At 33.8% G+C, this 72,089-nt stretch overlaps 1 long non-coding RNA gene across 4 annotated transcripts; it reads left to right on the top strand.

Moving 5' to 3' along the window:
- The first annotated feature begins 33,499 nt into the window (after positions 1-33,499).
- On the top strand, positions 33,500-52,606 carry LOC148781326 (uncharacterized). 4 transcript variants are annotated; one of them, XR_016060037.1, is made up of 3 exons: positions 33,503-33,825; positions 33,987-34,268; positions 52,185-52,606. It is a non-coding gene; the product is annotated as an uncharacterized LOC148781326 (long non-coding RNA). The 4 variants fall into 4 exon arrangements; XR_016060038.1 differs by lacking the exon at positions 52,185-52,606 and adding an exon at positions 51,101-51,227 and having other exon boundaries at positions 33,523-33,825; XR_016060039.1 differs by lacking the exon at positions 52,185-52,606 and adding an exon at positions 49,527-49,694 and having other exon boundaries at positions 33,523-33,825.
- Positions 52,607-72,089: the final 19,483 nt, after the last annotated feature.

The following is a 72,089-nucleotide window of genomic DNA, read 5'->3' as shown; positions in this document are numbered from 1 at the left end:
TACACAGACTCCAAAATTCTCTCTCTAGTTGTATCCATGTTCAGAGCCGTTCCTTTGAAAGTTCTCCCATTTCTTCCCTTTTTAGGTAGAGAAAATTATGTACGTACCATATATCCTGACCAATATTATAGTTTGATTCATATTTTTTTTCTGAATTTGCACGACCACCACCACCCCCTGCCCCCCCCCCCCGGCCACACTTTTCTTTTCTATTTTTTCTTTCTTTTTGTATTTTTTTTTTGCTTTTTTTTTTTTTGTTATTATTATTATCAAGTTTTGCCCCACTAGTATACATTTTCAATGTCAGACAGGTGACAATTTCGCCATTGTTTCTATTTTTTGTTTATTCAAGGTCTATTCCATAATAGGGATGCCGAATAGCCCTATCTGTTGGTTAATATTGGACTACCCCAAAAGTCAAGCCCCTTGATGACGTTGGAGGTATAAGACATGAAAATTTGTTGTCCGTTGTTGCTAATGTTGCACAACACACGTACAATTTTTTTTAAAACAATCAAAACTATGTAGTAGTTGTGATACCTGGCATACTCAAATTAGGGCTTTAAACACATGCTCACCCTCTATGTCCGTCATGTTGAAAACGCGTTACCACCACATTGTCAACTTATTCTACCGCGGTTTCCGTGTTGGTGGTTTTTATCTTTGAGAGGTTAACATATATTACGGGATATGATAGATTTTTATGGGATGTAACTGCTGCTCCCTCCTTCTATAAATTATCTGTCTTGAGTCTTGTACTTATCTATGAGACAATAGAGGATATAATGCTCACCGTGGACGTAGGCCATTGCCAAACCATGTATATCTTGTCTCTGTGTTTTTCTCTAATAAGGTATCCGAGCAGAAAATCTTATGAGCGTTTGATCTCTTCTAAAAAATTCCTTCCGGTCATCTTTACTACTGGGTTTCTGATGGGCCAAACCCAATTTCCTTTCCCCTATACAATATGTCCTACTGTCTCTCTCTAAAACCCCCAATACCCCATCCCTCAGACCTCCTTTCTCCCATAACCCATCCCTCAATGTCTCCTTCTTGTTCATCTCCCGTCTCACTTTATTATTGATCATCGCTTGAAGCAATCCCTAGGCCACCTCGGGTTTATTTGCTCAAACTTCTCCCGTCAAGGAAGCCCAAGGCCCACAAGGCACAAAAGAAGCCTGCAGCCTGTGCTCCATTTTTCTCTTCCCCAACTTGAGTTTTTGCCAAGTTCCCCTCCTATGAGATTTTGTAACGGGAGATAAAGTCATCCCTTAACTAGCTAAAGTGGTCCCTACTCCATATACATGACAAGCTAGAGCTTTCAGAACCAGGATATAGTTTCTGCTTCTTCATTTTTCTTTTTTCTTTTTTCTTTTTTTTTTTTTCTTTTTTCTTTTTTCTTTTTTCTTTTTTGTCTACGGATTTTCTCTGCTTTTTTCATCGCATCTTGCAAATTCTTTTTACCAAAATCCTTTAACCACCAGCAGTAGAAAGAAAAACAAGGAGAAAGTTAAAACTAAAACCAACTAACCCAAATCACATATTTCTTCTTGCGTTTAGAGAGAGAATCAAAGTTGAAGTGAAACCGACCCATCTCAAGGAGCCATTCTTCCCCAAATCAAGGAGGCCTTCTACACGTATCTATTCATGTCTAGTTATTGTTAATCTTTCTCTCTCTAGCATTCCTTTCGCTGCAGGAAAATCAAAGATTGAGAACCCCATTAGTCCGCTGATTCATCTTGATCATCAGATCTATGCTGAACACCATTGACCCCAATACCTTCTGATTCTGGCCAAATCCTCAGGCAACCCCACTGGATCTGAACAGAAATCCGGCGTCCATTTTACTAATCTCGCCTATAACTCCCTCTCTCTCTTTAGCCTTTTTTGTGAAGTCCATGATAGCCTCTCTGCTACTGCTGGACATTACGGTCGATGAATCAATCAGTGAGCTCACTCTTTGGTGAGCAAAATTCCCGTTCTGGTGGAACCCTCTCAACCAAAAAGAGACTTGGTTGGTTCAAATTGAGTTGTCCCCCAAAAAAGGTAAGAGCCTCTATCGAAGGGGTCTTAGAGCTGACTCAGGCCATTAACTAGAAGTTTGGTCTCGGATAAGGCTTCTGCTCCCGTTTTGCCTCAAGCCCTCTTCTTTCTTGGTTCAAACGAAGGTCTAAGGATGCCTGTTATTATGAAGTAATTTTTTTTTTTTTTTTCCCTTTCACAGAAAGGTGAAGAGGTGGTCCATATTATTTCAAGGAGGTTGAGGTTGTTTCTTCCATCGATTGTCAGCTTTTTTTGGGATTGGTCTTCTTGTTTTTGGTTCAGTTATTAACATCATGGAAGATATTGTGAATATGACCAAGAATCCTAAACCAAAAACTATTATCCATGAAAACCTTAGAAGTCAAATTGTGATGACTGCTAAACTCCCAACATTTACAAATGTTTGTTCTACTAATTGGGAAGAATATTTGAAATAAGTGAAAAATCAGTCTTTGTTGCTGCCAAGGAGAATACTGAGAAGAAAAAGGATAATGTGTTTGAAAAAAGAGCATATGGTGGAGTTAGGAGTTGTGGAAGAGGTCGTGGTAATTGACCTCCACTACGTTGTGATCACTGTAAAGGAATTGGTCATCTAGCTCATAGATGTTGGGAAAAGTACCCTCACCTAAAACCCAATAGAAATAGAATGAGTGAACATTCATTTGCTCAGACTGCCGATACTTAGATTTCTATAGATAAACTGGCTCAATTCTTTCAAGATTTTTCAAAAAAGGGCTCTTCTTCCACACAGGATCTTCCTCGTGAGTCAGGTAACTGTTACTCTCTCCAATCTTTTTTTCCCTCTAATAATGATAGTTGGATTATTGACTCAGGGGCTACAGATCATATGACTGGAAATAAGAATTATTTGACGGCTTATCAAGATGTATTTGATAAAGCCCCGGTATCAATTGAAAATGCTTCACTCATTCTTGTTAAAGGAATAGGTAGAACTAAGTTTTTTCCCAAAAAATACCAATTCCGATGTTCTCTTTATGCCTTCATTCCCTTCAAACCTGCTTTCATCAGTAAACTAACTCAAAGCTTAAACTGCAATGTTATTTTTTCTCCTTCTACTGTTTCCTTTTAGGATCGGGTCACAGGAAAGATGATTGGTGAAGAGAGATTCTCTCGAGGACTTTATTATACTGATTAGAAGAATAAGGCTATGGTTGGCAATAGTGGAGACTTGTGCAAGATTTGGCATTCCAGACTTAGTCATTCTGCCAATAAATATTTACTTTATTTAAAACCTGAATTATCGATTGACTCTTACAATTGTGATGTGTGTCATTTGTTAAAGTTGTCGAGACTTCCCTTTCAGTTCTGGGAATAAGACTAAGAAACTTTTTGACTTGAATCATTCTAATGTGTGGGGGCCTACTCCGGTTGAGTTCTATAATGGACTGAGGTAGTTTTTGCTTTTTATTGATTATTTATCTAGGATGACCTGGATATATTTACTTAATTACTAGAGTGAAGTCTTTGAAAAATTTAATGAATTTCAAATCTAGTTAAAACCCAATACAATGCCAAGATCAAAATTCTACGTTCAATGCAAAGATCAAAACTCTCGAGATGTAACATTCAATGAAAATGATTCCTTGTCCCAATATTCTAGCCATCTGGCAAAAGGGAATCAAGGGGAGTATTCTGGAATGTTTCCTATAATAAATGGTGGAAACACACAAATCATCCAAAAATATCAGGAAGACCACAAAAATAATGTTGAAAGGGACTTCGTTGAAGAACATGGAGAATCAAGTGAACAAGAACAAGAAGAACCCGTGGCCCTGTCTCCTGATGCTATTCACTCTCCTGGTTTTCCATCTTTACACAGGTCTGATTGTGTTTCTCGTCCTCCTTCACATCTGAAAGACTTTTTTACTTATCATGTTGGTTCTTATCTTATTCAAAACTATTTATCTTATTACAATATATCTCAATCATATTCTACTTTTCTTTCAACAATTTTTGAAAAAATTGAGCCCACACCTTTTCATGATGTTCATTCCCAACCTGTGTAGAGGAAGGCCATGAAAGATTACTTGCTTTGGACAAAAATCAAACATGGGATATTGTCCAATTGCCGGTTGGAAAAAAACCTATTGGATGTAAGTGGGTGTACAAGATCAAGTATAATAATGATGGATCAATTGAACGATACAAAGCAAGGTTGGTTGCCAAATGGTTCACTCAAACCTATGGAATTGACTATAAAGAGACTTTTGCTCATGTTGCCAAAATGGGAACCGTTCGAAATTTTATATTTGTTGCTGTTAACCATGGTTGGAATCTTTATCAAATGGATGTTAAAAATACCTTCCTATATGGGGATCAAGAAGAAGATGTCTACATGAATCTTCCTCTTGGACATCGCATGGAAGTAAAGCCTGGAACTGTATACAAATTGAAAAGGGCTTTATATGGATTAAAATAATCTCCCCGGGTTTGGTATGCTAAGTTGAGTGATGCTCTCTTTAAAGTAGGATTTAAGAAAAGCTCCGCAGACTCCTTCATGTTTGTAAAGAGAAACTTGAAAGGAGTTATTATTGTGTTGATTTATGTTTATGATATCGTTATCACGAGAAGTGATGAAGAAGGTATTTCGAACTTAAAGGCATGCTTTCAAAAAAATTTGATATCAAGGATTTAGAAAAATTGAAATATTTCCTAGGGATTGAAGTTGGCTATTCTAAAAAAAGAATATTTTTGTCTCAACGAAAGTATGTATTGGACCAATTAAAGGAAATTGGAAAGTTAAGAGCAAAACCAATTGAAACTCCCCTCGAGATAAATAGTAAGATTAACTCCTCTGATGGAGAATCCCTTGAGGATATTAGAAGATATCAAAGATTAGTAGGCAGATTAACATATCAGACTATAACTCGTCTTGATGTATATCATGTTGTAGGAGTTGTCTGCTAATATATGCATGCTCCTAGAACAAATCACCTTGAAGTCATTGAAAGAATTCTAAGGTATTTAAAGGGCTCACCTGGAAGAGGAATTTGGATGAAAAATAAGTCACATGTCAATATTATGGGCTATACTGATACAAATTGGGCTGGAAATCAGGATGATAGAAGGTCTACAACACCCTTCTGTATGATCGTAGGAGGCAATCTTATTACTTGGAAAAGTAAAAAGCAGTCTGTGATTGAGATATCAAGTGCAAAATCTGAATATCGAGCTATGGCATCTGAAACTAGTGAAATTATCTGAATAAAATTTATTCTTCAAGACATGGGATTTAAAATTAAAGAACCAATTGAAATGTTTTGTGATAATCGTTCTGTTATTCATATTGCTGATAATCCTATTTTTCTTGAGAGAACCAAACACATTGAATTCAATTGTCAATTTGTACATAAAAAGGTTCAAGATAAAATAATCAGTACCCTTTATATTCGAAGTGAAGGCCAGCTTGCCGATCGATATACACAAAGGCAATCTCAAAGTCAAGGTTCCAGCAATTCTTTCCATGTTGAACTCTATCGATACCTTCGCACCAACTTGAGGGGGAGTGTTGAAAACGTATTGCCACCTCATTGCCAACCTATTCTACCACAGTCTCCGTGTTGGTGGCTTTTATCTTTGAGAGGTTAACATATATCACTGGATATGATAGACTTTTATGGGATGCAACTGCTACTTCCTCCTTTTATAAATTATTTGTCTTGAGTTTTGTACTTATCTCTGTGTTTTTCTATTTTTCTAATACGTCGTTTTTTCTCAAGCTCTCTCTCTCTAGCCCAGGCTTTATTTTTCTACCTTTATTGGTTGTCCTAATACGATAGATCCATCTCTCTTTATCACAATTCCAGATCCACGTCCATCTTGCCCATCTGATTTGCATTGTCATAGGTTTTTTTTTTTTAAGAGATTTTCTTTCATTTTTTTTATTTTTGTTAGTTCATTTTCATAATTTAATTAAATTTTGATTTAGATTACCAGTATTGATTTTGTTAAGGTAATCAGCGTTGGAGATGTTCCTTCATTTGTCACATGCTACATATTATGTATATTTGTTATGGTGCTTGTATTGTGTTGATGTCTTATAGAATGAGTTGTATATCCGTTCAAGATTGGGGCCATGCATTCATATCTGATTCAATTTAAAATGTCAAACGACAAATTTGAATTGTGATCCATGCAAATTAGGCAAATATAATGTACTTTATTTCTATTTCTATTTCTTTTTCTTTTTTTTTCTCTTGTACTTGTACTAAAAGCAGGAAAACTTAGGTATTGTTTTTTTTTTTTCTCAATAACACCTAACATCACATATTTTATGATTGTTATTTGCACATTGTTTGGTAGCTATATATTTCTCTTCCCTGGTACAATTCGGATCCTGAATATCAGCCTGTATTATGTTGACCATGATTATGTCTCTCTTTTATTAATTTTGTGGACTTTGATAATGTCTCTCTCTCTCCCAGTGTTTATTCATTCCTTTGGGCCCTCAAGGAGTAGGTGTCCCTAATTGAATCACGACAACTGATGGAGTGAATAGCCATGGCAGTTCCTTTGAGTGTAACTTGAATAATAGATGGATTTATGACAAACTCGGAACTTAAAAGTCCTAATGCATAATAGGAATAATTAACTACATGAAGCTAAATGCTCACATGGGATTTATAATGAGCTGTGAACCAAGCAATTCGAGTATTATGTATCAAGAAAAGGATTTGCCAAATATGGATTTAGTTAAATTAAGCGATGATGGGGACGTAACATGTATCCTAATGGTGGTTTTGAATGTTTACCTATCCGTTGTAAACCAAATATTGGAAGAGAGCATCAAGTGGCCCCAGTTATGAAATTTAAAGTTCCAGAAATGGTGACGATGAAGCAGTCAAAGAAAGACCTACGTGATCTTTTATCGGGGAATAAATTTTTTTTTTTTATTTCACCCATTTTATTTTGGCAAAAGATCTCTTGCATGTGATCTTTATTACAACAAGATAAACTTCAAAATAAAATCAACATAATAATAAAACCAAGATCTTAACTGCTTGATGTCATTGAAACAACTATACACTATTCTTGATAATAAAAGATTAGATTGCAAGAAATAGAAGGGAAGAGTGCCAGAGATTACCTCAACCGGGTTTATTACACCCCACACAGAGTCACCACCATTTGATGGTGCAAGATTAACAATTTTGCTTCAATCTCAAACCGAGAAAGAAAGTTTAGGCCAAGTCACACCAATGGAACATGAACCCCTTTGATCACAAACTCAGACCCTACGTGAATTCCCTTAGCACCTAATTGGAGAGAGATGCATTATCTTTTTGTTAACCCTAAAAGCCTTAGCCATAAATCCATAGTTGAGAGAAGGAAGATAGAAGAATTCCATAGCCTAAACCCTTAAACCCTATTCACAATATGGGAGAGAGAGACATGAGAGAGAGAAACTTACTTAAGAGATAAAAACTTTTTTTAAGAGAGAGAGATAGAAAGATAAAGTGTATAGATTTTGGATAGAGAATCCCTTTTTTATAGGCTTGAACAAGATTAGAGTTTCTTAGGGTTTTCCTTGGTTTGCCTCTTCTTGTAAGATTGAACATGAACCGTCGATCAAGGGTGACTTGTAGGGTGAGAGATCTGAGTCATCCATTCCATAGGTGAGTCATCAACATTATGTAAGCTGCATGAACCCTTATCCCTCTTTCCTATACCATTTTCCCATCAATAGAAAATAAGTCAAATTAATCTTAATTAAATATTGTACATTCCATAAAATAGCACATCTCTACTCATATTTTCCATAAAATCTATCAAAGATATATTAAGTCAATATTTGCTTCCATATTAAGTTAATATCCGGTCCAAGTCATATTTGACCACGTGTCAATTCAACATTACCAAAATTTAATAAAATGAATCCAAGGGATGGGGCATGCCACCCATGGGAGGCACATATGAGCCTCACCTTCTAGAAACATGGTGGGCCCATGTGCACAATGGGCCCCCATGATATTTTTATGCACTAAAATTAATAAAATAATTTTTAATATTTATTTGAATATTTATACTATTATAAAATCAATATCTTTAATTTTATAAATCAAAAAATTGTAAATAAAATATTCAGTGGTTCAGAAATATTCAAATAATAATTCTAAAATAATTATTATCATAATATAAATACAATTAAATTAATTTGATTTGAAAATGATCCATATGGTTTACGAATTGAATCAATAACTATTAGGCACTCTACCTACAATTGTAGATTAAGGACCACACTTGCTTTATCAGACCGACCTAGTGTTTCTCATGACCCACAGTCCAGCAGGGCTCATTAGTGGCCACCAAAGTCTAGCTGATGAGCCAAGGGGTCACAATCTCAGTCTGTGGATTACAGGTCATCCCCTAAAGATGAGTCAAGGTCACTAATTTCTAATACGACTGCAGCTCAATGGCGCATAGGGGTATCTCTCGCACATGCATACGCTTCACCCTAAAAGGTGGATTATTTACTTTCCTGAACGATCTATCAATATGTATGTCGTGTGATGGCACATGGATGAGGCTTTGGCCCCCCCATCTCTATAGGTCACCATCACACACAAGGATCACACAGTCCTTGGGCTCATTCATCCGGACATATGCTCCGACCTCATCAATTGATGACCCATTAGAACCCTTCTTAGTTTGTTCTCTATGCCCAAGTAACATGGGTTTTTTTCAATCGACTGGCCTAGATCGTCAAACTTAATCCAGTATCTGCAAACATCGTTTGTATAGTATGTTTCACAAAGGACCACACTCCCACTAAGTTCATGTTCCGCTAACACTCATAAAGCCTTTAATGGCCACACTCATCCAACATCTCCCACTTGACCTTTGAAGGCCTTATATTCTTTTTTCTTCACTTTCTCTCATCCCCATCTCTCTCTCCCAATTACATGGTCTCTCAAGCATTTTTTATTTATTCTCGCTCAATACATTAATCATGGCTTTCGTCATCAATCCTTTCACAAAATGATTTATAGATGCAACACTTTTTTTTCATTATTGCTCAGGTCAGATCTCAAAAGTGGTTGTAGCTCATCTTTCAATTCGCATCACGAATCATGGACCTGTTATCGCAAAAGACCATCACGTACCTCATCGCATGCGGTCGTATGTTTATGGGCTCAAATGAGTTCTTCAAACCCTTTTGTAACCATACAACCAGAGCCACACATCTGGGTTCCATGGGTGAACAATATCATAGTCTTTTGTTCCAGCTAACCTGCCAAATACTAGAAGGTGCTCCCACTACAATATTTAGTTTCTCTAGATCTTGATCTTTCTTGATGTCAACTCATTCCTCAGGTGATAGAAACATAGTTTTATATGCTTGGAGCCCTTATGGAATCATGGCTCTTTTGACATGCATACCACCGTCGTGTTGTCACGGAAATCCTTACTGCCTCATAACGCATAGGGTGAAGGTCAAGTCGACTACAAAATTACGGCCTCCTTAGCCGCCAAACAACACACCACGTACTCTGTCTCCATGGTGGACAATTCCACCACATCCTGTTTCATAGATTTCTAAGAAACTCTACCCCCTCCAAGCACGAAAACATATCCAGATATAGAGTTCGCATCATCTGGATCCATGAGATAGTTTGCACCTGTATATCTGAATATCTGAGTAGCGTGGGACTATACAAGCTCCCACTCAATTATTACACATATAACATATATATTCTCAACATTCTTATGCATATAACATGAGGTAGCATAAGAGGTCTTATGCAATATGTAATTCAATACCCGTTGGTTTCACAATATGCAAAACCTTCATGAACCACAAAGGCTCAACCACACTAGTCATCTTGAAAGTAAATCTATACAAACCAAGTTATCTAACCAACACAACATATGTCAATGAAGCCTAGCATGATTGTCTTCCTTCAACATTCCCTATGGTTCAATGTCTTAGGTAATCGAGGATTTAAATAGCTAGAAACATGGGTCAAGGCACATGGATATTTAAAAACTAGTGTATGACAATTGTTCTCCAATTTTTTATAAATATCGTCACGACACATTGTTTTTCTCTTTAATAAAAAATATTGACTTGAAATATATATATGCATTCACAAGCAATAGTTATATAATAGTATAATAGTTTAAAATGATTTTCATAAAAACTTAGTGGACCTGGCAAGACTATGTGTCTTTCTCAAAATCATATTCAGGTTTTTCTCAAAACATTCAATTTTAATTTTAAAATACATGCTTGGCCTTCATAAATCATTTTACCGCATTCACCTTTAATTTCCTACCAACTCAAGTTCATGGCTACAAAAACAAATCATAAGTACCATATTATAATTTTTCCAAAGTAAAGCATGACTAAAGAATGGTTATTAAAGCTTTGACAAAATATTTCCTTTTTTGCAAATATTGAAATTATATCAAGAGATTATCATCACATGCAATGCATCATATTATAGACATTATTGGGAAGATGGTCACTAAGACCGAGTTCTATCATAACACTTCCTTCATGCCCCCATCTCTAGTGTTTCATACTTAGGCTTAAAGCTCTCGATAAAACTATATCTCCATGTGTATCACTACCTTAAGTAGTTCATACTCTAGCACAATGAGGCACTAAAATATAGAGTATTCAAAAATTGGCTCTTTCAAATTTGTTAGCAGCTATCACATAATGTCCATACACTCTATATATATTCATAAAATAATTAGCCAAAATATAACCAAATCATATAAAATAAAAAGTAAAGTTAATGAATCATCGTTCCCTATATGACCTTACCATGTAATGTGGGATAGATTTCATACATCAAAACCATGTAGTGTGGTTCCTAGGCTTTCTTGATTCATTGCTTTTACTTGTTTGACAAACTTTTGTAATCTTGGAAGAACACACAACTTATGGAGAATATATTGGTCATCGGTTTCACATATCATGAAGTGTCCCTAAAACCCAAAAGAACTCCATAGCTTAAACCCTTAGGCCCTTTTCTCAATGTGGGAGAGAGAGATCAAACATGAGAGATAAAAACTTTTTTTAAGAGAGAGAGATAGAAAGATATGGTGTAAAAATTTTGAGTAGAGATAATCCCTTTTTTATAGGCTTGAACAAGATTAGGGTTTTTTAGGGATTTCCTTGGCTTGCATCTTCTTGTGAGATTGAACATGGACTGTCGATCATGGGTGACTTGGGGGGTGAGAGATCTGAGTCATCCATTCTATAGATGGGCCATCAATATTATGGAATGTGCATGAATCTTTATCCCCCTTTTCTAAACCATTTTCCCATCAATAGAAAATAAGTCAAATTAATCTTTATTAAATATTGTGCATTCCATAAAATAGCACATCTCTACTCATATTTTCCATAAAATCTATCAAAGATATATTAAGTCAAGGGAAAGCTTTCTATGTTCCCTTTACAACATAGAAGTTCTATCCTCCCTCTTATCCAACCGTCCATTTTTTAATGGAGGGCTAAGATTGCCCCAATCATAATGTCACGTCTCTACACTATTTTATTTTTAATTTTTTTCTACAAACTTTTTTGACACCAAATTTTGGATGTCCATTCTTCTATTAAACTCGCACTAACGAAAAATATAAAAACAATATTTGCAATAAAATAAAATGACAAAAATACTCCTGAAATTTTTAAAGGGTATTTTGATCATTATTTTCTTTCGAAAAATTATTGTTAATAGTTTTTTATTGGTGCGAGAAGATGGCACATACCTAATGTCATATTTAGAAATTTTGTATTAAAAAAACTAAAAATAGAATATTTTGAGACATCGAATCTAAGATCAAACGGTGAGTGGCTCTCTTGATAAAAAAAGGACGGCTGGATGGTAGGGGGAGAATATTACTTCTATATTGTAGGGGGAACATAGAAAGCTTTTCTGTAAGTCAATATATGATCCAAGTCATATTTGACTACATGTGACAATTCAACATTACCAAAATTTAATAAAATGAATCCAAGGGGTGGGGTGTGCCACCCATGGGAGGTACATATGGGCCCCACCTTCTAGAAACATGGTGAGCCCATGTGCACAATGGGCCCCCATGATATTTTTATGCATTAAAATTAATAAAATAATTTCTAATATTTATTTGAATATTTATACTATTGTAAAATCAATATCTTTAATTTTATAAATCAAAAAACTATAAATAAAATATCCAGTAGTTCATAAAAATTCAAATAATAATCCTAAAATAATTATTATCATAAAACAAACACTATTAAATTAATTTGATGGGAAAATGATCCATATGGTTTAGGAATTGAATCAACAATTATGGGGCACTCCACCTTCAACTGTGGACTACGGACCACACTTGCTTTATCAGACTGACCCAGTGTTTCCCATGACCCACAGTCCAAGCATGGGCTCATTAGTGGGTTACCAAAGTCTGACCGATGAGCCAAGGGGTCGCAATCTCAGTTTTTGGATTACAGGTCCTCCCCAAGAGACGAGTCAAGGTCACCCAGACCTAATGCGACCACAACTCAATGACGCATAGGGGTATCTCTCGTATATGCATGCACTTCACTATAAAGGTGGCTTACTTGCTTTTCCAAATGATCTATCAATATGCATGTCGTGTGATGGCACATGGATGAGGCTTTAGCCCCCTATCTCTGTAGGCCATCATCACACACAAAGGTGACACAATCCATCGGCTCACTCATCTGGGCATATGCTTCGACTTCATCAAGGGATGACCCATTAGAACCCTTCTCGGTTTATTCTTTATGCCCAGGTAACATGGGTTTTTTCCAACCGATTGGTCTTGATCGTCAAGCACAGTCCGGTATCTGCAAATGTCATTTGTATAGTATGGTCTATGAGGGACCACATTCCCACTGGGCTCATGTTCCACTATATTATTTCCTTTTACAAGCACTCTTAAGGCCTTTAATGGCCACATTCACCCAACAAGCAGATCTATAAACATTTGAAAATCTCGAAAATAGACGGTCCAGATAATGTATTAGAAGATGGACTATTTTTAGGACTAGAAAGCTCCTTTTTATTCATGTCTATGAATCTCATGGTCGAGATGATCGATTTGAGGATTTTTCAACATAAGAACAACCTTCACTAGTGGGTTTTTTAGGTGTACCATACCCGTACAGTATAAGGTTCAGATCTTATATAAACTTTTTCCTTGTAATTTTATTGCTGCTAGTAAACCTTTTGTGCGATTGTTAATGCCCATAAATAAGAAAAGAGTTATAGTTTCTTTCCTATGAATTTTGATGCCACTCTTTTTAAATATGTTGGTGCTCGTCATTTTTTTGGGGATTATTAGAGCTCATGAAATTTTTTATTTCCAATTTATTTGTGCGTTGTTATGAATTTTAATGTTTTGTATTGTTGCTCATCGATTTTTTTGCAGGATTATTAGTGCTCATCTTTGTTTTCTTTTTTCTTTTAGAGCGTAGTGATATTTCTACTTTCCATGATATGGAATCTGATGCTACTCTTTTCCTTGCACATTCATTGCGATTTTCAACCGTATTTACAATGTGCATTTCCATTCTAACACCCAACCAATGCAAATACAATGTTTGTAATATATTTAGGGCTGTTAATGCTCTAGGCTGGAGTGGAATTCGGGCCACTACCTATTTCGGTCTTCACGCTGGGCCTATGGGAGCCAGGCCAAATAACGTGGAAAAGCCTGAAAATTTGGCCAATGGGCCAAGCTTTTCGATAAGCCCAAAAATATTGCGACCCAGCACAAATAAAAGCCCAGCCGGCCCATTTATATTGCTTTTAAAAAAAAAATAAGATAAATTTTCACTCTTTTAGAAAAATAAATGGTCACTCTTCAAACTTTTTTTGTTTATAGTAAGCTAAAAAAATAAAAATGAATAGATGCTAAAATATTTTTTAGAAATTTTAAAATCCATTCTCCCTTTATAAACTCAATTTCTCTCTCTCTAAAAACTCATTTTATCTCTAGAAACCAATCTCTCTTTATCACACTAAAAAATATTGCAGCATGTATATATTTTGCTTAGAACAAACAAGAAAGTTGGAAGAGTGAGATAAAAAAAATTGAAATGTGAGATAAATAAAAATAAATAAAGAGTGGTGTTTTTAACTTATTAAACACAAAAAAAGTTGAAAAAGTTGTGAAAAAAAAAAAAGAACTTCTTAATGGGCCAGGCGCGGCCCTAAATAAAATATCACCGTGTAGTATAGAAAGATATCCAATTATTTTAGGAAAAGTCTTTTTACAATCCCTGGTCTCATGATTCCACGCATGTATTTTCATACATAGGGTCTCTTGAGTTATGGTTTCTGGTTATATCCATCACTTTGTGTAAATGTTGGAATTTTTTATATGATTCAATGTTTTTTGTTGAATTACTGCACTTTCTCTTGTATGAGCTTTAATGCTACTCTCTTTATTCTGCTGTTTTTATTTTATTGGTGCTTATTAAAAAATTTGTGGGATTATTAGTTCTCATTGGTTATTTTTGTTGATTTTTATTTATTCACATTTATGTTCGTTTCATGCTATGAATTATGATGCTGATCTTTTTTATTTTATTGATGCTCATCGATATTTTGTGGAATTATAATTATCATTAAATTTTTTCTATTATTGTGATATATCTGCTACGGATGAGTCCAACTTATAACTAGTCGGATGGGTCCCAGTCGGGGTCAACCCCAAACCACAACCCCAACCTGACTCCGGATCCAATTTATAACTAGTCAAATGGGTTCCCGGTTGGCGTCAACCCAAATCCGCAACCCCAACCAGACCCAACGCATTTCCAATTCCACCCCTAAGGGCGAATAACCACTTTGCTGCGAGAGAGCACATTCTGTCTCTCTCTCATACTCTTGGGGTAGCAAGAGAAAAATGAAAAAGCAATTTGTCAAAATACATTTATTATTCATTTCAATGGAAAAAACAATTCATTTGAGAGCGATAGGTTTTGAGTGAGTGTGACCATTAAAAGCCTCATGAGTATTTGTAATAAAACATTTTGATATAATGGAACATGAATTTAATAGGAGTGTGGTCTCTCATGGACTATACTAAGCAAATATGTTTACTGATACCGGACTGAGCATGACGAGCTAAGCCAGTTGATTGGAAAAAACCTATGTTACCTAGGCATATAAAACTATTCGATAAGGGTTCTAATACGTCATCCCTTGATGAAGTCGGAGTATGCTCAGATGAGTAAGCCGGGAGACTGTGTGACCCTTGTGTGTGATGGTGGCCTTCAGAGACGGGGTCCAAAGCTTCATCCATATATCATCATATGGCATGCATAATGATAGCCGTTTCGAGAAAGCAAATCACCTTTCAGGGTGAAGCTTATGCATGTACGAAAGATACCCCTATGCATCATAGGAGCTGTGGTCGCATCAAGTCTATGGGACATTGGAACGTATCTAGGAGAGAACCTGTAATCCACAAACTAAGATTACGACCCATTGGCTCATCGGTCAGACTTTAGTGATTCATTAATGAGCCCCTGTATGGACTGTGGGTCATGAGAAACACTGGGTTGATTTGATACAACAAGTGTAGCATGTAGTCCACAATTGAAGGTGGAGTGCTCCAATGTTTATTAATTTAATTCCTATACCATATGGATCATTTTTCCATAAAATGAAGTTAATTATGTTTATTTTATAGTATATATTATTTTAAAATTATTATTTGAATTTTTATAAATCTCTGGATTTTTATTTATCAAATTTGGATTTATAAAAACAGAGATATTGATTTTACAATGATTTAAATATTCAAATCAATTCTGAAAATTACATGGAGCCCATAGTGTACATGGGCCCACCATAGTTTAATTGGTAGGGCCGATGAGAATCCTTGATAGGTGGCACGCCCTACCCTTTTGAAAAGCTTTCTAATATTTCTTATCTTGACATAAAAGCAACTTTGACATCGAAGGTTAGTTGCTATGTGTTTTGAAAATATATTGTCTTGAGGAAGCTTTGAATGTATTTTTTGGAAAGCATGAGAAAGCATGTGCAATATTATGGTATGCACAATATTATATTTGGAATTATTCTATTTAAGTTTTATTGATGGGAAAATGATTTAAGAAATGGGAATAAGGGTTCTAGTACCTTCCATAATGTTGTTGATGACACATCTATGGAATTGAGGGCTCAAATCTCTTTCCCCACAAATCATCCAAAATTAATGGTCCATATTCAATCTCACAAGAATAAGCAAGCTATGGAAAACCCTAAGAAACCTTAATTGTATTATTGCTCTATAAATAAAGGACCTCCCACTATGAAAATGTCTACACCAAAAATCTCTTCTCTCTCTCTCTCTCTCTCTCTCTCTCTCTCTCTCTCTCTCTCTCTCTCTCTCTCTCTCTCTCTCTCTCTCTCTCTCTCTCTCTCTCTCTCGTTTTGTGAGGGGCATGCCCCACCTAGAAGGTTTTCTTTTTCTCTCTCATCTTGTTTTAAGGCCTAAGGGTTGGGTAGTATTAAGACGATGATATCCTAGACTAGGTCTTGAGGGTTTGAACCTAAAAAGTCTAAGGTCTTGTGATCAAGAAGAGTTCATAGTTTCATTAGAGGGCTTGGCTTAAAATTGCTTTCCCGGTTGAGAATGAAGGTTGATCGTTTATTCCACACCACTAGATGACGGTGACTCGATGTGGAGTATAACAAGTCCGATTGAAGTAATCTCCGACATATCTTTTGTTTCTTGTATATTTAATTATATTGTCTTTATATTCCCAAGCATATGAACTAGTGGTTATTTTTCTTTGTTTAAAGAAAATTGGTTTAGTGGTATCGAGGTTTTAAGGTCTTGGCTTGATTTTTACTTTGAAGCATGAGTTATTGTAACAAGACTACTTGTAAGTTATCTTTGCCAAAATAAAAAAGGGTGAAAAATAAGAAAAAAATTATATATATACCCCGACAAGATTACATTAGTCTTTCTTTCATTGATATTAGAGCGTAGTTACATGTTGCCACTATGAGACTTTTATCTTTATTGAGTCTAGATTTTTGTTTGGAAATAAAATATATGGATGCCCGTACCTTCATCTCAGAAATCTTAAAAACTGAAAAGTTTGATGAGACCAATTATTCCTCTTGAAAAAGAAAGATCGGATATGTCCTTTATGGCGAACACTTGCATAAGATGCTCTATAAGCGTCGTCCTCATCGTCCAAATGACAACTTATCTCAAGCAATCAAAGATTAATATGCCACTTGGAAGAGAAGGAACTTGAGATGCCAGCATATCCTTTTTTGCGCTATGACCGACTCCTATGCTTCTAAATATGAATCAATTTACACTGCAAGTGGAATCTATCAAAGGCTTGAGAGAGAGTATGTGGATCCCTCTCTCATGAAATAAGCCATGGCTATGAAAAAGTATAATGAGTTAAGAATGGCAGAGGAAACTAAATTATCGGATCAAGTGCACATCTTTCGTGCACTAGTCCGAGAGATGGAAGATACCAGTATGAAACCTGTTGAGCCCATGCAAGTGATTCATCTCATGAAATCACTACCTAACTCAGAAAACTTTTGTGTCTACCCTCTTGGCTAAAAGGAAGGCACCGAAGTTGGAGAAGCTCATCACAATCAAAGGATAAGAAGAAAGGAGGAACTCAAAGCATGCATTGACATCAACCCCAAGGGAGGCCATACACATGGTAAAATTTCCACCCTCTTTTAAACCTAAGAAAGGAAAGGGTAGAAATAATTTTGGAAAGAGATTAGCCTTCAAAATGAGAGATTTTATGAATAAATGAGGAAAGAGAGAGACTAAGACTTGCTTTATTTGCAAGAAAGTGGGTCACATAGCCTAGTATTGTCGATCCAACAAATTTTGTGAGACCAACAAGGAACTTGTTTGTATAGTCTTTGAAACATTGGTAGCCGACCCCAAGGGAGCTTCTTGGTGTCTTGACTAAATAGCTACGGCTCGTGTCACAAACATCAAAGAAGGCTTCCACTCTTTCACTCCCATGGGACAGGGACAACAACATATCTATATGGGAGGAAATTAGAAGACCGACATGCTTAGAGTCGGAGATTTTGATCTTAAATTGAAAAGTGGGAACGTCTTGATCTTAAAGCATGCACTTAATGCTCCCAGCATGCACTTTCTGCTCCAAGCATGTACTTTATGCTTCCGATATGAGGACGTGCTTGGTTACGGTTCCCAAGATGTCCCTAACTGGATTTATGACCACTTCCATTGAAGAGAAAGTGGTAGTCAAAAAGGGCAATAATTTTGTTATGACTAGATGTCTCATGGATGACTTACTTACTATTGAAATAAAAGATAACATTGCTTATGTCTCGTCCCTTAATGGATTGGATGTTACCCTATGGCATATGAGGTAGGACACATTAACTACAAAACAGTGAAAAGATTGAAAAAGGACGGTATTCTTCAAAATTACAAAGGTGATTTATTGAAAGTGTGTGAGTCTTATGTGCAAAAAAAACTACCAAGAAAAAATACCATGGTTTTAGAGCTACTAACATTTTAGAAATCATTCATAGCGACATATGCGGTCCTATGAATGTGGCTACCAAAAGCCGCAAAAGATATTTAATCATTTTTATAGATGATCACACGCGACATGGCCATGTGTATCTTATTCACAAAAAATCCGAAGCCTTAGAAAAGTTCAAAGAATATAAAGCCGAGGTAGAAAATCAAACTAACCTAAAAATCAAAGTCCTTAGAACCGACAAAGCGGTGGAATATTCATCCGACCTTTTCAAAGAACTTTGTGTTGAAAATAGAATTATCCACCAGTACACTATATCCTATATTCCTGAATAAAATGGTGTTGCCGAGAGACGGAATATGACCTTGGTTGAAATGGTGAGTATGATGGGGCACGCTATACTCTCCCTAGACTTTTGGAGAAAATCTGTGCTATGACATATTATATCCTTAATTGAACTCCCACAAAAGTCACCCCACTTACTCCTCACGAAATATTCACTGGTCATGCTCCCTCCCTAGACCCTCTGAAAATTTGGAGTTGCTCAACCCATGTCCTAATTCCGCACCAAAATAGGACCAAACTTTAATCCAAAACTGTGAAAACTATTTGCATTGGCTACCCAAACGATGGTAAGGGGTATCGATTCTACACCTATGAAACTGGAGCCGTTATTGAAGGCTGTGATGCTCACTTCTTCGAGGAAGAATTTCTTGAAGCAAAATTGAGTCATAAAGAAGTTGACTTTTTTGATGAGGTAAGAAACAAGGTTGTGATTCGAGAACTCGAACTTGAAACTTTTGATAGACCTGGGCTTGAACCCGAACTCACAAATCAAAATGCACTTGAACCTGAACTCTCAAAACAAAATGAATATGAATCCGAACCAAGGCAAAGCAACCGAATTATTAGACCACTTCTATATTTAGAACACTTTGTTTACCTGGGGGAACACTATGATAAAGTTGTAGAAGATCGAGATTTTGAAGCTAAAACTTACCATGAAGCTTTGTTTTGTCCTGAAAAAGAACATTGGGTAGAAGATATGAAAGATGAATTTGCTTCCATTAACCAGAACCATGTTTGGGAATAGTGCCTCTACCTTAGAAACGTAAGGCTATAGGGTGCAAGTAGATTTTCAATAAAAAGTTAAATTCAGAAGAGAAAATAGAAAAATACAAAGCTAGACGGATTGTAAAAGGATTTACCCAAAAAAAAATGGATATATTATGATAAGACCTTTTCCCCTGTTGCCAAGTTCTCATCTATCTGAATCCTTATAGTCATAGCAGCACATTTTGATTTTGAGGTATATCATATGGATGTCAAAACAGCCTTCCTAAATGGAGATTTAGAAGAAGAAATTTACATGAGTCAACCCGAGGGATTTAAGAAAAAAAGAAAGGGAAACCTAGTGTGTAAGCTTAACAAAACCCTCTATGACCTAAAATAAGCATCGTGTTAGTGGTACATAAAATTTCAAAAGACCTTTTCCCTTGCAGGGTTCTCTACAAATAATGACGATTATTTGTATCTATCGAAAGATCAGTGGGAGTGATGTGGTTTTTATTTCTTATATGTAGATGATATGTTAATTGTTAATAGCTCGATTGCCGATATGAAAGATCTTGGAGAAGCTTCATATGTGTTAGGTATCAAGATATTAAGAAACAGAAAAGAAAAAACTATCCAACTTTCCCCAGCAACCTACTGCAAGAGGATACTAAAAAAGTTTGATATGGATAAGTGTGAGCCCATGTCTATTCCAATAGACAAAAAGACGAAGTTTAGTAATAAGATGTGTCCCACTGAAGATATTGATATAAGAGCCATGGAGAGAGTACCTTATAGAAGCACAGTTGGGTCCTTTTTGTATGCCATGACGGGAACAAGGCAGGACTTGTCTTTTATCATGAGCTTGATTAGCCGATTCCAAAGCAATCCTGGAGAGGAGCATTGGAGGGCGGTTAAGAGAATCTTTAGATACATAAAAGGAACCATAAACTATGCGCTTATCTACAAATGAAGAATTGAAATAGCTATCGAGGGATATTCAGATGCAAGCTATCTCACAGATTCAGATGATACGAAATCTACATCTAGATATGTGTTTATGCTTAGAGGGGGTACAGTTTCATAGAAATCAAAGAAATAGGATGCAGTAGCTCAATCAACTATGGAGACAGAATACGTGGCATGCTGTTTGGCCGCCAAGGAGGCCGTATGGATTAAGAAGTTTTTTAATCAACTCAATTTCTACCCTATGCGTTGTTTTAAGAAAAGGGAATAAGGGTTCTAACACCTTCCATAATGTTGATAATCTATCTATAGAATGGAGGGCTCAAATCTCTCTCCCCACAAGTCACCCAAGATCAATGTTCCATATTCAATCTCACAAGAAGATGTAAGTCATGGAAAACCTTAAGAGACCCTAATTGTATTATTGCTCTATAAATAGAGGACCTCCCCCTATGAAAATCTCTACACCAAAATCTCTTCTCTCTCTCTCTCTCTCTCTCTCTCTCTCTCTCTCTCCAAAACTCTCTCTAGGATAGCTAAGGGGCACGCCCCACCTAGAAGGTTTTCTTTTTCACTCTCATCTTGTTTTAAGGCCTTAGGGTTGGGTAGTATTAAGAAGATGATATCCTAGACTAGGTCTTGAGTGTTTGAACCTAAAAAATCTAAGGTCTTATGATTAAGAAGAGTTCATGGTTTCATTGGAGGGCTTGGCTTAAAATTGCTTTCCCGGTTGAGCTTGAAGGTTGATCATTAATCCTACGCCATCGAATAGTGGTGACTCAACGTGGGGTGTAACAAGCCTGTAAACTTCGGCATATCTTTTGTTTCTTGCATATTTAATTATATTGTGTTCTTATTCTCAAGCATATGAACTAGTGGTTATTTTTCTTTGTTTAAAAAAAATTGGTTTAGTGGCATCATGGTTTTAAGGTCTTGGTTTTACTTTACTTTGGAGCATGAGTTATTATAACAAGACTACATGTAAGTGATCTTTGCCAAAATAAAAAAGAGTAAAAAATATAAAAATAAAAATATATATACCCTAACAAAATTACATTAGTCTTTCTTTTCTTTCAACAGTGAAACAAAAAGGCGAGAGAGATTTTCACGAAAAAACATCCCTTGAAAGCCATGAAGAAATAAAGAGGCTACTCTTAAAGAGAGAGACCATTAGTTTTTTATAACTAGTTAATTATAAGGGAAAACTCAAAAAGCGAGAAACAGGGCAGTTTTAACAAAAGACAACAATAGATAGAGAGCCATGAATTAACATTAAGCAAGAGAATTTGAGCAAACTCAAAAGATGGAGACATCATAACCATCGAATTTGGAAAAGAAAATGCCAATGAAGCCGTGAACACATCCCCTGAAATTTGCATGCTAAGTTCAATACATCAATATCACATATGTTGTAATATAACAATAAATATAGCGTTGGCAACGGGTCGAGTCCGGCTTGACTTGGACCTAGACCCAAATAGCATTCTGGTCTAGGTTTTGGACGGAGACCCAACCTTTTGGGTACAAAATTTGGACCCATACTAAGATTCGAGATCTGTTCTACTTGTCAAGTCTTGCGTTTGGTGGTTCCATTGCCATCGCTATTGTTTATGTGAGATACGTGTGTTATGACTATGAACTCCTTTTATTTTTTTTCCCAACATATACCCCATGTTATTGGCAATATATATAGTGAATACCCACATTTCTCACTACTTTATGTAATTCCTAAGAAACAAATGTGTTGGCAGCATTTATGAATACCCATATACACCCATATTCATCGGGTCCAAGTTTTGGACCGGACCCGACCTTTTGGATTCAAAATTTGGATCCATATCCGGACTCGAGGTCGGGTCTGGCCATTGAGTGTCAAGGTCCTAATTTAATTAGACTAGCAAAATGCATGTGCTCCGCATGTGTTTTGTAGAAGCATGAGGCATATAAAGAAGTAACCAAAAAAATTCTAAAAACATATAAGAAATCAGAATTCTATTTCCCAAAAAATGATTCTTAATTTGGAATCACATGCTTTTAATATGACATATTTGGGAATAAGATACTTTTTGTTGTGATAAGTGTTTTTATGGACTTTTTTTATAAGCCCTTCAAGCATTTCTCTATATAACTTCCACGCAATTTGTGATGCTAACACTTAAAAACTAAAAATTTTGTTTAGTGAAATAATTACAATGGACTAAGGCATTGAAGGAGAGTAAAGTGGTATATTGATTTTAAGTGTTTTTTTTTATTCTATACAATATTAGTCAATACTGTAATATTTTAAATTTAAATCATTCAATAATATTTGAAAATTTTGAGAAAACAAATACATATTCTCAATTTAAAAATAGCCACATCTAAGCATTTTCATTTAAATAATTACACAATACTTAAAAATAAAAAGGTTTAAATTATATTTCTTATTTAATTTAGATAATTACACAATACTTAAAAATTAAAAAGGTTTGAATTACATATTTTTATTTTGTTTATTTATAATTTTGAGCATTTTTTCAACAAAATTAGAGTTTTAATATGAAAAATTATTCCAAGAAAAAGGCCCATTGCTAGGTTCTTATAATTTTTGGGTAAAATATAACCAGTGATATAAGGGTGGTAATATAAGGATGAAGTGATTGTTGCAATATTTGGGTAAAATATAACCATACTGTAATATAAGAGTGAAAAAAATGTCTATATGTAATTTTGACTAAAAAATGGAGGGCATTATGTTTTTTGATTGAAAGTTTAATAATTATCATGCGATTTAATTCCACACTAACAAAATTAACAAAAAAATATAAATAAAAATAAGAAAGTAGAAATTCCAGAGTAAATAAAAAGAGAGAAAAGAAAACTTTAGTTTCTAATTCAAAAACATATTTTATTAACTTTAAATGGAGGAATGCTTATCTTGTAGGGCATTTATCCAATGGAATCATTTTACCACACAAGTTTTAATATTAATAATAATAATATTTGAATATTCATTATTTTGGGTTGAAAATATTATCCAATAACGTCCCTTATGAACACTATGTTCTTAATCCCATGTGAAATAGAATTACTTAATCGTATTTAGTAAATCTAAAATTTTGGGATCTAAGATTTTATTAATATTTAAAAATAAAAAAAATTAAATTTTAGATCTAAAAAATAAGAAATAGAATTTTTTAACTGATAGATCGAACATTTTACCACAAGCTTTAATAATATTATTATTATTATTTGAATATTCATTATTGTGGGTTGAAAATATTATCCAATATCGTACCTTAGGAACACTCTATGTTCTTAATCCCACATGAAATAGAATTACTTAATAGTATTTACTAAATCTAAAATTTAGGGATTTAAGATTTATTAATATTTAAAAATAAAAAGTTAAATTTTAGATCTAAAAAATAAGAAATAGAATATTTAGAACACATGAGGAAACATAAAATTAAATAGTATTTTCTAATGGTTATATATAAAGCAACAATTCATGAAGTTTTATATCAATAATCAGTTCTATCTAACTTATATAAAGCAACAATAGTATGTGTGGGACAAACACAAATCGTGAGATACGATACAAATCGTTTACTAGAAAGCGTTAGTTTCTAATTCAAAAACATATTTAATTCATTTCAAATGGAGGGAAACTGATCTTGCAGGGCATTTAAACTTCAAAATATTTTATCAAAGTGAGAGTATCATTTTTAATACCAAAATTATAAATTTTAATTTACTTTGACATTTAAGTAAAATTTTGAATTTCATAAGTATAATAGATATAGCGTTGTATCTTAAATTTATTGCATAAAATTTGTAACTGCATGTTATATTCACTATTTTAATTATTAAATAAATTAATAATAACAATAGAATGTCAAATATAGAAAAAAAATACTACATATTTGTATATTATTATAGATAAGGAGAGTATTCTTTTTTACAATAAAGGTATTGGCTATTTTGGAAGTATGAAAATTAAGGCCATAGTTCATTTATTGTTGTATACCACTTCCCGAAGGCCCCAACGCTTCGAGGATGAAAAATGTGAAAATATATTGTCTAAAGTGCACCCATGAGAACACACTATATACCTAATCTATCAAGAAAATATGCATTAACAGTATTTTATTTATGCTAAATATGAGGATCTGCTTTTAAAATTGTATTTTTAAAATACGGAATTTTAATTTTGAGTTATTGGTTAAAGTTTGTAGTGAGAGATCACATACCTTGGGCACATACGATTAACTTCTATATTATATAGTTAGCATTAGTTTCCAATTGACTTCCCTCACTTATGAGCTTCGTATATTATATGCAACAATAAACCTATGTTTATGCTATTATTTAAGCCATACAAATACTGTGAACTATTTATTGATTCGAATCAAATGGTAGCCTTATTGAATACGCACATGTTTCTCATTAAGACCAATAAAATTCCAAGAGATTGGTAGCATATCTATTGAATATTCACTTGTTTTTAAGTCAAATATTTTGGATGTTGAATTGACCAATTAAATAATATTTGAATTAGAACATCGAAATTCTTATGAATGTCCACATGTGGATTAAGTTTATATTTAAATTTAATAATTCAATAGACAATTATTTGAATTCTGTACTTCAATTTGGATGTTCAATAGACCAAAATATTTGGATATTTAAAACATCCAAATTCAATTGACAATTATTTGAGTTATGCACTTCCTAATAATGATTTCATTGAACATCTAATTAAAATTATCCACATTCAATAGACAAATTCAGATCGGTAGCATGCCTATTGAACATCCATATGTGGATTAAAATGAAAATTCCTATATTTCTAATTAAGACGAATGTGTACGTTCAATTAAATTAATAGGTTACATTTTAATTATATTTGTAAATCTGAGAATTATTTGTTAACCTAGGTATACTTTAGGTTTTTATCATTACAAAAATATAGAATATAAATATATCTCATGTTTTGAGTAAAAACTTGATTCAAAATAGGCACTAGAAATAAATATATAACAATAATAATTTCAATTGATAATGAACATTTTAAGTATAATTTAAATTATTCTATAATTCCAAATAAGGGTAGTTTTATGACCAACTGGCCCCAAGAAAATAGAATAAAGGATCTTGTACGTTATATGGGCCTAACATCTTAAGATCTAAAAGTTTTAATTCACTTTTTTGAAAATCCCATATAGATAATGGAGAAAGAGAAAGTACTCTTCCTTCTTATTTGGCATTTTTAGATTTGAAAATCTTATCTTTAACTCTTCGATAAATAAATTGTAATTTTATCTTATCTCCAAGATCTTTTTCTAATGGGAATGTAACTACCCTAAACTTCTGTTGTATCACTAAAACTTTGTAGGCTCCTTATCATATCTCAGTTTCATTAGATATTTCATCAAAAGAATATTGTGTGTCATACCATGAACTGTGGTTCAATATATCCAATTTTTCATAAGTAAAATGGAAAAGTTCTTTTTTTATAAGAGTAATAATATTAAGAATATTATTTAAATAAAATAAGTTCTATAAACAATAATTTTTTAAAAAATAAAATTTTAATTTCTTAGCTTAATTAAATTCAATAAATTTAAGAATTATTTTTACACAAGGTGAACCTATTATTTTTAATAATAAAAATCTTAATGTGTATTTTAATTTATAATAGAGCTAATGTCCCATTTTAATTTTAAAGAATAAAATTTATGGTGCTCAAATGCTTGATTATTTTTAAGAAAAAATATTTCCATACCCTCTATGGCATCTCTAATATCCAAATGGCAAACTAGCACAGAGGAAATTTAGGAATTAATCATGAAGCCAAACACTTTATTTTCTAGTCTCATAAATTTAATGGGTGATTTATGGTTCACTCCCTCCCTCTTAGAATCAAATGACCATAAGTTTAGAATCAAATGATCATATGCAATATCAGATTCCAGAAAAAAGCACAGAATTAAAAAAAGAAAAAGAAAAAATGCATCGATCACACACTAAAACGCTGATCCCTATACCTTGCTACTTAAGCGACAATATCACAAAACTAACTTCAAATTTCAGTATGTTAATACGAATAAATAAGCATAACAAGTTAGATGAATCATCCATCAGAAAATTACAATTTGTTTGATTACGCTTACTTTTACACAGTGGTGAAGACTGCAGTTTTGAATTTCAAAAATTTCCAAAATCTATGAATGAGATTGAAAAAAAAAAGAAGAAGGGAGGATCAAGTTCAGGTAAAACTCCAGTCCATATCTCTTTACCTTTCATTGTTATTGTTCAAGATTATTAACTAAAGTATTTTTATTGTGATTTTAGTTGGTTTGGGAATGATGGGCTTCTATATTTTCAGGGGTATTAGGGGGAGAGAGAGATGGGGAGAGAGTGGGAGGTAACATAATAAAGAGAGAGAAGGGGCTTAAGAAGAGTCAGGGGGAGAGAGACATATAAGAGTTAGGAGATTGGCACGTGAAGAGAGAAATGATAAGCTTAAAAATGTTGTATTTCTATAATTTGTTTAGGTTAAAAAAAATAAGATTGAAGTAGATAAAGTTAGTCTAGGGGTTTAAAAAATATAAAACATAAGATCTCTGTACTTCAAGATATGTTTTGAAATCTTGAGTGTATAGAGATATGAAACCAAAAATAAAAAACATGGAGATATTTTCCCTATTTTTAATTAGGACATAGTCTCTATGAGTTTAAGGACACAAATCACTTAATAGTTGCATGGGCACTTATTTAATCGATATTTGGTCCTAAGATATTTTACCATATTAATATTGTATTTATTTACATAGTATACATAAAACTTTATCTGCACCAATATCCAAACTTATAAGCTTCAATTTTCTAATAGAACATGGTAGGAAATTTGAAGTTTGCCCTATGGAGTCTATTTAAGCCTGGTATCTAAATCTCCTTATTCCAAACTAACATAAATTGTAAAATTTTTTAATATCATATTTTGATTTCCACTGCATATATAATTAAATTTATTAAAAATTTTAAAAAAATTATATGGTGCCATATTTCTTATTTTCAAAATCCCTTTTTCATAATAGCATATATAAATTTAAACAATTTTGTACCTAAATGTAAAAAAAAAAAGATAGTTGGAATTTGTTATTTAAATAAGTAATATATGCTTTGTATGCTTCAGGAAATATGAGATTTATAAAGGGCTCTAACAAGATCAAATATGGTGCTCGTGAAAGGTTAATAAATTTGACAATGGCCCATCATTGACAGATATAATAAACGTTTATGTATTCACAGATAATATAGAGGTAACTATTGAAACTAGATCTAGAGGTAACTATTGAAACTAGAGTATCTCAAAAATTAGCTGCAATCAAACCATTAGTTAATAGGGCTCTCACAAACAACACCTATGGTACATCTCATTTCAATATATTCTTTTAGTGATTTTAGACCCAAACCCATTTATGTGATAATTGAATAATTAAGGCATTGTTTTAAAGTTTCACCTCTTATAATTGTATTTTTTACTCTGAGTCAGGACTTTCTCCTCTTTCCAAAAAGAATAGATTGTTTTAAAGTTCCTTCTCCTCTTTCCAAAAAGAATACATTGTTTTAAAGTTTCATCTCTTATAATTGTATTTTTCACTATGAGTAAGTACTTTCTCCTCATTCCAAAAAGTAGAGTGATTTTATCCCGACTATATCTCTTCTTGACACTCTAAACGATTGTTTTCTGGATATAGTTTCATGCTTTTGTTTGGATTGCACTAAACATGTATGTACGAATATCACAAATACCATAAATACCAACAAAAACTTTTAAATTAAAAAAACGATTGCTCAAACCATCCCGGCAAAACTCCATTTGAGGTTTGTACTTACTTTATTTTCGTCTTTTGCCTTTTTTTTCTTCTTGTTTTCTATCTTTGCACTTTAATTGTATTACTCTTTTTTAGTAATTGTTTTGTGGTATATTAAATCATCTATTTATGAATTTTTATTTTTGGAATATTTATTATATTATTTACTTTTAGATTGCTTCATCTTTTTTTGTCTTTCGGATTTTTAATTTGTTTATAGAAACAAATATAACCAAAGAATGCTAAATATTATGATATTTACTATGTTATTATTTTATATATTTGTAATAAATAAATCAATAAATATAAAAATATTAATACTTAAAAAGTATACATGAAAGAAAAAACTAAGATTATCATGATATAGAAAAGTATTATTAATATAATATAAGTATTATTTTTAATTATTTAAATAATTATACATCAGAGTAAATTCAAATAGGTCAACAAGCATGATCGAAATTTGCTAAAACATTTTCGCCTTTCTAATTTGAATATTTAATTCCATGGTTTGTTTTATTAACCGTGGTCATATTGAGAGAGGGACCACGCGTGTGTGGGCGTGTATAAGAGAGAGAGGGATACATCAAAATTTGACGTCAATATGGACGTCTTGTTTTTAAGAAATCATTTTGTTTTCAAGAAATCATTTTTGTTAGATACATACTAGTACGTAATCATACTATTGAAGCTGAAGGGCAAGTTCTATAAGGATAGTTGTTAGACCAGCTTTGTTCTATAGGGTTGAATGTTGGGCGGACCAAAAACAACACACCCGTAGAATGAGTAGAGGAAATAGAGATGTTGAGATAGTTGAGTGATAAGACAATAAGGGATAGAATTTGAAATGAATCTATTTAGGAGAATTTAGGTGTGACATCAATAAGCGATAAGATGAAAGAGAGTAGACTTAGATGGACGGGCCATTTGAGGAGCCGACCAAGTACAACACCTATTAAGAGGTATCAGTTAGTTCACGTAGAAAGATTGACAAGGGCAAGAGGTAGGCCCAAAAGGATGTGATTGAAAATAGTCCGAAAAAATATGGGGACTTATAGCCTCACTGATAATATGACTTTTAATAGTGTAGAATAGCAAACCCAAATTCGTGTACCTAACCCCAATTAATTGAAAAACGGCTATGATGATGAAGACGACATACTAAGTGATCACCAACTTATAAAATAAACGGCTAAATTTGTTTAATAGCAAACTGCGAAAACTTAGTTTTGAACTTAGTTGAGCCAAAGCCAGATTTGTTATAAACTGGATTCTTCTAGAAGCTCCCCAATCAACATTGTTGCTAAAACCACGTTTTACATACATAGAATATGCATACTCAGGTTTCGAAGTATACCTTGGTTTTCAAATACCAGGTGCCACCGACGCATATGTGTAGGTGGTTTAAAAATGGACCTGTTAGACCTCCTGGAACACAAAATTAACATAAAGTAATTCAAAGATTAGACCTTCCCCAACTGCTCTGAACCCTAAAAAGAAATGGTATGAAGAGTCCAATCCTCGAATAAAAAGAATTAAAAAATTATGAAGTTTAACTTCAAACTAGATTTTAATTTTGAGAAGGATTTTACGTTTCGACTTTTGAACGAGTGTAAAATAGGAATAAAAATAGCTCAAAATTTTAAACTTCACTAGAAAATACCCTAAAATATTGATGAGAATAAGCTCAAATTGAAAAAGTCCGTCAATAAATATTCCTTCGTATTAAAGGGGCGAGAGTGATCAATATTCCGTCGTATTTTCTATCAAAATATCAATAGTCCTTACATGAATGTTCCTTATTGCAAATATACCAAAGGTCTGCACATAAATGCTCCTTCATTTTAAATAAAAGAGTTTAGATTCTTATCAGTTTGGATCAAGGAGGCACTAATTTTAAATATAAAAAAAAAATTTAAAGTCCATACACAAATTTTCCTTCATTTTAATATATTTGTTAGGTTGGCGTTTCTATAGGGCCTAGTTTTGTAAAAACAAAGTAAAGCCTCATCTCAAATCTTCATCGGAAAAGTACATTGAGCATTGGAAATCTACTTTATGGCACTAAAATCAATTTTCAATACCTACCATGAAATTTGAAACTAAAAAAGTAGTACGAATCATGAGGATTCATGTATGCTTATTTTTAGGGCGCAATAAACAATGTACTATAGTATATTACCTATTTTTAGGAATTGAAATCTTAATAATTTTTACAACCATAATAGTCAGGGCCAATAAGATCGTTGATATGAAGGCTTTTTGATGCAAAATATTACGCTTTTTGATGCAAAACGTTATTTTGGGTGATTTTTATGTGAGGCTTTATTTATTTTAATAGAGCTGCAGCTCTATAGAATCCTTTTGAAATACCAAAATATTTAATTGAAAGTGGTTTGATAGGGCTACAACCTATCAAAATAACTAAAGTCTCACCTCATAACGCATCGAAAATTGCAATTCAAGTATTGGAAAACCTTTAAATCAATTATCTTGGCTTGAATATTATCATTGGAAAAAAACAAAAAAATTGGATTTCAAGTTTTAAAAATAATGCATATTGTAACAAATTATCTAGACCATCTATTTTATCTTAAAAATAATTATTAAAAAATCCACATCTTTAACATTTTTTAAGTTTCAAATTTTATTATCGGTGTTGAAATTTGATTTTAGAGCTATTACATAGATTTTCTATGTCGATTTTGTTTTTCAGAAAAGGACTTGAGGTGAGGCCGTACTTGTTTTATAAAGCCTAGGCTTTTTAAAATTCATAAAGCCTAAGCTTTTTAAAACTTTATCCATAGTTAATAACTATACACAAAAAAAATCCTTCATTTTAAAATTTTTTATTACTAGGACTTTAGAGCAACCCACGCAATATCAGGTTAAGAGTTGGTGGGTTGGTGAATGGGACAGCAGCAAGACAGATATGAGAAAGCAGTTGTGCGGAACAGTCACGTGGGAGTGCAGTGGGGATGGCAGTCGTGGAGAAGAGAGAGTGGGTTTGTGGGACAATGAGCACGTGGGGTTGTATCTTCCCATCACGTGGGTGCTTATGCGGTCCCACAAAACGATTCAATTCTTCTTTTTTCACTCTCACTAACAACCATAATCATTGACAACCTCATCTCTATTCTATAATATATAAAGGTGCATTTAGCATGAGGCTTAGGTCTTACGTTAAAAAATAAGGCTGCACAGCAAAAATATCAAAGATCGCCATGATTGATAGAAATTAATTTCCGCTATTGATTAACCTTTGATTTTTATTTTGTTTTACGGGTTAGACACCTTTGAAGTTTTAAGTAGGAGTGGTTTACCCAAAAAAAAAAAAAAAATAGTAGCGTTGACCGTTATAGCGTTCCTATAACTATCAACAAGTAGGGGTTTATAAAATAGTATTGGAAAAGTGGCTAATTAATTAGGGAAAGCAGCGGTTTATAAATCAGTGTTGGCCAAGCCGGAGTTGTCTTAATTTTCCCTCTAGGCCATCCCCATATGGTGGAGTAATTGGCCGATTTATTATAGAAATCGGCCAATTTATACATTAATCCGTGATTTATTAAAAAATCTAGTGTTTTTTTTTCTAGTATAGAAAGAGTGTTTTAAAAGCTATTTGCAAGTCTTATGGACTTCGCAAGCCTCCACCGGCTATTTTCAAACAATGAGGGAAACATGGTGGAAGATGATGGAGGAAGACGATGATGCTTCGATGAGGCCAATGATGATGATGGGCTAATGCGAGATTACGGGCATGAGCCAACCGTTGTAGAGTGCGAGGTTCCACAAGATACTAGCACCCCCACTAGGGAAGAAGAAAGGCTGAGATGGGTTCGAGGGAGCCAAATATAGCAACTACACCGTTAGACAAAGAGGTACATATGGAGGGCACCAGACCCTAATTATTCAACGACAATGAGGGTAAAACACACGTCAAGGAGGCGAGGAGCATGGACAATTTCAAAGTCTAAGTGACTATGGCGTAAAAAACATGGCAGTATTCTTACTTGGCAAGTAAGAATTGTTGCTGCCCTACCGACTCCACCGCACTTCATGGTGATTTTTGCTCCAATCAACCTGATAGCAAAACACCAAAAAATACCAAACCCTATTTTTATAATTTTTTTTATAATCTTATTTTTATAATCAATCTTATTACTTTATTAGCGCTATTTTTTTTACTGTTTTATAATATGTAATGGGCCCATTTGTAATTTCCTTCCAATACTTGTTCAATGAAAAAGTATTACCTAGGGTGCCTAAATAGTTTGTCCGGAACCCAATTATACATATAACATTTTTTATTTCAATTATTTCATACGACAATATAAAAAAATACATATAAAATTTTAGCATTTTTTACAATTTTCTTATAATTTCTTTCGAGCGTTTTTAGGTGCATTTTTTTAACATTACAAAACTTGGCACTAATCGGACCGACTAAGACGCCGACTTTATCTTTCCTACACTATTAGAAACAATTGAAAATAAACAATCCCACAAAATATACCTATGTTTTAGATTCGTAATTTTCGAGATCGGAATGACTAATTTGATGTTTTTCCAGCAAAGAAGCTGTATTTTTGGTTGGAATGTCAAATGCCGCCTTACCATTCACCGTGAAGCTTAAGCCTTGCGTATATAAATGGCCTTGGCCTTCGCTTTCTTACCCTTGTTGGTTATTAGTCTACTTTACAATTTTCACGTACAAACTCTTTTTGCTTTCCCATATGTACAATCTTTTCTCTCTCTAGGAGATATTTCTCTGTCGTAGAGCCCCTGTCAGAACCTCACGTTTTCTCTCTAGACTCTCTTTCTCTCTCATATTAGTTTGTGAAGGATATTGCTCGAGAGAAATGCTCTCTCACTTTCTCTCACTACAAAAGGGCGGGGTTGTCTTCCTTCACATGCAGTTCTGCGTGCATGATTATGAAAAGTAGAGGGAAAGGCTTTTCCCCCAACAGCTGGGATCCTGCATCAGTCTGCATCTGCACCTGCACCTTCACCCCACCCCACCCCACCCCTGCCCTCTCTCTCGAACTACCACCATTATCTCTCCTGTGTACATGTTCCACCTCGACCACTGCTCTTTCTGTTCATGTTCCACCTGATAAAGTATTACTATTTTTTTTTTCTTTGTTTTGGGTAATTTAGTGGTAATGACGAGCCTCTACCCGTTTTTTAAACCCTAGGTCTTAGCTGGGGCGCTACCATCACGACCCCAACCCCATTCTCAAGTATCACTATTCTCTCTTTTATCTGTATACTCCATCTCAACAACTGCCCTATCTCTCTCTCAAGATGGCAAATGGAGGGAGGGTGGTGCTGGTGCTCGTGCAGACAAATGCAATTCCGGTTTTTATCCCCCCTAAAGCACTGCCACATGTAATACTAGGGCCTCAACGATCTTCTCTTTTTCTGTTCTACAGAGAGAGAGAGAATTTTCAAGAGAGAGAGCGACTTTAACCATTGTCATTGCCAGGTCATCCTCATTTCTCTTTGACAATAGATCTGTAACCTATCTTTTTCTTTTTACTGTGGTGCAGGTGTTCACTCCTATTCCTCTCCTTCCAATAGAGAGCAACTTCTTTGTCCAAGAAATTAATTTCTTTGATTTTGAACTTATAAGAAGGAAGAATATAATCTCCAAATGAATTCTAGAGCTTAGCCATTGTTTCTCTTATTCTTGCCACATAGGAAGTTTCTTTTATGCAGGATTGTCCATTTAAGTGGTGGCAGAGCAAGTTTGAAGTTTGAACTTCACCGAAAAGTGATCAGAGTTTCAGAGGCTGGCACATCCAAATATCACTTGATAAAGCCAAAATCTGGTAATTTAATTTTTTTTTTTCATTCAAAATCATGACAATTCTATTCGAATAGTTTGCTAATCCCTTTGTGAAGTATTTCTCCATACAAAAAAAACTCTTGGAACTAGTGTTGGAAATGTGGCCAGTCAGGTATTTTTTTTCTTGAGAATTTGTTTTGCAATAATATTACAAAATCCAATATGTGAAATTTCTGTTAACATGAGGCAGTGTTATATAGTAAAATTTATTTTTGAGCTTTAATACAACGCTGCACTAGAGGGAAAACCTAGTGCCATTAGAGGGAAAATCCGGTATGTTTGGAATCTTTGTGAAATTTGTTTTTTATTTTATATTATAGATATATAAAGTTTATTTAATTTTTAAATTTATTTTATTAACTTGTAGGAATGTTGGGATGATATTTTATTATGTGAGTTGGACTAATGGCAGGCTTATTACATAGGATTAATAATTTGGTGACAACTTCTTAATCCTAATTGCTGCAATTAAAGGAACTATAGCAAGAGTTAGACTTGGATCTCAACTGCTAGAGACCATAATATAAGAGTTACAAAAGAAATATCTTCTCTATAAGAGGAGGTTAACTCTTCAAGAGAGTTTTAGAGAAATAGATAGAGAATGATGAAAGAGATTTACAAGGCGAATGAGATTCTGGGAACTCTCAAGCTAGCCTGTTATCGGATGCTTGGTATATGGGATTTGGTATGGAACCTTATGTCCTTTGTATGATTTAAGGATAGCTGCAAGAAATAAGTTGTTCATTGATTTATTTGTTTGCATATTGATTTTTGGATATTATTTCTGGTTTTTATGTTTTGTATTGGGACGAACAACTAGGACCTTTGTTTGTAGATCAAGCTTTTGTTGAGGTATTGTTCTATTGACCCAAAACTTAGAGCACAAAATTTACTGAAATGGAGCAAAAAATACATTTTTGAAGAGTCGTTCAAAAAAAAAAAAAAAACATATTTGAAGAGATTCTTGTACATCACTTGTTTTATGTTTACTCAACCAAAACCATACTCATGACTAGGGATTTCCATGTCCCAGGTATCAAAAAATTAAAAGAAATGGGGTCTAAATTTGAAGTGATGCATGAAAGGAACCTATAAATCCTGCATCTTGCTTTCTTTTCAGTTTATTGTATGCGCACTTATTGGGAAGGTGGTTTCATGTGTTGATAACACAATTATTTGTTCTCCATAATTATAAATGCTTTCGCATGCATGTTTCAAACATGACAAGAATTGAATGCTTGACAAATCCATAATGTGCAAAAGGCCCAAGTTGATTCCAATTACACTTGTATTCTCATTGTAGTGGCTGTGTGGGTTTCAAACTTTCAATATAAATGGGGAAAACTGTGCAGCTCAATGGAGCACATCCCTATAGAATATTAAATCTTCACTAACCTTTGATAGTTTTTTTGGGTAGATCTGGGGAATACGGGCCGCTAACTGTGTTTTTAAAAATAATTAGTGGTTTTCGAATGCAAACTTAGACCGGTAGTTGAGGTTCAAGTGGTGCTACCACCACGACCTCAACCCCATGATTCGACCCCAACTAATTTTGAGAGCCAATGACTTTTTAATCTTCAACTATCCGTGGTTAATATGCCTAGATCCACTAAACTTCCCAATAGGAAACAAGAATATTTTATCTTGTTGGCACTTATCGAGTCCCTTGGGTAAGGGAACACCAATGGCCTAAAGGCATTTGAGCTTCTATTTTTTCTCTCATTACACCATTTTGTTGTGGTGTATAAAGCATGGTGGTATGGTAAATTGTACCATGTTTTTATAAAACTTTATAAGTTGGATCAATATTCACCTCCTTTATATGTTCTATGATGTGTCTACCTAGCTTATTTTCTACTTCAGTTGTATACTCTTTTAATATTTTTAATGCATCTGATTTTCTATTAATAAGGTATACATCAATGTTCTTACTCAAGTGAGTCACTCAAACTCCATAGTAATGAGCACCACAAGTTAAAGAAAAAGGTCAAAAAGATACAAAGTTAAATGGAGAAAGGTTTTATCCTAAAAAAACAAAAAACAAAAAACTAAAAAATTAAAAGGAGGGGGATTGTGGCCAGCATGCCCTAGGAAGATAGAGGGTCCTGGGTATGTGGCCAAACACTAGTTGCATTTCTCCCTCTCTCTCTCTCTCCCTCTCTCTCTCTCTCTCTCATTTCTTCTCCTCACATGGAACTATAGTTGAGGCTTGTTGCCTTCAACCTATTGATGTGATCAAGAGCAGGTTCCAGCTTGATACCGATGGTGTTAAGGGAATTCTCCATCGTGGTACCACAATTTCAAGAACATAGGGAAATTTTAAACCATTTGCGACTCATCTAACCCTAAAATACACAATAGGAAAGGGGCAAGTTTTTTGTTTAAGTCTACATTTGCAGCTACAAAGACTGGGAAGCTCAGCAATGAATTGAGAATGACATATGGATTTGGGGTAGGAGTGTTCGAGACTCTCTTAATGTTACCCCATTTGACGTCTCTCTCCATCTCTCTCTCCTTAGCTCTCTCTACCTACCTCACAGATCTTCCACTCATTCTGCCTCTAATCCCTCTTTCTCATATCAGTAATAGAGAGTTGACAAAAAGAATAAACTTTTGTCCCCTTTTAGAGAAAGAGGGGGGGGAAAGAAAGGGGGTGAAAGAGAGAGAGCATGTCTGGCTTTTAGTGAGATGAAAGGGGGCTTTGGCCCCCATTTTAGAGAAAGAAAAAGGGGGGGAGAGAGAGAGACAGAGAGGTGAGGTACAACTCACCTCAGCCTTGTACCATGGCCAAAGTAACCTGCCCAAGTCCAACAATATTTGGTCGAGTTTGTTGAATCCCAGGCGAGTACATGGAGTATTCGCTCTAGTACCTCTTGGGGGTACTCGGCCTTGCCCTAACTCAGTCGAGTCCCGATTCACTGAGACACACAATCATATCTAAAAAACTCATCTATCAATATGATGAAATAATCTATGCCTCTATATGTTTTTATATTTAATGGTTCACATATTTCAGACTGTAATGCTAAGAAGTTCATTGGACTATTTTTCTTTAGAAAAAGGTTTCCTAGTTAATTTACCTGAGAGACATTGCTAACAAACTTGAAAATTAATTTATCTCAACTTAAGAAGTAAAACGTTTCTAGCTAAGTTATGATTTTATTTTTATTTATAGGTCCCAGCCTCAAATGCCATAAGTTTGAGTCATTCACAACATGAATATCAAAAGAAGCATCCATATAAGCAGAATAATATGGCTTTTTATTAAAATCCATTTGATACAAAACTATCAACTTTTGTTCTCCTTGCCAACTTTTGATGGTGCTTAGCAATTGTAACATGAACCTTATTTCGTAACCCTTTTCATCTAGCCTAGGAACAAAAACCAGATTGTGCCTCATATTTTGTGCATACAAAGTTTCAATAATGAGGACATTCATTTCTTGAGGCAAACACTGCTTGAATGTCCCGACACAGAGCACATCATAATAAGTGTCATTCCCAATATATTTATGATGGTTGTTGGCTGCCTCTCCTTCACTCGAATAAGTCCTTGACTCTTGAAACATGTTGAGTGGAGGCATAGTCACTCCACCAATTCTCTAGGTCATGGTTAGGAGCCAAAGATTCAGAAACAAAGGACATCGTCTTTCCACTTATTTTGGTTATTCCAGCATTATTATTATTTTGATTTTAAAATTTATTTTCCAGTTTGGTACGATTAAGCTTACGCCCAAGTTCATTACAATAAAAACATGTCTTTCATTTGGCTGCTGCTTTTGATTTTTGAAGTTTTTTTCTTTTCCTTTATACCTATTATTTTTTTGCCCATTATATTATTAGGTTTAGTAGGGTTTTGGGTAGAGGAACTATTGGCAAAGCTGAACTCATTGTACTTCTACCTAGCTCTTCTCTCGGCTTCAATACTAATATGCATAGAAAGATTTAATATGGTTATACCATATGAAGAGTGGTTCAAAGCAAGCTTCTAAGAGGGGGAAAGGCTATTTAGGAAAATAGAAACTTGTATGCGTTTGTTGGGGGTGCTGTTTGGACACATAAATCTCATATAAAGCACAAGAAATCAGCAAATGGGATTAATTCAATGTGCAAATTGAATAGTCGTCAAATGAATGCAAGTTTACGAGACAAAAAGACCTTATGGATGGTCAATTAATATACTATCTGTGGAAATACCTCCAAAGATTACTACAAATGGGACTTTCCCTACAAGACCTCATATGCCTTGAATGTTCTGCAATTAATTGTCATATATATCAACTGTCGGGCATACTCAGGGATTGTCTCAAAATCTCATTTTGAGACTAAATTATGGGATCAATTATCCGAGGGCCATTATATGCACCTCCGCTCTATATAAGGGAAGTTTAGATATAAGTTGGCAAGTTTTGAGGAATTTTGTCAGTTAAAGACACTGAAACAATCGAATATACTCAGCGGTTGTCACAAATCGCTAATTGAGACCAGATGATGGGATCAATGATCCCAGGGCCAATATATGCCTCCCTACCCTATGAAAACCTCATCATGTCATATTCAATTGAGATGAAACTTCACATATGACAATTGTAGGTCACTATATGTCTTCAGTACAAAATTCACCAGATTTGGACATCGTCTGATAGGATCTCACAACCCACTGTCTATTCAGCAGGCTTAACGAACGAAATCATCCTTTGTGCATGTAAGTTGACCTTTAACAGTCTAGAAGATCATATTTGGGGTTGAATAACTCCTTCTTAAGGTTCTAGTCATATGACAATGGGTTTGGTGCCTGTGTCGACATCTTTGGCAGTAAGCTCCTATGGACATTGTTTGTTACGGCGCCATACAGCAGCCAAAAATATTTTTCAATTAAAGCTCCCATCATGTTTCAGGCTGTGGTGTGGTCCTCAAGAGCTCTAATTAGGTCATTTTTCATAAAACTTAACATGGTTATCGTTGCCACTTTTATCATCTTCCAACCACTAGTCTAGTCTTCCTCTTGCCTAACCATTAGCATTAGGTTTTAAAGTAGGCAAGTCTAACTATAGAATGTAATCCACCCTATTTTAGAGGAGAATATAATCAATTTTTCTTTTCTACATAAAAAAAATTTGTTCCATTGAGTTTTTCAAGTTTTTATAACTCCACCATAAGTAGCCTAAATGCCATTTTATTTGTGTAGGTTTAGGATGCTAAAGCGTTGGATCAAATATAACAAAGCAAATAAAAGCAATCAAAATAAAGTAATATCTTAAATTAGATTTGAGTTTGAAATGGATTGACCGCTTTATCAGGATCAATGATTTACCAATTTCCTTGGTTGCATTTTTTTTAGATATCCAAACAATTGGTGTAGGCTTTTTGTCAAAACGACTGGCGCGATTATTGCTTGATCCAATTAACTTCCAAAAACATATCAGCCATTGAACAATGTCCCAAACAACTGATTTTTTTAGTTGTATGGATATTGGCTCGGGGTGCAAATCAAGTACACATCAGTCACAAAATGAAGGCCCGAAGTCCGTTGATTTGGGTGAAGAAAGAATCACCAAATCAATCAGGAAACAAATGCCCCAAACCGCTGATCTTGGTTGAGAAATAAATAACAAATTTACTGTCCTCTACCAAAAAGACCATGGGAGAGAAAAAAAACAAAAATTGGAAGTTGAGTTCCCTTTTACTTTTCTTTTGAGACACCATTTCTAGAGAGAAAACTGATGTGGGTATAAAAATAGAAATAAATGAAGGTAAGGAAGTGATGTGGAGGTCTTTCCCATGGGTTTTATTCTTTATCAAGAGAACCTAATTTAGTAAGAAAAATAATAATATCACAGTGACCCGCCCCCGGTTTAATCTAATCGGTGGACCGAGCCCCATTTTTGTTACCACGGGAACTAGCAGCAGTAACCTGAAGGACCTTGTAAGTTTTCCTCCAGCAGGGCACCTATACGATGTTAGAATTCTTGGGAGCATATATAGAGATAGAAGAAGGGATAACATAACATTTACGTGGTTCAGGCTAAAGCCTTACGTCTACGGATCCAAAGCCCCAACCGGCTACATCTTCACTATTTTGGATGAATGTTTACATCAAAAAGTTTTTCTATATATAAAAGACAGTCACACAATTACAGGATAAATATGGTATGATTCTTGGAGGTAGGTAAATAGTAGGAGGCTTTATCACCAAACTAACTTGACGTTTATCTTCTAAATACCTAATCCAAGAGATATATACTCATACATCCATAATAATGTATATCAATATGAACCCGAGATATCCGAGATATCTATATCTTAACACTCCCCATCAAACTCCAGATGTCACATTTTGAGTTTGAAGAATACTAAGTTGCCCAAAAAAACTCTATCACTAAAATCCATTATAAAATTCACAAGTTACCATAGTCTTCCAAGAAACAACCTTTATTGGGCTCTCTACTTTCTTCTAGGTATTTTTTCTCTCTAAGGCTTTCTTCTCTCTCAGAGACTTCTTTTCTTTCTAGATGCTTTTTCTCTCTAAAAGAAAATGATCATCACACAAGATTGAGCAACATAAAACTCTATCATCCAATAAGATTGAGTAACGAAAAACTCAATCATTGAAACATAGGCATCTTGAACAAACAGGATCGAGTAAACTCAATCATTACACATGATGGAGTCACGGAATCTCCATCATCAGACGGGATCAAGTAACGAAAAACTTGATCATCAACCAGGATCGAGAAATTCGATCATCTTCATATCCTCATCTGGAGACAAAACTCTTGATCATCAATCAGGATTGAGAAATTCGATCATCTTCATATCCTCATCTGGAGACGAAACTATTGATCATCAACCATAACGTCCCTTTGCATAGTAGTTGGACTAATCCAGTATCAGAATTTTCTTGTCCACATACCAGTTATATTAGAGATGTTGACTTCATCTCATCTCCATATCTCTTATACTCTCCCCCTCCAATTGGGTGTGGATACGAAGAAACACCCAACTTGCAAAATACAAATTTTTTTTTCTTTTGAGTAAAATCATATCAAAAAAAAATGCCAATGAAATTGGACTTCTAGACAATAACCCACATCTTAAAAAAAATACCACCTTTTTTTTTTTTTTTTCTTCTTTAGTTCATTTTTTTCTTTTTTTTTTTTTTTTTTTTAGAATACACACCCTGAGATCGACATTCAGTCAATCATAACCACTCCACAAATCTTCTTCAATCGCCCTCTCAGGAGAAATCCCACCTAAAATCAATTCCCCAATGTTGATCTCCTTCTCTGTGTCTCTAGAAAGCAACCAAGGAGAACTCCTGAATCTGAAGAAGATAGTGATGCCACATGCTAGTAGGACTCCCCACCACGGCAACTAAAGATGGTCATTGTAATATTCACAAGCAAAAATAGCAGCCACAATATTAAGTATAAGGGTAACAATGAACCACCATTCTTGAACTTGCTCATATTAGGACATGAGTTTTGTATGAATATCCATCATCTTCTCTTGGAATGTAGTCTTGCTTATTTGCAATAGTTCCCAGCCAGGAAAGTACAACACATGAAAGCGAGAGAAGCGAAACCAATGCCATACATTAGCACAAAGAATGTTTTGAGCATCCAAGCTTTAGAATATGTTTCTCTTTCCCCTAAAGGACCCCAAACACCATCTCCTTCTCGTTCTACGGATTCTTGCTCTCTACCTCTAGGTTCTTTTACTTGATACCACGATCTGAGAAACTGGAAACAAACGCTCGATGCTTGAGAGACGAATAACGGAATTGTGAACCTTGCTTTGATACCATGTTAGAATTTGTGGGAGCATAGAATATATAATGGAGAGAGAATTTGTTGAGTCCAATTTGTTGATTCGAGGCCTATAGCTGGTTGTATCTCGCCTCAATGTAATATTCAGATGTGATAGGAATCGGTTCATTCCTGTGAACAATGCTTCAGGAACACTGGCAATGCATTCTACATATGGTTTCCCCACATATATAATTACTTTGTCTGTCAGGTAAGTTGCCATTATGAAATCGTGCTCTACAACAAAAGCAATTTTTTTGGAATGAAGAATAAGTCGCCATTATTAAATCGTGTACAACAAAAGCAATCTTGTTGGAATGAAGAATATATCTCCGTTGAGGCCACAATCCTTGCTCTGATACCATGTTAGAATTCGTGGGAGCATACATAGAGATAGAAGAAGAGAGAACACAACATTTACGGTGGTTCACACCGAAGGCTTACGTCCACGGATCCAAAGCCCCAACCGGCTACATCTTCACTATTTTGAATGAATGTTTACATCAATAAGTTTTTCTATACATAGAGGACGGTCACACAATTACAGGACAAATATGGTATGATTCTTGGAGGTAGGTAAATAGTAGGAGGCTTTATCACCAAACTAACTTGACGTTTATCTTCTAGATACCTAATCCAAGAGATATATACTCATACATCCATAATAATGTATATCAATATGAATCCGAGATATATGAGATATCCATATCTTAACATACGAAATGCCCCCATGGGATAGAGTAGCAAAAAATGCGAAAAACCGGTTCTTGTCATTTTCTATGTATTCGATCTTTCAGGGGGATATAACCTTAGCTAGCTAAGTCAGAACAGTCCTACAACTACAAGTAGTAAAGCGCTCGAAATGAAGGGATGCTTGTTCAGTTCAAACTTCCTCTAAGCCAGAACCTCTCTCCTACAGGCATCCGGCATAAGACGATTTTCTCAATGGAGGGATTCCTGAGGTTCTAGGTTATCCAAATAGGGATGAGAAATTAAAAAAAAAGAGGATGTCCACCCTGGCAGTCCATGAAATAAAAGCTCTCTCCAACCTTGGAGAGAGAGAGGAATCGAACTCGTTGTTTTGGATAGAGGAATTCGATTTTGGAAATTGTTTCACGTGACAGGGACTGCATTTCTACATTTGCAATCCCTGAGGTATAAAGTATCCATCTTAAAGATGGATGCAAATAGGTGGTCCATCTAAAAATAATTGAAACTAACGGTCCAAATGTTTTTTTAATAGAATCTTTATTTTAAATTTTTAAAATTTTTTAAATTTTTTAAATTTTTTAAATTTATTTTTTTTTTTATATTCATGATCTTTATGTTAGTGATTACATTCTTTAAAAATTAGGTCAAAAAATCCAACTTAAAAATAGATTTTTAAGAGGTTACTCATTTCTATATAGACTCATAGAAACCGTGTCTTTTGTTTCTTGAGGAGCTATTGCTAGTGAAAATGATATCATCAACATATACGAAAATAATCATAAGGGAGTCAGCCTTGTATCAAATACCAAAAGTGGGGACACCCACTCTGAATGGGCTAGTATTTGAGTCCTGAGCCTAAAGACTAGACTTAGAACCTAGTACCAAATCCTCAGCCTAAGTTTCCTTATCCCATGGGAAAATAATCTAACTTGAAATGCCATTGTGGATAACTTGACCGAATAGTCCATAGCACCGTGAACTACCATACCCCACACTACCTATACCACTAAGACATCTTGAAATCTCAACCAAAACTTTACCTTAAACTTATGCAAAATCATCTATTACTTCTTAAACTTGGGGTCAATATGCCCATAAGTGGTTGACGATAGGGCCAAAATCCCACAAGTCCAACTATTGTTGATCAGCCCTTGGAGCTTGTTTAATCCCATAAAGTGCCTTGCGAACTATGCAGACGTTCGAGGGACACAATGGATCCACAAAGCCTGAGGACTGTTACATATAGACCTCTTCTTGTAAAAACGGTGGCAAATGGCATATTTCACCTCCAGTGGCCGTCAGAGATAGCCAAAGCAAGAATCGTACTGTGTTTCACCACCAACCTAATCATATCACTATAATCAAGGCCCACATGTTGATGAAATCCTTTTGCTACAAGGTAAGCTTTATGTGAACAAGCCACCCATCAGCAATGCCTTTTTAAGTTTGAAAGCCCATTTGCACATGATAATATTCACATTGGTTTTAAGTGGGACAATTGATCTAAGTTCCACTTTGTATGAGAGCATTAAACTCATCTACTACGACATTGCACTAGTTCGGGTTTTTGTTAGCTTCAGTTGCCATGACATTGCACTAGTTTGGGTTTTTGTTAGCTTCAGTAAAGCATGATGCTTCACCCCAAGTGGTGAGGTTTGGAAGGAGAGCACCTGAAATGGGATGATGAGTGGAACCTAGCATGCGAAGCTTGGGGATGACCTAGTGACCATTGGATAGATTGTTGTGGATCAATACTAGATGATATTGAAGGAGCAGCGACTTGGGAGACCACTGGTGGGTCCTCAAGAAATCTTGGTGGCCTCAGGGGCGACACAAATAAATCTCTAGGTGGAAGAGAGATACCACTGTCAGATGATGGCAAATATGAGGAAGAAACAATGGGTGAGTCACCGTCATGGCCACTAGTGGTGGGAAAGTTACAAGACGGTCTAGTAGCAGGAATTAGGCACACGTGAGTTGTGGACCCAATAGTGGTTTTTGATGGAGGTGATTGTGTCGTAGAGAAGGATGCAAATGGTAGGGGTGGCAGCGGGTCAGGTCTGGGCCAGATCCAAAAATAAATAAATAAATAAGTATATATATATATATATATATATATATATATATATATATATATATATATATATATATATATATATATATATATATATATATATATATATATATATATATATATATATATATATATATATATATATATAGTGAGATTAACCTAGTAGCTCATATAAACATATGAGTCTAACGGCCCAGATTAAATCTAGGTCGATCTGAAGGTCACGACTTCATTTTGTGTTTGAATTTTATTTATTTTTTTACAAATCTAAATAACTTGAAATTTTAGGCGTCAATTCTTCTCATCAAGGCGCACCCAATAAAATTATTTAAAAAATAATTCTTAAAAAATAAATCTACCAAAATACCCTCGAAACATTTCATGGGTATTTTAGTCAATTTATTTCTTGCAAATTATTTTTTTTACATTTTTATTAGGTTCTCTTATTTTTGAAGAATACACTTCTAGCATACCATTATATTTGATTAATGGTTGTAATATACGGATATAATTAAGGCAAAATAAGATTATTATAATAAAAGGGATAACTGAAATATCAATAACAAACCACGATGTGTGTGTGTGATCACCTAATTTAATACTGAAGACAAGTTTAAACTGCATTAGATCATTAGATCTTATCACAGATTACAAACCATAAACAAACTGTTACAAATTATAATTAAATTGACTGAAATAAACAAACTGTAAAATATATGAAACAAATCTTACAGTGAAAACATAAACAAACACTTACAGCTTACAGATACAATAACTGGAGAATAACTTCCAGTATAATGGGAGTGTATGGAAGTTACAGTCACACATTTAAACTAAGATAGGAAACTGAGATGAAAAGATAAGAGAGAACCTGGTTGTGATGTATCAAAAAGATAGGGAAAACCTGGATAGCATGAGACAGGTTCTGGCTGTGAGGTCAGGACAACAGTCGTGGTCGAGAGAGAGAGAGAGAGCAGAGAGAAAGCAGAGAGATGAATGAAGAGAGCGGAGAGAGCAGAGAAAGAAGAACTCGAGACCTTCCTTGAATGAGGAAGGGACCTTCCTTTTATATGCTAAGGTTGGGATAACTTAGCGAGGAAGCAAAGGAAATGAGATGACTTGATGTGACCAAAAAGGGGAAGAAGAGACTTAAAGCAAAAAGAAAAAGACAAAAGAAACATAAAGTAAAAAGGAAAAGACAAAAGAAAAAAGAAAGATGCTTAAAACGGCATCTTGAACAGTAGTTTTTGTCGTCTTTTGTCGGCAGCTTTGTCGTATGTGTCGGCAGCTTTTGTCGTATATGTCGGCAACTTTGTCGCATATGTCGGCAGCTACAGTAGAGAGCATCTTGTATAGTATATGTGGTGATATCTATGAGGTGACATGGTACTATAGAGCATCTTTATGGCCTCTGGCTGAATTCATTGGGGTCTTTTTTTTCTGGGTTTGTTTCTTCTTCTTCTGGGTCTGCTTCTTCTAGTGGGAAATATTTATTGTTGTGCAATGGTGATGATTGTACGGTTTCATCTGATGAAACCGGTTTTCTTTCTGCTTCTGTGAAGATTTCCTTCATTTGTTGTTCTAAGGTTTCTTTGGAAGCTTTTGGGTTTGATTGGAGCATATTGCATAAATATGTGAGAAAGTCAAATGAAGTATTGGTTGTATTATGTTCACTTGGACTTGGGTCATATATGGGTTTTTTTGGAGGTATTCTTTTGGGAATGATGATTGTGGGGTCCATATTAAAGATGTCCCACCATTTAACTGAGATGGTTTTGCCCAGTCTGGGAATATAGGTATGGTCGGCTGTATTATTAACAGAGATTGAGTATTCCCATTTCATAATCCATGGGAGTTGGTATAGTGCAACACAGTATAGGTGATTGTCTGTATTATTATCACTATTATTGAATCTCACAAATTGTTCCTGCACTTTTTGGAAAGCAGGAGGTAAAATTGCAGTAGTTGATCCCCAAACTAAAAACCAATTTTTAAACCAGTTAGGGAATCGTTCGAAAATAGGTAACCGAAACTGAATATACCAACTATGGGTATTGTTTGGATTTTGTTAATAAAACATTTTATGTCATGCTTCTATGTATTCGGCATATTTATAATACTTGTATGAAAAATCAGGATTATGTAATTTCTTCCCTTGAGCAGGATTGCAACCCCACTCATCATAAGAGAGTAATTTCTTAATCTGGATTTTGGAGTATGCAATTACTCTAGTATTTTGTTGGTAGTAATGGACAACAGATATGGATCTTGTTTCCATGAGAATTGCTTCATAATATTCTCTAGTTTTGACTCCATTGGTTGGATTCAAATGGTTTATCAAGTATAATGGAGCAAGTTTGATAGGGTCCATATTTGTATGGTGATCATCAATGGTAATGTCCATAAGGTAGGCTCTTTCAGGCTTCTGATTTGATTTGGACTGTGCTTGAGAATAAGCGGGAGTAGATGTATTAGCTTATGGGTAAGTAATTTGGTGAATAGGAGAATTGGAAGGTGAAAGGGTTGCCAAAGGCGGATATTCACCTTCAAATGGTATTATATTCAGTGGGCGTTTCTCATTGCAAGAATTGCTACGAGAACCCATGAGAGTAGGTGGATTGGATAGAGTAGTACTATTTTTATTAGCTGCAAAGAGCTGTAGTGCAAGTGATAGTGGTGATTCTTCGTCGTTGGCGTCAGTGTTGCCCCCCTATAAAAATTTACGGGTAAAAAAATCAGGAAGAGAATTAGAAGACCCGGGAAGATGTTCAATAGTGAAATCAAAGGCGGACAGGATAGCCTGCCAACGGGCAAAGATTTGTTTAGCAACAAGATTTTGAACATCTTTTTGCAGAATATCTTTAGCTGCTTTGCAATCAGTTCGAATAAGAAATTGTCGATTGAGAATATCACTTTGAAATTTCGTAACACAATGGACGATGGCAAGTAATTCTTTTTTTAACCATAGAATAGTTTTGCTGGGTTGGGTTCCAGGTTTTAGAGGTATACCTGAGGAGTTGTTCCTTATTATCAATACGTTGTTTGAGAATACCACCCAAGCCCAATTCTGAGGCATCACATTCTATTATTTTGAAAGCAGTAGGATGGGGAAGAGAAAGGCAAACAAGGGTTTTTACCTTTTGTTTGATTAGTTAAACTGCTTTAGTATGAATATTTGTCCATGGTAAAGGATGCTTTTTTAATCTATCATGTAAAGGCTTAGCGTTTATAGCAAGATTCGGATAAAAATCACTAACATAATTTAAACATCCTAAGAACCTTTGAAGTTCTTTCTTATCAAGTATTTGATCAGAGAATTTATCAGTAAATTGTATGGATCTATCTATAGGAATAATAGTGCCATGATGAATATTGTGTCCTAGAAACCTAATATTGGTTTTAAATAAAGTTATTTTTCTTGTCGATACAACTAATCCAGCATTCTGGATGGCATGAATAAAAGTATTAATATGTTTAATATGTTGATCTATAGATTCAGAGAAGATCAAAACATCATCAATATAAACTATCATAAATTGATAATAAGCGTTAAAGACATCATTCATTATTTTCTGAAATTCTGATGGAGCATTTTTTAAACCAAATGGCATTACATTCCATTCATATTGTCCAAATGGTACATTAAATGTTGTTTTATATTTATCTTGTTCTTGAATTTGTATTTGCCAATATCCAGATTTCATATCAAATTTAGAAAAGATACAAGCATTGGCTACTCTATCTATTAAATCTTTTTTATTGGGGATAGGATATCTAATCCATCTTAATACTTTATTGAGAGGTTTATAGTTAATAACTAATCGAGGGACTCCTCTTTCTTTTTCAGCATTTTTATTGACATAAAAAGCTGCACAACTCCATGGTGATGAGCTTGGTTTTATTAACTTCTTTGTTTGGAGGTCATCAATCTCTTTTCTACACATATCTAATAAAGTAGTATTCATTTGTATTGGTCTCGCTTTTATAGGTATTTGTGTTTCATCAAATCCTTGTTCATATGGTAGACTAATATTGTGCTTTTTCCTTTTTCAAAAAGCATTGGGATGCTCACTACATATAGAGTTTTCTATTTGTTGTTGAATTAATTGAACCTTTTGTTGGATCAAAGGATCCTGTATTTGTTCTTCTATATACTTATATTTAATTTCTTGTTTTAAAGTACAAAGATATTTTTCTTTATTGTGTAATTGACTTTTGACATTATTGATTTCTTTTAATTTTGGTTTATGAATAAAATCAAAGTGTATCGGTACATTTTGATAATTCGAAGATATTCCTGTTTGATCAATTGATAAGGGATATAGAAGTGTAAGAAATGGGACTCCAAGTATAACTGCTTGGCTTAGTCCTTTGACCATAATAAATGGTGTATTAATACATTGGTTATTATTACAGACGGAAGCATTGGATAATTTATAATTGATAAAGAGTCTATTACCATCTGCAGTATTTAAGATTTGAGTTGTTTTGTCAAAATATTTTGATGGTACTAATCCTTCATTGATGCAATTAAGGTCAGCACCTGAGTCTATTAGGGCTGAGGTTTGAAACTAATAATCGTTTGCAACGATTATAGTGACTTGAACAAACCATTTTTTAATCATAATTTTATCTATCAAATTTACAGAGGGAATTGTTACCAGATGAGGTTTGGCTTCTCAAGTTTCTGATATATTTTCTGGTGGATCAGGACTATATGTTGTAATAAGCTGATCGAATTCTAGTTCATCTGTATCTGACTCTTGTTGAGATAGATTTTGTAATTCTAAAGTCTTAATTCTATTTTTTAATTGATGTACTTCTTTTTTGACTTCTTTGATTTCTTGTTTTAAGTCTGAAATAGAAGGTTCTTTATGGTGAGAAGTATGTTGTTCACTTACTCTTTTCATAATAGAAGCAAAATTGTATTCATCAGGTGTTTAACTAATTGGAGGTGTTTTTGCTTTTGTTTTAGTTAGTGTAATAAATTTAGTGATTACAGATCTTTTTTCTTCTGGATCTGTAATTTTCTCAATAATATCTAATATTAGATTATCTTCTTGAGTAAGCATATGAAGATTATGTGTAGGTATAGGGCAGGTACAATTTGATTCTTTTATTGGATTGGATGATTCTGTGTCTGTAGAAGAATCTGAGTAATCAGATGATTCTGTCCATAATCGGTCATCATCCTAGATATGTTCGATATGTGATTCAGTAGAATTTGAAGATATGGAATCATAATTTATTATGTTATATAATTTTGTTTTAATTGAGTCATCTAAATGTAATGATTCTATTTTCTTTTTTAATTTGCATTAGTGTTTATAATGACCAACTTTTCCACATTTATAACATACTAGAAGTTTCTTTTTATTTTTTGTATTTGGAGAGAATTTTTTTATAAACTTTTGTTTAGATTTTTTATATTGTTTATGTACTTTATTGGATTTGGATTTATATTTGTCTTTATATTTTTTCTTTTTCTTATATAATTTTTCAGGTGTATTTTTTCTATCTATATGGTATCCAAATTGTTCACAGAAATCGCCAAGTTCTTTACGCTTGGTAATTTGCTGTTTATCTAACTGCCTTTTGAATTTAAGATCAGTACATAAAGCTAATCCTTCAGCACATATTTCTGTTAAAAGTTCTCCAAGTGTATATGCTGAGTATACTATAATTCCATTATGTTTCTTTCTAAGTCTGTCTTTGACTTTTTCTGCAAATAAATAGGGTAGACCAGCAATAAATTTTTCTTTCCAATGGTCTAATTGACAATCTTCTCGTATTAGTAATCTTGAGAAAAAGACATCCTTATATCATTTATAATGGGATAATGTAGGACAACGAAGATTAGATAGCAGATCTTCTGATCTTGCTGCCAATAAGGTCATACTTCCTACAAAATGTAATGTAATAGTATATATTAAGGTGTTTACTGCATCAGTATAAATTATTTCTTGATTTTGCTCATTTCTGGCGATCAATTGTCTTGTATTGGTAAGGATTCTATTTTTAGTTTCATCATCTACATAAAAATCCCACCATCCACTTAACCAGCCAGTGAATCCATTGACTATTGCTTTAGCAGCCTCTTGGTCTGGGTTGCCTGCCATTTTGTTTGTAAAAGCAAACACTGTCATATGTCTCATGACATCTAGTATTTTTAATTCAGATAAACCGTCTATTGTCCAATTAACTATTGATCTTCCTGAATAGGAAACAACTTGTTGTATGGCATCTTCTTCAAGCTGGACATCAACAGGTGTAGGTCTTTTATAATATGGTAAAGCTGTAATTGGTTTCCATGTTTTACCATAGGCTATTCTGTTTATATCAATAGGTGTAGTATCCATAAAAGCATTTTCTTGGTTTTGTATGGTGTCTTCTATAATTGGTTCTTCCTCTTGGAGCATCATTGTTTCATGCTCTGGTATTTTGGATTTTCCTTTATCTAAAGATTCTGGTAATGGAACAGGTATATTTGGTATTGGAATACTGAGTTTGGGATAATGAATTCCTTTAATATCTAATTGAGCTAATTTGGCTATTAACTGATCCATTAAGGTTTTATTATTTTCACCAATATGAAATTTATTTTTATTAAGTTCTAGAGGTGGTTTGAACAGAACTGCTTTAGGAATAGAAGGAGTTACTTCCTTAGAAACTAATCTTTCTATATGTTCTGCTTGTTTTCCTAAAGACTACATGTATAAATTAGTATAATTGTTTTGTTCCACAATATGGGGAATAAGTTCTTGTTTTTTACTTATTTCTTTTGGTAGGACTTTATATGGTGTGGCAATTATATCATATAGAGATTGTGGTGGTTCTCCTTTACTTGATGGAGTTACTCCTTTGAGTATTATACTTTTTTCAGGAGGGTGTATACTAACAGTAGTAGTACCATCCGTGCTAATGTATGTTTTTTCTTCTAAGGTTTGAAGATTATCAAATGGATGAATGTTTATTTTATATTGAATACACATTTCTTGTAACCATATAAAAAATCCTTTTATTTCTCTTTCTTTTTTGAGAAATTTATTGTATTTTTTATGAAATAATTCGATTATCCTAGGTTGGAAGGTTTGAAGATACCATTCCCTAATTTTTTTATTTTCTAAGGAAAGATAATCTTTTTGAAGATAATCAATATTAATTTTCTTCTTTTTTCGTTCTAATTTACTAGCTAAATATGTTGCTATATATGCATCATCATATATATTATTAGTATTTATTTCTTCTTCTATATCATCTTTTATTTGTAATGTAAGTATTTGAAATTCCTCAATGTCTGGTTCAGATGTATATGTAGGAATGACTACATGATCAGCTGTTCTTTTGACTCCTTGTATTTGGAAGTCTGAAGATGGTATAGATGTTGAAGAAGAAGGAAGTATGATAACATCGGGAGTAGTATGATAGGATTTTCTAGCAGATATTAATGGTTTTTTATTTCTTTTCCTATTAATATCTAATCATCCTTAACTATAGACTGTTGGAATTTTATTTCAATATTTCCATCTGGATGTTCTATTATTTGGTTTGGAATATTATTTCTAGGTACTTCCATGGGTTGGTTTGCATGTTGTAATGCCCATGATTGAGGTAGACTGATATCGGACCAAGTAATTGTTTTGGGTACAATTGTATTTTATTTTTCTATGTTTGTTTGAAATAATATAGTTTGATCTTTTTTATCAGCCTGCATAATATTAAGACAAAGAGTATTCATGACCTTATAATAAATTTTGTATACTATTGCTAAATTCTGAGAACCATGTATCATATTAAATCCATGAGTTTTCAAATTTATAGATAATATATCTAATATGTTTGGGTCTGTTAAAGAAACAGAAAAATTTGGACAGCAATTAAAATATATTGGTCCACTACATAGGCTAGATTCTACCATGCCTAAGAATGAATCTGAGAAATTATTGTGTCTTGTATCTCTTAAGCATACAAGCACTGAGGTGTTTAACCCTAGTCGGGTTAAAGGTTTAACAGCTATTTGGATTAACCCAATGTGCAAATATTTATAATTATTCTCTTTATATTTTTCAATAATTTTTCTTGATAATAATTGAAAGTCTTCTTGATTTTGAGTTACAGATAGACTTTCTTCTACTGTTTTTATAGCATAACCTAATTTGAATTTAAATGATCCTTTGTGATAAATATATATATATATATATATATATATATATATATATATATATATATATATATATATATAATCAAAGGGCGCGGTTAGCAATACATATATTTTTAAAATGTAATTTGATCCTAATTGATAGAGAATATATAATCTTTAACATGGAGATCATGAATATGATAAGTAAATAAATTTTGAAAACTAAAAATAATGATTAAATTAAAACATTTGGACTGGTAGTTGCAATTATTTTTAGATGGGAAAAGTTTATACAGAGCCGAGGCTCTAAACAATCAAATTTGAGCCTATCTCAAAAATTTCACTAGAAGATGTTGTTTTGATGTTCAAATATCTTCAAATTAATCATCTTGACATCAAGAAGCATGGACATGAGAAAAAAATAGATTTCAAGTTTTGGAAATAATGTATTTTGTAACACATTTTTTTACCGTCAATTTTCAAGATTTTCAAGTTTTCAAAGATCTGTTGATCTACACTATTTTTTAAGCATTAAACTTTATAAATAAATATAAAAAGATATTTTAAGGCTATCACAAAGATTTCTAATATTGAAACCACATTTTTCGATACGATTTGAAGGTACACTCTAATTTGATTGTTTAGAGCCTAGGCTCTATACAAACTGCACCTTTTTTAGATTGACCACCTATTTACATCTATCTTTAAGATGGAAGATTTATACCTTAGGACAACATATTGTAGAAATGCGGTTATGCTCGCATGAAACAATTTTCCTTATATTAAATATGTATATTATCATTTAAATATTATAAGTAGAAATATATAGTTATATTTATTTAAATATTATTAAAATATTATATTATTTATTCTTTATATAATAATATTATTTGTGTAGGGTCGAGGTCGGACTTGAATAGTGTTCGGGTCTTGACGTTGGGTCCGGGTCCATTGCCACCCTTGTGCCAAATAGTGATAGCCTTAATGCTCAAGGCTATATCCTATAAAAGCAGAAGAGCAATTTACATACTAAAAAAATAGGACTTCTAGCCAAAAATTGCAAAGAAGCAACTCATGAACTTTTTCTTTTTTCAAAATTACTCTTCGGTCCGAGGATGGCATCTTTAGACCGAATTGAATTTATTTATTTTTTTAGTTTTTTCTTTCGTAAGGCAGTGCCCAGGCAACCGAAGGTTAGAATCCCCGGACCGATCGTTCTCTGTTTTTTAGAAAAAAAAAAAAAAAAGTAGTCCGAGTATGGGGACCTCGAACTGCTTTCAGTTTTAGGGTGGTCCGAGGTCCCCATCCTTGAACCGCTCTTTACCTTTTGAAAAAATAGCAGTCCGACAAAGAGAATCTCGGACCGCTTGTTATTTTTTGAAGGAAAAAAAAAAGAAAAAATTACGTAAATATCCATTTTAATTTCTGTTATACCAAAATACCAAATATTTTTTGTTATTATTGATATGTTTGTTTTTTGGACTTTAAAACAATTATTTTAAAAAAAAGACAAAACTACCCATTTTCAATTTTCAAAAACCGAAATCAAGTCAATTTCAGTTTTCGAAAAACCAAAAAATTTAAATTTTCTTTATTCAAGAACCGAAAAAAAAATTTCTCTTCCAAAATCGATAAGTTTCAGGCCCAAAACCAGAAGCCCATCTTCGTCAGTCTACGCTTCAAAACCCCACAATCATGGCCTCTCCAATTAGCAAAGACGGTTTCAGAAAGAGGTTTCAAAGAGAGAGGGGGTCTCTGATTGAGAAAGGTTTGAGAGAGAGAGGGTTTCAGAGAGATAGAGAAGGTCTCTCCGATGAGCAAAGATGGTTTCAGAGAGAGAGAGGGGGTATCTGATTGAGAGAGAGCGGTTTGAGGGAGAGAGGGTTTCAAAGGGATAGATAAGGGCTCTCCTATTAGCAAAGATTGTTTCAGAGAGAGGATTAGCAAAGATTGTTTCAGAGAAAGGTTTCTCTGATTGAGATTGGGGGTTAGAGGGTTTTAGAGAGATAGAGAAGGGGTTTAAGAAAGAGAGGGGTAGAGAGAATACATCGAGGACCCACAAGAGAGAGAGAAAAAAATGAACTGAAAATTTTAAATTTATTTTCGGTTGTTCCAAAACCAAAATTGGCGTGATTTCAGTTTTTGAAAAATTGAAAAATGATTGTCTTTTTAAAAAAAAATTGTTATGAAGTCCAAAAAACAGACATATCAGTAATAACAGAAAGTATTCAATATTTTAGTAAGGGAAAGGTTTCTATACTTCTCCTACAGAGGTTTCTATACTTCCCCTACAACATAGAATATCTAAGCTTCCCTTGTCATCCAGTCGTTCAATTTTGTTCAAGAGAGTCACTCACCGTTTGATCCTAGATCCGACGTCTTAAAGTATTTTATTTTTAATATTTTTTATACAAATTTTATGAATATAAAATTTGGTACGCGCCATCTTCTCATTGAGGCACACCTACAAAAAATATTAAACATAATTTTTTGATAAAATATAATGATTAAAATACCCCTTAAAACTTTTCAAGGATATTTTGGTCCTTTCATTTTATTGGCAATATTTTCTTTATGTTTTTCTCTAGTGCGAGTTTAATAGAGGATTGGACTTCCAAAATTTAGTATCAAAATAGTTTATAAAAAAAACATTAAAAATAAAATAGTGTACAGATGTGACATTGCGTTTCGGATAATCTTAACCCTCCATTCAGAATGGACCGTTAGATAAGAGGAAGTATATAAGTTTTATGTTGTAGGAAGAGCATAGAAAGCTTGCCCTTTTGGTAATAATGAAAACAAAAATAGATATTTATGTAATTTTCCAAAAAAAACAAAACGGCAGAAAATATTATCCTCGGGCCGCTCTTGTTTTTCCCAAATAACTTGCCACTCGCGGCTCCAAGGGCAGCCTCTTGGTAAGGCATAGACTCCTCCCTCTCTCTCTCCTTGAGTCCTATGTACTGGGGTTTGATGTGTCGTTACAAGAACAGCTCTTTGATCAGGCATAGAGTCCCCCCTCTCTTCTCTCTACATGAGTCTTTAAGTATTGGCGTTTGATGTTTGTTTATACGCTATTAGTTGGAGCGACAAGTGGTGGCTATTTTTTTCAAAAAATAACGAGCGCTCCAAGGTTCTCATTTTTAAACCGTTATTTTTTCTAAAAATAAAAAATAGTTTAAGAATGACGATTTTGGACTACCTTAAAACTAAGCTATGCTTAGTTCAGGGGCAGCCCGATGTCTCTATCCTCATATCATGTTTTTTTTTAAAAAAAAAGAAAAAGATAGCCTGAGGATTCTAACCTCGGACTGCTCGGGCACTACCTTTAAACTTTAAGTTCTGCCCTACCAAAAAACCTAAAAAAAAAAATCCTAATTCGGTCCGAAACATATGAATTTTAAAGTTTATAAGCATATCAAACGCATCTAATATCTTGTGGAAAGGAAAAGGCCATGTAAACTTTACTAAAATAGTCAGAAAATATATATAAAACCAATATCCACTAAGTGAGAGCATAGGAGCAAGTACCAATGTGTGAATGGACCAATTCAAGAGGAACATTAGCTAAAGAATAAGAAAAAAACTCTTACTCTTGCCTATCTAACTAGATGAGCAAATATAAGCGATAGTGGAGCCAAGGATGGGCAATCGATTATTTCCACAAACACGAATAATACGAATCAGATCGTGGCGTAAGATCATTGAGATCAGCAGTAGAACGATTCTAGTAAAATTTTCTCTGATAATATAATTTGGAGGACATTGGAAGGGTCCATCAATATATCGATCGGGTCTGGTTGGAGAGAGAGTGGGTAGTTTGCCGTTTAAGATTATGGGTATTGGTTTCGCTGATGGGTATAGGTTACGAGTTATGGAGCATTGTTGTAAGGAAAGCGGTTAACTATTGGTTTGCAGCATTGTTCGTAAAATCACCTGATCTAATTGCTAACTGTTCGGTTAGATTGGTGGCCAGTTCCAATTTTGGACGGTTAGGATGATCAACCAATATTTTTAAATAAAAAAAAATTTATATATATATATATATATATATATATATATATATATATATATATATATAAATTCTTAAAAATAAGGAATTTGATTTGTATCGTATTTTTAAATATTCTTTACATTATGGTAAAGATTAAAAAAAAAATTGGTCATTAATACTCACTTTTATATTTTTCCATCTTTTTTAGAACTTTTAAAAATAGCCATTGGAAATATAAAATGGGTTAAAATCCTTTTTTTTTCATTAATTTTCAACTTCATTTGAATGCGTTTTTTTTAATCATTCTTTATATGTTTTTTATATTTTAGTAGATTTTTTTTGTATTTTTTTATTTTTTCAATACTTTTTTTACCACTCAGGACTTGCTCGATTAGAGCTGTTGAATCGCTCAATTTACTAGTTAATCCGATTAAACCGCTTCCAGACCCATGTCCAGTTAAGATTTTGCGAACACTAGTTTGCAGGTGAAATATGGCAATAGGGGTGGCAATGGACCCGAACCAAGCACAGGACCTAGGGTCTGGGTATGGGTCCAAAAATTGGACCTAATGGATCGGGTTGTGGTGGATTGGGGTCGATTCCAAATCTTGGACCCAAACACTATTCAGGTCCGAGTAGACCGACCTGGATCCGACTCGAATAATGTTAATATTTACTTAATATTTAATATATAATATTTTAATAACATTTTAATAATAGTGTTAATATGTAATTAATATTTAATATATAATATTTTAATATTATTTTAATAAATATAATTATTTATGTTTACCTGTAATATTTAAAAGAAAAATGTACAATGAGACCATTAACCTTTGGTGCAAGTTGGTCAAATCAATCATGACCATTGGATGTTGGGTGGTTGCATTTATTCCACTTACCAAACTCAAAAGTTCCGAGTTACTTGACCCAAGTCAGGCACAGTCCAACTAAGTCAAAAAGTGTTAAAAACTAAAAAAATCCAAAAAGAATTCAAAATATATGAGAAATATATTTAAAGTAAAATCAAACAAAACACATCCACAAAGGCTAAAAAAATTAGTGAGAAAAACGAATTCTTAAAAAATACTATTTGTAACCAGCGGTATTTTAGAAATGGGTGCGGTTTGTATAAGGTTGAGTTCTAGACAATCAAAGTAAAACATACCTTCAAATAGTGTCAAAAAATGTGGATTCAATACTGAAAATCTTTATGATAGTTTTAAAATTGATTTTTATCTCTAATTATAAAATGTAAAGCTTCAAAAATAATGTAGATCGAACAAATCTATGAAATCTTGAAAATTGACAGTCCAAAAATGCATTACAAAATGCATTATTTCTAAAACTTGAAATCAATTTTTTTTCCCATGTCCATACATCTTGAAGTTGAAATGATCACTTTGAGGACTTTTAGTATCAAAACTTGTTCTTTTAGTGAAATTTTTTATGTACGCCCTAATTTGATTGTTTATAGCCTCGCAGTTATGCAAATGTTTTCCTTAAGGAATAATCTAAATAGAAAGAAGAAAGTTAAAATAAGTATTCATGACCAGAATGCTTTCCAACTTTTTTCAAAATGGCATAAAACAATAAATTTTTTATTCTTGTAATTTTTTATAACTTTTTAATATTCCAAGCTTGACCGCCAAATTGGAGATACTCGAGCTGGCGAGGGGGTGGTGAACCGAAGTTACTTGGAGAAATCCAAATTGGTTCGCCGGATTGGTAGTTGACATGGGTACGAATTTGGGTTATGGGGCATGGGCATGGGCATGGGCATGAATCGTATTGCCTATGACGTTTTGGTATGACGTGAGGTTTTAGAAAGAGAGAGGGAGGGGGGTCATGGGTGAAGAGATGCGCAGGTACGTTTGGGAAACAGACGAAAAACAAAAAAAGGGTACGCGCCCATGTTGCTAGACAAGAAAGAGGCAAAAGGAGAATGATACGGAAGTGTGAGAATTTCATTTGATTGTGTCTGAATCGATTAATTGTCAGTTACTAGGCTCTATACAATGTAAAGATGCGATCAGTGTTTGCAAATTTGGCCCGTCCAACTCTGAACCGGCCTATCAAATCGGACCCGGGTAGTGGTTGAACCGATGTTGATCGGTTTTGGTGGTCTTGTCGGGTATTTTTTAAAAAATCAAAAAAAATAAATATAATCCAAAAAAATAAGAGAATTGTTCGTAATGCGTTTTTAAATGTTTTTTTATCATTTTGGCAAATATTTGAAAGTGTTTTTGGCCATACATACTCATTTTTACATTTTCCCATCTTTTCTAAAAATTTTCAAAAATACTCTTGGGCACAGATCAATTTTTTTAAATCCATTTTTTTTTCACTACTTTTGTGTTTTGTTTAATAATGCTTTAAATATAATTTTTTGGATTTTTTTATTTTTTTTAACACTTTTTTGACTGCCCAAAACCTGCACGGTTAGGCCTGTTTACCAGTTACTCTGACCCGCCCCTTGGCCGTTCCAAGACTGGTTCGATTTTTCGAACACTGGATGCAATATTAAAATTCTGATATACACATGGGTGATACGTATTGCTGAGTTTATATGGAGGTTACATCTTGAGTGTGCAGAACATGATATTTATAGAGGGAAGAAGTTTACATAGAGTTGAGGCTCTAAACAATCAGATTGGAGCCTACCACAAAAATTTCATTAGAAGAGGTTGTTTTGATGCTCAAATATCCTCAAATTGATCATCTCGATATCAAAATGTATGGACATGAGAAAAAAAATGGATATCAAGTTTTGAAAATAGTGTATTTTTGTAACAGATTTTTGAACCGTAGATTTTTAAGATTTTTAAGTTTTCATAGATCTGTCAATCTATATTTTTTTTTAAGCTTTAGAATTTATAAATAAATATAGAAATATATTTTAAGGCTATCATAAATATTTTCAGTATTAAAACTATATTTGTCGACACTATTTAAGGTAGGCTCTAATTTGATTGTTTAAAGCCTAAGCTCCATAAAACCGCACCCATTTATAAACTCGAGTTAATCTACAACAGGATACTTACCTTAAAAACCAGAGGTATTATAACAACCAATGGAGAGAATAATGTGAAGAAGAACCTAAATTAAGGAGGGAGGATCCTCTCCCTACCCCTCATTTTAGTCATCAAATTGCAGTTTTTATTATCACTAACACCCTCTCCCTCCCTTCCCCAAAAAAAATCTTTAACTATTTGAAAAAAATAAGTAGGGCCTCTCTTCCCCACTAAGTTATTCGGAAAAAAACAAAAGCGAAAGTCGAACGCTAGCAAGAGAGAAAAGGTTAAACCACATGAAGGACGGTACCAAAGGTTCGGATGCCCAACAGCAAAACATCAGGTGTGTTCCACCAACCATTTCAATCGATGACGCAAATGGCTGCAACGACACTAATTGATGACGCAAATGGCTGTAACGACACCTATCCCCTTGTATCGCATGCCAGCACTTAGACATGAATTGATAACACATGTCAACACTTGACATGAGTCGATACACCAATTGTTTCCTATCATGCTAACACTTACATAAGACGTGTACTTGTTAAACATGGAGCATTCTTATTTCTTAATTACATTGGGAAGCAAGTACATTCTTGTGTGTTTAGTTGAGTTGAAAAATTCAAGGGATATGGGTATAACGATAAAATCGATGAGGGTTTAGTGGGTTAGTTTTTGATGAGATCGGAGTATGATAGATGAAAATCGATAGACTGTGTGATTTTTATATGTGATGAATAGTATATAGAGACAGAACTAAAGCCTCATCATTGTATCTTCGTACAGCATATACACAGATAACCGTACTGAGTTAGTAATTACCACTATGCATCATAGAGTCATGATTGCATCATGGTCTGACGGATCATGATTTGTTTCTAGGGGAGAACTTGAAATCCACATACTGACATTACGTCCCTTAGCCTATTGATTGACATTGGTGGTCCAATCATTAGCCCCTATAATGGACTGTGGGTCATGAAAACTGTTGAGTCAGTTTGAGAAAGCTAATGTGAATCGTAGCCCATGATTGAAGAAGGAGTGCTCTTGTACGTTGCTAAATCCTAGACATATTCGGATCTGATCCTCATCAAAATTAAATTTTTTTAATTAATTTTAAGATAATTATATAAATATCCGTTTTAGTTCCATTATTACCAAAATACATAATACTTTCTATTATTACTGATATGACCATTTTTTTTACTTCATAACACTTTAAAAAAAAAAAAAACACAAAATTGCCTATTTTCAATTTTCAAAAACAAAAATCACTTTAATTTCGATTTTTGAATAACCGGAAAACTTGCTCTCTATTGTGGCTCCTCTGTTTATGCTTTTCTTTCTTTTTTTTTTTTTTTTTTTTTTTTTTTTTTTTCCTTTTTTTTTTTTAAAAAAAAAAGATATCTTATGCTTTCACATTCATCAATCCATATAGAAACAAAACCTATATAATAAAATGGAACCATAGACGAGTGGTGACCTGAGTCGAATATTTTAGCTTGCATTCCACTTAATGACCACCAATTTGGGGGTTTGGAAAGTTTCTCCAACCTTCTCAAAATAAAAATGGCTAGCCTCATGGTTGGGTATAAATGTATGTTTTCCTCTGCGGGGACTATAAATCTTCATGAACCTCGTATGCACTGGGGTTAATATCAGGAAGCCATCCACCAGGAAGCAATCTGTCTATCTTCTTCTGAATATACTTGGGCCTCCTCTTGGGTCTAAGAGCCAACCTTCCCCCATGGCCAAGAAGTCGTCTTCCTTCTCTTTGCGAGAGAGTTGGAGGTCGCTCTTTGGCCACCCTCCATCACCATTCAACTCATTATCCTTTGCTGAACCTCTAAGCCTTCCAGGTCTCTGCCAAATTTCAGGGGAATTCGGCCTGAATCCAGCAACAGGATTCGATGGGTTTTTGAGAGGCCTCCAAAAACAGGGGTGAAGATTTGTTGTTGTTTCCTGAAACTGAACCTTCATGCACCTGAGGCGTTGCTAAGCTCTCCACTTCAAGTATGGCATTGTTGTTATGGTAGGTTCTGGTATAGTTTCCTCCATGGATTAATCAAATAACTTTTTTTATTAAGAGAGAAAATGGGCTGATGGGCTTTTCAGAGAGGATCAAAAGAACAATAAAGGGAAGGTAAGAAGGTTAAGGAGAGAGAAACGGGAAGAGATAGTGAAGATACACAAAGGCAGGAGCAGCAGCTGTGATCAGGCAAATCGCGAGCAGGTTGGGGGCTCTTCACCAAGCAAATATAGTGCATCGGGACATGAAACCCGAGAATTACCTTTTTTTCAACATGAGTGGAGGGTGAGGATTCTTCATTGAAGATCATAGAGTTCGGACTTAGTTCAATGGAGGATTTAACTGACCCAGTTGATAGTGGTAGTGAGAGAGAAAGGTAGAGAGAGAATATGCCGATGACCCACAAGTGAAAAAAAATTTTGGTTATTAAAAAATAAAAATTGATCTAATTTTGATTTTTGAAAATTTGAAAATGGGTAATTTCATCTTTTACAAAAAAAATTTATTATGAAGTCCAAAAAATGGACATATCAGAAATAATAAAAAATATTCGGTATTTTCGTAATAATGGAAATTAAAACCGATATTTACATAATTTTTTCTTAATTTTATGTTATTTGATTTTTAAAATGTTTATTTGTATTTTTTTTAATCTGCTGATATTTTAATTTTATCATTTGGATTTATAAATCAAAAAAATTCAATTTCCAAAGTTTTAAATAAATTAAAAGATTTAAAAACCTTAAAAATAAAAAATAATTTTTTAATAAATATGTGAGACCCTCCATAATTATTATAGGCCCATTTAATCAAATGGAACAATTGCATGAGGCCCAAGAGTAGCCCCCAAAGGGTGGCATGTCCCATCCATAGGGATGCTTTTTCTTACTAATTATGGTGAGACACATCTCATATTAGTTGGCTTTCCTTTTGTGGGATAAAGCCTACTTGCATTAAGGAATGAAATTAAATGGTTTTAGAATGTCTAATGGATCAAGAAGGTTTGATTAAAGCATAAGGAATGAATATTTACTACTAGAGAAAGTAAAAAAATATTTTTCTTATTTAACTTATTTGATGAACATAAGTTTAGGAAGTGGATGATACAGTTTTAGTACTTTTTTTAACATTTGGATGGTGGATCTAGGAATTGATGGTTCACATTTTCACCCCACAAATCCCCTTAGATCGACAGTCAAGATTCGCTACTACGATTTTATGGCAAACTCTAATACATGAAAATCTATGAAGAGATCATTCTCCCTCTCAAGATCTCTATACCTATTCTCTCTCTTCTCCTGCTAAGATTAAGCTCTCTTTCTCTCTCTCTCTCTCTAACCTCTCTAAGGGGCACACCCCACCGTAGGTTAGCTCGACTCTCTCTCTCTCTCTCTCTCTCTCTCTCTCTCTCTCTCATGGGTTTAGATCAAGCTAGTTGGTTTGTGATTTTGGGTAGCAAAGGGATTTTCCCTTAGCTAATAGCTTTCTCTCTCATCTTTTTTATTTCTATCTCTCATAAGGATCAAGCCAAGGGGTTTGAATTAGACTAAAGTATTAAGACTTTAGATGGGTGGTTCTAGATTAGGATCCATGTGCATTGTTTGGGTTTTTTCATAAGAAAGATAAATCTATAAACCAATCAAGATCCCGAGCATCATCGGAAGGAGGAGACTCGACGTAGAGTACACTAAGCCCGGATGAAGTAATCTCTGACTTTTTTAGTTCTTTAAAGTTTTATTCTATGTTTTTATTTTCCCATGAAACAAAGAGTCTAGGTTTTTTTTTATTATATAAAAGCTTTGTTTTAGATGGTAGCAAGTGAGATCTTATATTTCTTTATTTATTTGTTTCAAGTGAAATTTAATTGTAATTGGACATTGTAAGTGATCTTGCAGGTGAAAGAAAAAGAAAATTTTTAATATATACATTGTGCATTATCACATAGTCCATCTTTCATTAGTATCAAAGTTTAAATTATTGCTACTTCTAGTATTTCTTTTATTTTCTTTTATTGAGTCCTAGATTGCTTTTTGGGAACGAAAAAGATGGCCATGTACTTTTATCTCCAAGTTTCTTAAAACCGAAATTTTGATGAAACCAACTAATATCATGGAAGCACAAAATAGGATTTGTGCTCTATGAGGCGTGGATGAGATTTTGACTATGCATCGCCTTCATCATTCAACGAGTGATTCATCCCAAGACACTAAGGATGAATACGCTACTTCGAAGCGTAAGAATATGTAAGCTAGGTATATCTTGCTTTGTATGTCGAATGACTCATATACATCTGAATATGAGTCAATTAACACGACTAAAAGGATGCATGTGAAACTTGAAATTGAGTTTGTGGATCCGTCCATTATGAAAAAATCCATTGCCATGAAAAAGTACAATGAGCTTAAGATGAATAAGGGGACAAAGATGTCGGATCATGTGCACACTTTTTGTGCACTTATCCGATATGTGCAAGCTATCGACATGCGACCCGATGAACCAATGCAAGTGCCACTTCCCAACTCATCAGACACCTTTATCACCTCCATCTCGGTGTGACAAAAGGCTCCCAAACTTGAGGAGCTCATCACCTTACTCAAGGGAGAAGAAAAAAAAAGGAATGTGTGCCATGCTCCAACACCGAAAGAAGCGGTGGATATGGTAAAAATTAAACCCTTCTTTAAGCCTTTTAATGGAAAGGGAAATAACGGCTATGAAAAAAAAAAAGAGGAAATAATGAAAGAGAACACAAAGGGGAAATAAATACTAGAGCTTGTTTTATTTGCAAAAGGTTGGCCTATAGCAAGAGATTGTAGAGCAAATAAGATTTTTGGGACCAACAAGGAACTTGCTTGTAGTATTCGAAACTTTGCTAGCCGACCCAAGGGTACCTCTTGGTATCTTGACTCCGGACCAATGGCTCACGTGACAAACACCAAAGATGGACTCTAATCTTTTACTCCCATGGGGCCTGGTGAGCAACATATCTCTATGGGAAAAAATCAAAAGACGGATGTGTTGGGCGTTGGGGACTACAATCTTGTAATAAATGATGAGAATCTTTTGATCCTAAAACAAGCACTATATGCTCCCGGAATGATGTTGGGATGATCGGTCGGCTTGTGGATGGTCTTTACTCTATTGAAATAAAGGAAGCGGTTGCTTATGTGTCTTCTTCAAATTCGTTGGATGCTTATTTGTGGCATATGCGACTAGGGCACATAGGGTTTAATAGAATGGAAATTCTAAGAAAAGATGGGATCATTCTAAATTATAAAGGGGATTTGTCTAAAGTATGCGAATCGTGTGTGCAAAAAAAATTAATAAGGACAAGCTCCACCGGGGCACAAAAAGCAATAATGCGTTAGAAATCCTACATAACGACATATGTTGTCCTATGAATATGGCTTCCAAACACCACAAAACTTACTTCATCATCTTTATTGATGGCAACTCGCGATTTGGCTACTTGTACCTAATGCATAAATCTGAGGCCTTAGAAAAAATCCAGATTTACAAAACAGAAGTAAAAAACCAAATCAACTGGAAAATCAAAGTCCTTAAAACCAATAAAGGTGGCGAGTACTCTTCTGAACTCTTTTAAGGACTTGTGTGTAGAGTATGGAATTGTCCATCAATATATTATGCCCTACACATCGGACTAAAATGGAGTTGCCGAGAGACGAAATAGGACCTTGGTAAAGAAGGTGAGAAGTATGATCGAGCACGCAAAGCTCTCCCAAGACTTTTGGGGAGAAGCAGTATTAATATCCAGTTATATTTTAAACTGGACTTCCACAAAAACTACTCATCTTACTCTTCACGAGATATTCACTGGTCGTACTCCGTCCCTCGATCACCTAAGAGTATGGGGTTGCTCAACCCATGTCCTCATCCCATACCAAAACCGTACAAAGCTAGATCCCAAAACTGTCAAAACCATATTCATCAGCTACCCTGACCATGATAAGGGATATCGATTCTACAACTTTGAAAATTGAACGATCATTGAGAGTCGAGACATTTACTTCTTTGAGGATGAATTCCTTGAAGCAAAAATTAGTCACAAAAAGGTTAACCTCCATGAGATGGCAAGCAACAAGGTTAAGAATCGATAACCCAAACCTAAACTCCAATCCCAACTTGAAACCGAGCTTGGACCCGAACTTCCACCAGAATCTAGAAAAAGTAACCGAGTTACAAGACCACCTCTATACCTTGAGGACTTTATCTACTGGGGGAAACCTATAATAAGATCAGGGATGGACCAGATCACAAACTTAAAACCTACCGAGAAGCCGTTACCTGTTCTGAAAAGAACTATTGGGTAGAAGCCATGAAAGATGAATACTCCTCCATTAACCAAAATCATGTTTGAGAACTAGTACCACTACCTCCAAAACAAAATACCATTAGGTGCAAATGGATTTTTAAAAAGAAGCTTAACTCAAAAAGGAAACAAGAAAGATACAAGGCTAAACTAATAGCTAAGGGATTCGCTCAAATGGAAGGGATAAACTATGAGAAAACCTTTTCCCCGGTTAACAAATTCCAATCCATTAGAATCCTAATAGCTATAGCAGCCCATTTTGACTTTTAAGTCCATCAAATGGATGTCAATACTGACTATCTAAACAGGGATTTAGAAGAGGAAATTTATATGAAATAATTTGAGGGATTTGAAAAAAAGGGAAATGAAATCTTGTGTTCAAACTTAACAAATCCATGTATGGCCTAAAGCAAACAACACGTCAGTGGTATATTAAATTCCAAACGACTCGATCTTTGGCAGGCTTTGTCTCTAACCAAGAAGATTGTTGTATCTATAAAAAGGTCAGTGGGAGTGATGTTGTATTCATCTATTTATATGTGGATGATATGCTAATCATTAGTAGCTTAATAAACCTCGGGTTGAAATTAAGAAAGTTCTTGCACAACACTTTGATATGATGGATCTTGGGGAAACTTCATATGTGTTGGGCATAAAGTTTATAAGAAACCAGAAAGAGAGAACCATTCAACTTTTCCAAGCAACCTACTGCAATAAGGTGTTAGCAAAGTTTGATATGGATAAATATAAGCCCATGTCAACCCCGATTGACAAGAAGACGAAGCTTAGTAATAAAATGTACCTTAGTAATGAAAACATAGAAGAAAATAGAATAATTGAGAGAGTGTCATATAAAAGCGCAGTAGGATCCTTTATGTATGAGATGATGGGAACCAAATCTGACTTGTTTTTTGTCATGAGTATGATTAGCTGGTTCCAATGCAATCCTGGATTGGAACATTGGAAAACGGCTAATAGAATCTTGAGATATTTGAAAGGGACTATGAACTATGCGCTTATATATGGGGCATATTTGATAACAGGAAGTGTCTTCCTGGAAGTTTAGAACTTCTTAATACTGTTCGAGTTGCGTGTTTGATAAAAAAATTGAACTTCAAACAAAACTTCAAGGAACTGTTCAAGTTCCAATCTTGCTTTAAAAAAAAAGTTCCAACCCAGGGGTTGGAACTTAAACTTGGAACTTTTTTTTTTAAGAACCCCCACCCCCCCCCCCCCCCCCCAACCCCCACATATAAAATGTATATATTTTATTATATAATATACAATTTAATTTATTGTTATATATATATATATATATATATATATATATATATATATATATATATATATATATATATATATATATATATATATATATATAATTACTATTTTATGTATATTATATAATAAAAATACAGATTAATAAAATAATTCACTATATATTATATCTTATATACAAATATACATCAATAAAATAAATATAAAATACACTATATTATATTTTATATTACATTATATATGATATATGTATATATTTTATTGTATAATATATAATATACTTTTTTGTATAATATATAATATATTTTATTATATATCATATTTTATTTATATAATAGATATTTATAATATTATATAATAAAATATATATATTAATAGAATAAATATAAAATACAATGTATAATATACTATATTATTTTATATAAATATATATTATATAATAAAATAAATACAAAATACACTATATTATATATCATACTATGCTATATATATTATATAGTATATATTTATGTAATATAAGATACTTTCATATATATATATATATATATATATATATATATATATATATATATATATAATACAGTATATTATATACTATAGTATGTTATAATGTTATAAATATTATAAAATATACTAGATATTTATAATATTGTATAATAAAAATATATATTAATAGAATAAATAAAAAATACAGTGTACAATATACTATATTATTGTATTTAAATATATAATAAGAAAATAAATAAATAGTACATTATTATGTTATATATATTATAAGTATATTATATAATAAAATAAATATAAAATACACTATATTATATATTATACTATGTTATATCTTATATAAAATATATATTTATATATTATATATTTATGTAATATAATATATATATATATATATATATATATATATATATATATATATATATATATATATATATATATACATATATATATACTATGAACTTCTTAACTTCCCAAGAAGGTTATCAAACACAGAAACCATGAACTTCTTAAGTAACTTCTAATTTACAGTTCTTTAGGAACTTCTAACTTACAGTTCATGAGCTTGCTTCCAGTTATCAAACAAGCCCATGGAGGAGGATCGAAAATCGCTCTTGAAAGATATTCTTATGTGAGTTATCAAGGATATCAGGATGATGCGAAATTTATATCTAGATATGCGTTTATGCTTGGAAGAGGAACTATTTCTTGGAAATCGAAGAAATAGGATGTAGTGGCATTGTCTACAATGGAATCATAATATATGACATGTTGCTTAGCAGCCAAGGAGGCAGTGTGGATTAATAAATATCTTAATCACCTCGACTTTAAGCCCATCTAGTGTAGGGTTGTGAGACTCTTTTGCGATAACACTGCTGTTATATATTTGTCAAAAGAACCTCGATTCCATAAGAATTTCAAGCATATCAAGTCCTTCTTCTATCATTTGCTCAATGAGGTGCAGTGCGGAGAGATTGACATCAATTGCATACCTACATATGTGATGATAGTTGATCCATTCACAAAAGGGTTGGCTTCTAATGTTTTTACAAAGCATGTAAGAGAAATGGGAATGAGAAAAAGTGAGGAAGAGAGATCGTAAGGCCTCCAAAAGCCAAGTGGGAGATGTTGGGTTTATTTGGCATTAAAAAGGCCTTACGAGATATTGTATAAACTTTTAAATAAATGAATCATAAACTCAGTGGGAGTGTGGTCCTCTTGTAGACCATACTAAACAAATGTAATTTACCGATACTCAGACTTGGCTTGACGTGTTAGGCTAGTCGAGTTGGAAAACCTAAGGTACCTACCTGGGCATAGAGATAAAACAGATGAGGGTTTAGTGGGTTAGCCTTTGATGAGGTCGAAGTACGCCCAAATGAGAGTCGAGGGACTGTGTGACCCTTGTGTGTGATGAATAAGCTATAGAGACAAGACTAAAACCTAATCGCTGTATCATTACAAGGCATATACATAGATAGTTGTATTGAAATAGTAACCCACTATTGAGGGTGAGGCCTGTACATGTGCGAGAGATTACCCCTATACACTATAGAGTCATGGTTGCAACATGGTATGACGGATCATGGTTTGTCTCTAGGGAAGAACCTAAATCCACAAATTGGGATTACGTCATCTAGCCCATTGATTGACTTTGGTGGTCCAACCATTAACCCCTGAAGTGTATTGTGGGTCATGGGAATTGTTGCGTCAGTTTGAGAAAGCTAGTGTGAATCGTAGTCCACAATTGAAGGCAGAGTGCTCATGTGTGTTGATTAAATCTTAAACCTATTCGGATCCGATTCTCATCAAAGTTAATTAATTTTATGTTATTTAATTTTTAGAATGTTTATTTGAATTTTTTTTAATCTATTAATATTCTAATTTTTTCATTTGAATTTATAAATCAAGAGAAATTCAATTTCTAAAGTTTTAAATAAACTAAGAGATTTAAAAATCCTAAAATTGAAAACAAAAATATGGAACCCTCCATAATTATTGGAGGCTCGTTTAATCACATGGGACAATTTGGTGGGGCTCATGAGTGGCCACCAATGGGTGGCACGCGCCATCCATAGAGGATGCTTCTTCTTACTAATTATGGTTAGATACATCTCATGCTAGTTGGCTTTTCTTTTATAGGATAAAGCCTACTTGCATTAAAGGAATGAAATTAAATGGCTTTAGAATATCTTATGGAACAAGAAGGTTTTGATTAAAGAATAAGAAATGAATATTTGCTACTAGAGAAAGTAAAGAAATATTTTTTTTATTTAACTAATTTGATGGAAATAGATTTAGGAAGGGGATGATAAGGTTATAACACCTTCCTTAGCATCTTAATGGTGGATCTAAGGAATGGATTGCTCACATCTCTCACACCACAAATCTCTTTAGATCGACGGTAAAGATTTGCTCCTATGATTTATAGACCAATCAAACACCCCGAGCACCATTGGAATGAGGAGACTCGGCGTAGGGTGTACTAAGCCTAGATGAGGTAATCTTTGACGTTTCTTTAAAGTTTTATTTATGTTATGTTCTGCTTTTCCCATAAAGCAAAGACTCTAGGTTTTTCTTTATTATGTAAAAGCTTTGGTTTAGATGATTCAAGTGAGATCCTATATTTCTTTATTTATTTGCTTCGAGTGAAATTTAATTGTAATTGAACATTGGAAGTGATCTTTCCAGTGAAAGAAAAAGAAATACACCGTGCATTATCACATAGTCCATCTTTCATTGGTATCAAAGCTTGGATTCTTACTACCTCTAGTACTTCTTTTATTTTCTTTCATTGAGCCCTAGATTACATTTTGGGCAAGAGAAAAATGGCCACACGCACTTTCATCTGAGTTCCTTAAAACAGAAAAGTTTGATGGAACCAACCACTCATCATGGAAGCGCAAAATAGGATTTGTGATCTATGAGGTGGGGTTGGATGAGATTTTAACTATGCATCGCCATTCTCATCCAATGAGCGATTCATGCCAAGACACTACGGATGAATACGCTACTTGGAAGCGCAAGAATATGCGAGCTAGGCATATCTTAATTTGTGCCACGGAAGACTTATATGCATCCTAATATGAATCAATTAGCATAGCGAAAGGGATGCATGTGAAATTTGAAAAGGAGTTTGCGGATTCATCCATTGTTCTTAAACCTAAACAATGGTTTATTACGTAGCTTGAGCAAAATTACTTTTTCACCCCTAATTCCATTTTAGAAACAAAAACAATCTTTATTTCTTAAAAAATACATGTCTTGTGTTCCTGATATAAACATGAGGCACAAGATGGTCTTTTGTTCGCTGGTGTTGCCAATCAAAATGATTATTTTAGCCTTAGTTGTTCAGTATTAGGTTGGAACTGTATTATTTCCTATGAATACTTTTATCTTTCTTGCTTAAGCCGAACAATAAAGGGAATTTTTTGAAATAGTACCAATCAAAGCTTAAAAAACGGATCGGTGACCCAGATTGGATACTTCAAAAATCATGTCAGATCAATGATCCAAATCAGAGAAATATTTTTGTCTTTCTTTTCGCTTCAAAAAAATTTTAAAAAAAAAACCCTAAAAATAGGTTTTTTTTTTTTTTTTTTACTTTCGAAAAACGTTTGGGATTGTTGTATTATGTATTTTCATTATTTTGTAAAATATATCAATATCAAGAAATTGTTTCCCTGTTTGGATGTTCGAATAATAATTAATTATGACCTCTAAAATATGAAAATAAGACTAGGATAAGTACCAGTAAGACAATGAATAGAGCTGATTTAAATACAGTTTAAAGAGTTTTTTGTCCTTATTTCAAAAGGATTAACAGCTTACATAAATAAGGGAAAAGTCAAAGTTTGATACAAACGGCACCATTAAAACCATCATTATACCTGTATCTTGTTGTTTCCTTCAAGAGTGAGAT

This window comes from Amborella trichopoda, chromosome 7, assembly GCF_054954075.1.
Source record: "Amborella trichopoda isolate Santa Cruz 75 chromosome 7, AtrichopodaSantaCruz75HAP2 v2.0, whole genome shotgun sequence".
Lineage (NCBI taxonomy): Eukaryota > Viridiplantae > Streptophyta > Magnoliopsida > Amborellales > Amborellaceae > Amborella > Amborella trichopoda.
The sequence above is the reverse complement of the archived record's forward strand: the minus strand, read 5'-3'. Positions and strand labels throughout refer to the sequence as shown.